General features: G+C 35.9%; 5 protein-coding genes across 7 annotated transcripts; 3 read left to right on the top strand and 2 right to left on the bottom strand.

Annotated features, from left to right (window-relative positions):
- The first annotated feature begins 15,573 nt into the window (after positions 1-15,573).
- On the top strand, positions 15,574-16,727 carry LOC106385850 (protein NDR1-like). Its single transcript, XM_013825748.3, has one exon. It carries the CDS (start codon positions 15,916-15,918, stop codon positions 16,549-16,551), a length of 636 nt encoding a protein of 211 aa, XP_013681202.1. The 5' UTR covers positions 15,574-15,915; the 3' UTR covers positions 16,552-16,727.
- A 706-nt stretch (positions 16,728-17,433) lies between these two features.
- On the bottom strand, positions 17,434-22,945 carry LOC106389274 (ubiquitin carboxyl-terminal hydrolase 14). 2 transcript variants are annotated; one of them, XM_013829477.3, is made up of 20 exons: positions 22,689-22,944; positions 22,448-22,619; positions 22,226-22,338; positions 21,797-22,133; positions 21,387-21,481; positions 20,604-20,737; positions 20,468-20,524; positions 20,258-20,335; positions 19,993-20,047; positions 19,857-19,880; positions 19,639-19,719; positions 19,278-19,476; positions 19,120-19,177; positions 18,925-19,047; positions 18,744-18,832; positions 18,553-18,642; positions 18,301-18,471; positions 18,071-18,183; positions 17,862-17,991; positions 17,434-17,759 (listed from the first exon to the last, which is right to left on the bottom strand). In XM_013829477.3, the coding sequence occupies exons 1-20, from the start codon at positions 22,782-22,784 to the stop codon at positions 17,581-17,583; spliced, it is 2,394 nt and encodes a 797-aa protein (XP_013684931.1). In that variant the 5' UTR covers positions 22,785-22,944; the 3' UTR covers positions 17,434-17,580. The 2 variants fall into 2 exon arrangements, with proteins under 2 accessions (XP_013684931.1, XP_048609169.1); XM_048753212.1 differs by lacking the exon at positions 19,857-19,880 and having other exon boundaries at positions 22,689-22,945.
- A 9,022-nt stretch (positions 22,946-31,967) lies between these two features.
- On the bottom strand, positions 31,968-34,782 carry LOC106385851 (transcription factor bHLH123). 2 transcript variants are annotated; one of them, XM_048753213.1, is made up of 7 exons: positions 34,422-34,782; positions 33,705-34,317; positions 33,502-33,615; positions 33,070-33,135; positions 32,778-32,843; positions 32,616-32,666; positions 31,968-32,367 (listed from the first exon to the last, which is right to left on the bottom strand). In XM_048753213.1, exons 1-7 carry the CDS (start codon positions 34,640-34,642, stop codon positions 32,215-32,217), a joined length of 1,284 nt encoding a protein of 427 aa, XP_048609170.1. In that variant the 5' UTR covers positions 34,643-34,782; the 3' UTR covers positions 31,968-32,214. The 2 variants fall into 2 exon arrangements, with proteins under 2 accessions (XP_048609170.1, XP_013681203.1); XM_013825749.3 differs by having other exon boundaries at positions 33,705-34,320; positions 34,422-34,776.
- A 23,319-nt stretch (positions 34,783-58,101) lies between these two features.
- Positions 58,102-58,917, top strand: LOC106389349 (probable histone H2A.2). Its single transcript, XM_013829565.3, has 2 exons — positions 58,102-58,376; positions 58,538-58,917. Exons 1-2 carry the CDS (start codon positions 58,188-58,190, stop codon positions 58,748-58,750), a joined length of 402 nt encoding a protein of 133 aa, XP_013685019.1. The 5' UTR covers positions 58,102-58,187; the 3' UTR covers positions 58,751-58,917.
- An 8,881-nt stretch (positions 58,918-67,798) lies between these two features.
- On the top strand, positions 67,799-69,812 carry LOC106386734 (GATA transcription factor 29). Its single transcript, XM_013826544.3, has 4 exons — positions 67,799-68,347; positions 68,487-68,589; positions 69,017-69,424; positions 69,538-69,812. Exons 2-4 carry the CDS (start codon positions 68,494-68,496, stop codon positions 69,601-69,603), a joined length of 570 nt encoding a protein of 189 aa, XP_013681998.1. The 5' UTR covers positions 67,799-68,347; positions 68,487-68,493; the 3' UTR covers positions 69,604-69,812.
- The last annotated feature ends 2,277 nt before the right edge of the window (positions 69,813-72,089 follow it).

Here is a 72,089-nt window from a genome sequence, read left to right on the forward strand (position 1 = left end):
AATCGAAATTTGGTCATTTTCTTGCTAGATTGTGGTGAAATAGACTAGGGAAAGCTTATCTATCAAGTTGGGTTGTCGAATAAATGGTGAAATTGAGTTTAATTTGCACTTTGGCAAAGTTAGGGTTCATGGATTTGGGGGTTTTCGAATTTGACCTTAATTGGGTGTGTTTGTGGGTGAACTAGATGCGTTAAGGTGTTACAAGAGTGAGAATTGTTGCATTGTGTTGAACTTGAGTTTAAATTGATAATTCATTTGTTAAGTTCACTTTTGCAAATTTTCACTTGCAAAGTCTTGCCCTTCTTTACTTCCATCTACTTATCCCTTTTCAAGTTTTTAATATTTCAGGTGAAAATGGTTAAGAAGACAAAGGGAAAGTTGGAAGCTGAGAGGCAAGAAGCTGAAAGACAAGAGTTTGCACTAAGAGGAAAAGCTTTGCCCTCCGAGATAGGGCGAAAACTCCATATGTGGAGGAGCTGTATGATCACTTGAAGAATGGGGTCACTTGGACTCCAACCAGGTTCGCCGACCTTGATCTGCTGAAGGAGTTGGGTCTTGAATCTGACATTGAGGAGATGCTAGGACATTTGAAGATGCCAAAACTCCTCACCATGGCATATCCTTTCTACAAGGATGTCACTTGTTAGTTCTTATCTTCTCTTGCGGTCACTTACCACGACATCGTGCATGTGAGGCAAGGATGGGGCAAAATCAGTTTCAAGGTCAATGGACGAGAATACAACATGAACTTCAAAGACATTGGGAGAGTCATGGGGTTCCAAGATCTAGAAGACCACTCCCTACCCAAGTGTGAGAACCTTCCCACGGAGCTTTGGAAGTTGATCACTGGAAACAAACACTCTACCGGGGCTGACAAGAACTCACACATCTGACACCCGTCGTACGTTACCTCCACAGGATGCTCGTCCATGCATTCTACCCACGGAAGCAAGCTGGTACGGTTACTGAGGAAGACATGCGACTGCTCTGTCCGGCTATCCGTCCCTACGCCCAACCTGGAGTTTTACCCCTTCCCAGCACCGACATCTATGCTACCTTCGGGATGGTCAGTTTCTTTGTGGGTCGTCTCCAGCACTACAGAGACTGGGCGTGGTACACCACTGATTCGCGCCCAAAGATGGGGATAGGTGGAATGATCACACCACTGCTCCAATTTCTGAATGTTCCCTTGGGAAAGGACGCAGCGGGACCTAAGTTCATTGATGGCACCTACTTGAGGATTGCCACCTATTTTAGTGGGATGTATGGGAAGGACTACGTCTACCACTACTACTTGCAGGGCAAGCCAGTCGAAGTGGTTCTTCCAAACCGGAACCTGACGAGTTTAGAGATACCTGGAGCTATCAGCTTCAACATACCCCAGGAGTACTTTCTTGGAGAACACGGGCCTCTCGATCCAGTTCATGCTGCTCCATCAAGGAGAAGGAGTGTTCCTACGCGACCTGACTCGCCTGTTGCAGACACTTCTGAGCATATCTATGGACCTCCGCGCTACTACTTCAAGCCACATGACGGAGTTCTTCCCCCTGGAGCTCTTCGTGATGCTCATGACCACATTGGTCGCCTTCAGAGGTGGAACAAGGCTCAGGACAGAACGATAGAAAAGCTGAAGGATAAGTGCAAGGCGCTAAGCAAGACAGTAAAGAAGCAGGCAAAGACCTCAGCCAAATTCATGAAGAAAGTAGCTGATGTCTTAACCAGGGGAGGAATAGCTGGATGTAGCTCAGCAGACTTCGCTTTCGCGAACACCTCAAACCCCCAGCCTCCACCTCCGCCTGATGCTCTTGGCTTCCCCCTCACTGCTGCGCAGCTTCAGCGTAAGTGGAGGAACCCACCCACTCAACCTTCCACTTCCGGTAACAAGTCCCCATCCCTCGCTTCTTCTGATAGTGAGGTCGAGATTGACGAGGTTGAGAGCCAACCATGGTATGGAGGCTCCGGTTCAGCATCCGGTGGTTACTACACCACCTTCCCACCTGACGACGACGATGCTGGGGCATCTGCCCCCACCTACTATCCATAGGAGGTACTTCTTTCTCTCCCTTGTATATACCATTTCCTTTTTGCATATTAGTTTTCTTTTCGGTATCTCTCTCTTTACTTGACAACACAGAGACTGTGTAACTCAAGTTTGGGGGAGGTACCAAGCATTTGATCATGTTTGCTTTGATGTTGTTTCATGGAGTCATGCATTGCATACCTATTTGCATAAAAAAAAAAACAAATTCATTTAGTTTGCATCATTTTGCATTTTTAGGAGAGTCTAGAGCATATAGGTTGCATTCACTTGCATTGGGAGCAATGATTTTAAATGCCTTATAAAGAACACTACGTTTCACCTGAAAAGCTATGCACCTCTCGAAAAGAATTGTATGTTTCGTGCCTTGAAAACTCTTCTTTGAAACTTGTTGATTGCTTAAACCTAGTCTTTGAAGCCAACTACAACCCTATTTGAACTAAACGAACTTAATGCTTCTTGCTTAGGGTCCCTTGTGTACTGAGTCATGGCTATACACACTTGAGTTGTCACATCTTTTATGCCAATCTTTTTTGACAAACTCTAGTGGTAGACCACTCCCAAAAACCTTTCCCTCCTTTTAAGCTTTCATTGTTTGATGAGTGAGGCCTTCTTAGGAAAGTCTTACATGTGCATAATGTTGAGAGTATCGGGAACGACAATGCTTGATCTTCATTCTTGCTAGATTAGGCACATCATTGTCTAGCCATAGATGGGGGTGAGTGTTGTAAAGTTTGATTTGGGAGTATGAGAAAGTGGAAGGAAAAGAGTGAACTCTTGTGCTTAATCGACTAGTCTTTATGGGATAAGTAGAGAAACTTCTAGCTCAGTTTATGAAAAGTCTTGGCCCCCGAAAAAAAAAAAAGAGAAACAAAAAAGAAAAGAAAAAAAATATATATATATAAAAAAAAAAAAAAAGGGGGCTAGCAAAACTGTTTAGAGCTAAGTTTTGTTTTGAAGTTGAGAAAAATCCTTATGAGATTTCAAAGAAAAGAGTTTTGTGTGCAGGGTGTTCTTGAGATCTTTTGGTGAGAGATGTGAGTTGGGCTTGACATTGGGGAAAGATTGTGTAATTGTATGTTTGGGAAAAGGGTAGAACAATGGAGATTGAGCATTGTATGCATGAGTTGGTCCCATTCTTAGATATATTATGTGCAATGTCAAGGCTACTTGTTTCGAGAGTAAACACCTTAAAGATTTTATGTTTCAAACCTCTTGAATCACTTGAATAAAAGCCTTCCCTTACCCAAATGACTTGGACCGACTGACCATTTGCAAGAATTCACTAGATGTTTTGTGCTTAATGAATGTGAGAGTTGGTTGATTTGAATGTGTGGATGCTTGATGATGAGTGTAGGGGCAAAAGGAGTTGAGATAGGCCTAGAGAAGCTAGAGTGTAATAAGAGAGTGTGCTAATTGTGTTTGCTAGTTGTGTTTCTTTTGGCTATGAGCTCCCACCTTCAAACCTCTCTCCCTATGAGTTCTAGAAAGTTCACTTGTGAACAAGTAAAGAACAAGTTTGGGGGAGTTGATATCTTGCATATTTCTATTGTTTTATCCATTCACTCATGTGCATGTTGATCATATAGATTAGGATTTAGTCATGTTTAGGTTGCATTTTGCATACATGAGTCCTTATCAGGTATTGGAGTACCACATGGAGTTCTGGGTGACATTTGGGTGCATTTGGAGTTCAAAAGAAGTGTTTAAAGTGATCATTGGGCGAGCAGCGCATGGGAGCGACCAGTCAGGAGCGACACCATCAAGTCGCTCTGATCTCCCTATCGGAGCGACCTTACCAGAGCGACAGGGAGGAGTCGCTTGCATTTTCATCACTCGGAGACAGGAGAACGAGTCCGGAGCGACCAGTCCGGAGCGACACCATCAAGTCGCTCTGATCTCCCTATCAGAGCGACCTTACCAGAGCGACAGTGAAGAGTTGCTCGCGTTTTCATCACCCGGAGACGCGAGAACGAGTCTGGAGCGACCTCTCGCAGCGACACAGCGAGGTCGCTCCCGAAGCATGGAGCGACTTGTCGGAGCGACGAGCCGAGGTCGCTGCGCGTCTTATTTCTGCTCAAACTTATGATTTCTCAAGGGCCTTTTGGTCATTTCATTATGCACGTTTTTATTTTATAAACCTATGTTTTAATACTCTGTAAGCCACCAGGAGGCAGATCATCTTTGTTCTTAAGAAAAACCACCAAAAACCTTTGGAAAGTCAGCTCTTGAATCAATTGATCAGTTTTGTTATTGAAATTATGTGTTCTTATATCTATTTTCTGTGTTTCTCTACATGATTAATCTGAAATCCAACATGGGTTTAAGAGGAATCATGGAGATTAGTGAGTAATCACCTTTTGAATTCATGGGTTAGGGAGATTAAGGGTGATTAGGTTAGAGCTAGGATGTTTTAGTGTAGATCATTCATATTTCCTTGCTAACAAAGTGAACATAATGCATCTTCTGAGTTGGCCACTCAGTTGTTGATCCTTAGGCATTTCTCACCCGAAAGGTGTTCGAGGAAATGCCCGAGACAACTCTTCTAAGCTTTTAGCATACTTTGCCAAAGACATTTGTTGTTAGAGGTGCCAAGATAGCCATTGGACTTGCTAGTTATGATTGCTTTCATATTATTCAACCAAAGACATTTGATATTTGAATTGTGTTAGTAAATGAACAATCATCTAGACATAGAGTTTGTTTAGGATTGTGTCTAAGCTTAAGGTTGATAGTTTGATTGATCGTTTGCCATCCTTAGTACGAAACTTGATCACCCGAGGTCTAATCCCTATATCCATGAGTTCTCTTTTCCCATAGTTAAGAAAGTATCATTTAGTTATTCATTTTAGTTAGTTATAGTTTAAAACCCCATCTAAATCATTGGTTGCACTTAGATTAAGTGATTACTTGCATTCTCGGTGCTTTGATATCTCTCAGAACTGGTTCGACAATCTTTTATACTACAACATTTGTCTTGGGAGCCTTGAAAACTCCTAACATCAGGTACACGACCCTGGACAAGGCAAAATAAAACTCGGCCACTGTCTCAAAGTCTTGGAATCTGAGACTCATCCATTCATGTTTGACCTTTGGTAATAATACCATAGTGTATCTGGACTTTAATTTTGTCCAAAGGTCACGAGGATTCTTGATATGTAAATACTGATTTCTCAGTTCCTCAGTGAGATGATGGCTCATAATAGTTATGGCTCTTAACTTTTCACTTTCAATTTCATCATTTCTTTCAATGATACATTTCCCAAGTCCTTTAGACTTCACGACAATTTGAAGTGTTCATTTCCAATTCTAGATAATTATCTCCAGAGAGATTTTAGAGTGGCATAATCCATGAGTTCAAATCTCAGCATCTGAAATCATCAATCAATTCATGATTTAGAATTCTTGCAACCAATTTAAATAATCAGTGCACATGATTTCATAAGTTTGTCTATGATGCTTAGGCCATACGGCTTTGCATTGTGATGCTTATACCTCACGGCCATTATAAGATACAACGATCTTAAGGATCGAATCATGATGCAATCCGGTTTATATAACCATCTGGATACTAGGCCACACGGTCACTTTGATATGCACTAAGCCACACGGCTTTTAATCAATCAAGGGCACTAGGCCGCAAGTATGAACAATGTATTAGGCCACACGGCCATATACAAAACGAGATCTAGATGCATTCAATCATATTTCTTAGTTGCATATCTATTAAGTTTTACCAATTTCAAGGTTGGTAATATCAGATTTTAGAATCAAGCACTCTAGCAACCTAACTTTTATTCAAAACAATATTAAACTTTCAATCTTTAAAGTTTAAGGTTTCAAGGCCTTTAGGATTTTAAATTCGAAATTAGGGTTTCATTTTAAACAAGATTCAGATTCAAGTTTTAAAACAATCCTAATCATAGCTCTAGGCGATCAATCAAACACTCAAGTTTCAAATCAAAATTAAAACCAATTTCCAAAATTAGGGTTTTAGGGGATTTCGAAAACTTTGATCTTTGATCAAGGGGATTTGATTTGAGATTCAAAAACCTTTAAGGTTCTGATTTTAATTGATCAATGGATCAATCTCGTTCTTAGGTTTAGATCGAACTTATAGAGCTTCGATTTACTCATAGGGGATTGATCTATTTAACCTATGGCTTTTAGTTTTAGAGATTATCTTTTAGGGTTTCAATCTTTACAAAACAACCAGGTTCGATCCATGTTCTCAGAATTAGGATTACCTTTGTTTTGCAGGTTGTAGAAACTGGACCTCCAAGATCAGAGACGAGCTGATATGAACGGACGCGGGACGGCTCCTGTCGGGTCGCGTTGCCGAGGGCTATCGCGAGCTTGTTTCTTCTCGCGGACGGTTGCGTCTGGTCGGGGATTTGGTCTGAGCTGGACGCAAGCTGAGCTGAGGCTGAGGACGTTGATCACGGACAGGGAACGTCTGAAGCTGAGCTTGATCGGAGTTGAGCTTGATCGGATTTTGCAAGCCGGAACGCAGGCAAGAACAATATAGGGTTCGGGATTAGGGTTCTAAAAGATCAAGACGGCACCGCATATTGTTTCTGCGAGTGTGGACGCGTCTGAGATCGGATCAACAAACGGTTTACGTTGATGGATTCGTCTCGTCAAGAGCTTCAAGATGATATGTGGCTCGTCGTCTGGTTCCTCAGGGTTTGAGAGATAGATTGATTTTAAGTTGCACCTGGATTAGGGTTTATGTGTGACGGATTTTAGATTAGGTTTTGTCTCAGGGTTTTGGAGTCTATCGTGCTGATAAAGTGTTGTAAATTAGAGAGTTTAGAGACTGAATATTTCTGTATTATTATCAATGAACAATGGGGGTTCCTTATATAAGGATTACATGATAAAGATAAATGGAAAGAGTACATATCCTAATCCAACAGGAAATAGGAAAACTACTAAAACATAGAAAAGGAAAATATCCTAAGTTCTAAGTCGGCTAGATCATTGGCCGACTCTCTCTCCTCCTTGCGGCCGCGGTTGAGCTTGATGTGGCCGACGGGCTTTCTTCTCTTGTCTTGGTTAATGGCAATCCACTCCATGATTTATAACAATACTTGTTTTATATAAAGCCCTACTTGAAAAATATTCGTTTTATATATTAATCAATACAAGATATATACTTTTAATATAACAATTAAAATATTACATTGATAAAGTATATTATTATATGAGATTATACCCAAAAAATAAAGGTGAATTGTTTTTATATCTTTTGTTTGTTTATATAGTTTTTAGTATGTAATTTTAATAATAAGAATATAATTTTAGACCAACGTTGAGTTGGTAAAGGGGTAGCGCATGTAATTACCGCCATCCAAGATTCAATTCACGGTAGGATAGACTATTTAAAATGTTTGGATTTCCGACAAAAAAAATGAAATCACCTTTTCATTTTACCAAAAAAAAAGAATATAATTTTAGGTTTGTCTACAATAAAATTATATGATATCTAATGTTGTTATTCAATTTCTTAATCTCTCTTATATTTTTAATTTATAAAATAAAGGTTTTGAGAATCCCATCAATCAATTTATTAATTATTAGCATCTAATTTTTTTAAGAACTTCATCCTTATATTATAAATAGAGTTGCTCTTAATTCTTACACTTTTTTTGGTGTTAACTACTAAAGTTGATTTTAATAGTTTTTTCTTCTTCTGAATACATATATAAAATATTTGAAAATATTTGGTTTTTGTTATAAATCAATTGGTGGATGTCCATAACCGGCTCGGTCCATAACCGGTTCATACACTTAGAGAGAGACGGCCCAACCCTAGAGAGAGAGGCGGCCGCGAGACTTGGAGAGGAGAGAGAGGCGGCTACAACTTGTCTATTTCCTAATTCGTTTATGTTTATGATTTGTAATCTTTCATATTATTGTATTTCTATTTATCTCTCTTGTAACCCCTATATAAAGGGAACACTTATTCATTAATAATAGACAGATACTTACAGTTCTAAATCCTTAAGTTTACAACACGTTATCAGCACGATAGCCTCTAATACCCTGAGCCTAAAACCAAATCGCTAAAACCCTAAAACCCTAAATGAAAAGGAATCTGCCTCGGAACTTCGAAGAGTCCGTTCTCCCAAACCGTGAGGACCCAGAAAACGATCAAGATATCAAATCTAAGCCCTGGCCGAGACGAATCAGTCAGTGCAAACTGCTTGTCGATCTGACCACCGACGCGCCCTCACGTACAGATACAGTGCGCACCCATTTGCTTTGGAACCCTAATCCGAACCCGACGATACCGACGAACCCTAATCCGTTCGCGACTCCGTTCCAGCTCGTGTCCACCTGATCAGATCCAGCCCCAAGGCGTTCCTGATCTTAGACGAACTCAGCTCCATCCTACATCAAGGACAGCTCGCGATCCGATAGAAGAAGCTCGTGTCTCCAACCTCAATCCATTCGCGTTCCAGGCCAGCTCGCGTCCCAGCCAGCTCACGTCCCGATCGTGTCTAAGCTCGAGGTTCATTCTTGGTGGTCCGGTTTCTACAAACAACTAAACTAAAGGTATTTTGAATTCTAAGAACATAATGAATCGAATTTGGTTGATTGTAAAGAATGAAACCCTAAAATATAATCTTTAAGATGAAAGCCATAGGATAATAGATCAATCCCTAAGCGAGTAAATCGAAGCTCTATAAGTTCGATCCCCAAACCCTAAAAATCGAGATTGATTCATTGATCAATTAAAATCAGAACCTTAAAGGTTTTGAATCTCAAACCAAATCTCTTTGATCTAAGATCAAATTTTTGAAATCCCTAAACCCTAATTCGAAAACTATTGATTAATTAAAACTGATTGATTGATTGATTGAGATTGAATTTGATCATCCTGAAATTGAAATTGCTTGTTAATAAAATCGAAACCCAAAACCCCTAATTCTGAAAATCGATTTTGATTGTTTGAAATTGAACATTGATTGGTTGATTTGATCACCTAGAACAATTGTTAGGATTGTTCAAACTCGAATCTGATTGTTTGGCTTGTTTAAACTAAAACCCTAATGACCTAGTTTATATTATTTTAAAATCAAAATCTGAAACTACATATTAGGTTAAACTGTTCTAGACTTGATCATATTCGTGGCCGTATGGCCTTGTTGCATTCATACCATAACTTAATCACATTGATTGATTGCAATTACACTTAGAACTTATTGTAGGAATGGTGTTGAATTGAATCAAATAGCCGTGTGGCTTGATCTTTGCTTGACCGATAGGTTTGCTTGTTTTGATTGCATCATGAACTGATAGAAACAAACCATGTTAGGATTGCAATTACACGACAAACTAAATGCATAAAAACAAACTAGTTTGCATCCATGGCCTTGCGGCTTGCTCATTGGCCGTGAGGCATAGATCTTGGCTGTGAAGGTTTGGTTGATTGTTTGAACATAAAACCCTAATCGTTTAAACATTAAAAACTATTCCTAAAAGATGTAAAAATATTAATCTATAACTTCAGATGTCGAAAATCAACAACCTTGATTTCGCTGCCCTAAATCTATCTGGAGACAATTACCTTCAGTGGGCGCTCGATGCTAAGATCATCCTGAAATCCAAGGGACTCGGTGAGTGTATCACCGAGAATAATAATGCCAATGAAAAGGATCGTTACAGAGCCATCTTGATCATTCGTCATCATCTAGCTGAGAGTCTCAAGGATCAATACCTAACCATTGAGAATCCACTAGATCTTTGGAATGAATTGAAATCGAGATATGATCACCAGAGAACGGTGATCTAACCAAAAGCTCGGTTTGATTGGACGAATCTGAGGATTCAAGACTATAAGTCTGTGGACGAATATAACTCTGCACTGTTTAAGATTGTTTCTAAAATGAAACTGTGTGGTGAAAGTATTACGGAACAGGATATGCTTGAGAAAACCTTTTCCACTTTTCATGCAAGCAATGTGCTGTTACAACAACGGTACCGAGAGAAAGGTTTCAAAACCTATGCTAATCTTATTTCTTGTCTCTTGCTCGCTGAGCAGAACAATAAATTACTAATGAGAAACATTCAGATGAGACCACTTGGATCAGCTCCACTACCTGATGCACACGCTACAGAGGACAATAAAGAGTCCAACCACGTCCAAGGAAACGGCCAGCATGGCCGTGGTCGAGACAAATCGAACGGACGTGGCCGCAGTCGAAGATCCTTTGGCCGCGGGCGAGGAAATGGTCGAGACCATGGACGGGACTGTGGCTCATTTGGACGAGGCCATGTTCGTGGCCGTGGATCTTCTTTCAAACCCCAACACTCGACTAAATCAGAGAAATACGTGTGCCATAGATGTGGAATGAGCAATCATTGGGCTAAGACTTGTAGAACTCCCAAGCATCTAGTTAACCTCTATCAAGAGAGGTTGAAAAGGAAGAATCCTGAAGCCCATATGACTTACCAAGATGATGAAAACGACTTCAATCATGAGAAGGACGATCTTATGGATTATGAAACTTCAGATTGTCTAAAAAACAAAACTGAAGATTGATTTCGACATTTGTAATCTAAATTCTATGTTCTTTGTTTTGATGTTTTTCATTTCTATGAACTTGTTTTATTAAAACTTAATAAAAGGAATGACTGATTTTTTTTGAAAACGCCAATATGATTTGCGGGTATGGTACACATTAAAGGCTATGGCCAGATATGTATAAGGGCAAGCATTTAGATGCTTTATATTCACCCAGAAAAACCCATTGAGATTATATAGAGATATAAGAATGAATGGTTTCCATATTGAAACAATGGGCGAAGGAAACAAAGAGTTCCTTCAGATATATGTATAAAATCGCCCAAGGCCATAATGAGTCCTAAAAAAAACTATACATGCATTCTCTATTGATCTAGACTATGCCAAGATCAGTATGATAGAGGCAATAGTCATGGTAACCAGAATGGTTTACCCACGAAATTATACACTTTATGGTATGACCAGATTGGCCATTCTGGTCCAAAATATGATGCGAAATTGATATTGGAAAGGGCACAAAGAGTTATCCCATAGAATCTCACGTGTGTAGCATGAACACAAGGGAAACTCATTAGGCCATGATGTCCCAAAGCACTTAAAGATTATAGTATGTCCATGAGGGGGTAGTGAGGACAAATCCGCACATGTCCATACTATATATAGCTTGACTAAATCCTTTTATAAATCTGTATTGGTCATTACCCATAGGTCCAAACTCTCAGTCCAAGGCTTGGGGACACACGAATTTACATGCGTCTTAACTAATAAGCATCAGACCATTAAGTGAGCATAGATATTCTCATCTCAAATTTACTACGGGTCATGAGCCAGACATATAACATCTTGAGATATTTGGATAAGCCACCACAAATATATGTGCCGTCTAAGATGGATCCTTAGAAGAGGATGAGGATGGGGATATATGTTGGATATGAATCTCCCACAAATAATGAAGTACCTTGAGCCAAATATGGGTGATCTATTTAGTGGCCAAGAACACGGATTGCAAAGTTTAATGGATCCGACTATCCAACATTAGGGGGAGAAAATAATAAGCTGGTAAGAGAAACGGAATGGCATCGACCATCATTGTCTTGGCAAGATCCTCGGACTAAATAATATGAAATAGACGTCCAAAGATTATACATTTACAAAGCTAGCTAATCAAATGCCAGACACATTTGCTGACCCGAAAAAGAATGACCAAGTCATATATAAACCAGCTTGTAAAGCACCAACTAAATTGATGTCCAAGAGAGACACAGTCAAGTTGCTACAGAGTATATATAAGATAGACCAATAAGTTCCAAAAGATAAGAATCCTCGGAAACAAAAGAGAAAGGTGCATAGAATGATAAAACAAATTCGAGGTCAAGGAAACCATCCCAGACATAGAGATAAGGCCGGCCGGCTCTAAGGTACAGGTACCAAACAATGTAGCTTGGGACGCCAAGCTGCAAAGTATTAAAGGTCCTGATAATAATGAATCTCAATCGATTATATCATGTCTGGAACATAATGGAACACAATAAGGAATGTCGACATAAGATGATACAAGGTAGCACTTGAATTTATGAATATAAGCGAGGATCATGAACCCACGTCAATATAAGAGTGCGCACTCGTAGAACATATTGAATAGAAACGTGGGGTTAAATAGTTTAAAGAAGAAAGGCGTATTTGGCCATATGATTAAGACGCCATATGATGTTAAAACCAGTGGATATAAATGGGTCTTGTGAGGAATAGAAATCGTGAGATATAAAGCTAATGTTGCACAAGGATTATCACAAAGACCAGTAATAGATTATGAGGAGATATACTCTCATGTGGTGGATGCAACTACTTTTAAGATTTCTCATAAGTCTGGCTACATAAGAGAGAAAATTAGACTTGCAGCAAACTGATGTAGTGACTGCATATTTATATGGTCTCGAGAACAAATTGATAATCATCGAAATATATGATCTGAATATCCTAGGAACCTTTGGATACAATTTCTCAAACGGTTGAATACCTTAAGAAAGAATTCGAGATGAAAGATCACAGGAAAACAAAATTATGTTTGGGATTACAACTTGAGTACATAAATGATGGGATCCTTGTGCAGCAGATGGCATACACTGAAAAGGTACTCAAGAGATTCAATATGGCCGATTGCCATTCTCTGACCAGTCCCATGGTCGTGAGGTCTCTCGGCCTGGACACTGACCCATTCCGTCCCAAGATGGACGATGAAGATGACCTAGGTCCCGAAATGCCATATCTCAGTGCCATAGGAGCTTTAATGTACTTGGCAACTCACACACGACCTGATATAAGCTTTGTCGTGAACCTACTATCTAGGTTTAGCTCATGTCCGACCTTGAGGCATTGGAATGGGATCAAACATGTTCTTCGTTACCTGCAAGGAACGAAAGACTTGTGTCTATATTATACTAACCATAACAAAGATGGTTTAGTTGGCTTTGCTGATGCTGGTTATTTATCAGATCCACATCAAGCTCGATCACAGACAGGATATGTCTTTACACATGGAGGTACGGCCATATCATGGCGTTCCATGAAACAAACCATCGCGGCCACTTCATCTAATCACTCGGAAATCTTGGCCATACATGAGGCCAGCCGCGAGTGTGTTTGGTTGAGGTCGATAACCCAACACGTCCGAGCTGATTGCGGGATGGCCGAGTGCAAAAAGCCAACTGTGATGTATGAGGACAATGTTGCGTGCATTACTCAGCTCAAGGACGGTTACATAAAAGGTGATAGGACGAAGCACATATTGCCTAAGTTCTTCTTTACTCACGAGCTTCAGAAAGCCGGTGAGGTCCAGGTCGTCCAAGTACGATCCAGTGACAATTCAACTGACCTATTCACCAAGAAACTTTCTACCTGCACGTTCAGGAAGCTCACGCATCAGATTGGGATGCGTAGGCTGAAGGACCTCCACTGAAGTTCACATCAGGGGGAGTAGTACGTGTTGTACTCTTTTTCCTTCATCATGGTTTTGTCCCACTGGGTTTTCCTGATAAGGTTTTAATGAGGCAACATTAAGCGTATTACAATCCATGTATGGTTATGGCATCCAAGTGGGAGTGTTATAAATCAATTGGTGGATGTCCATAACCGGCTCGGTCCATAACCGGCCCATACACTTAGAGAGAGAGACGGCCCAACCCTAGAGAGAGAGGCGGTCGCGAGACTTGGAGAGGAGAGAGAGGCGGTTACAACTTGCCTATTTCCTAATTCGTTTATGTTTATGATTTGTAATTTTTCCTATTATTGTATTTTCATTTATCTCTCTCGTAACCCCTATATAAAGGGAACACTTATTCACTAATAATAGACAGATATTTACAGTTCTAAATCTTTAAGTTTACAACAGTTTTATGTTATTGAATACTTTTTGGTGCTCTCTAGTTCTAACCATGCGATGGCAGTGTAGTCGCAAACGGGCTTTTGATTGCTAATCAATTTTGGTTTGAATGCACTGCACTACATTTCATCATGTGTCCAAGAATACACATCCTTTGAAAATTAGTTCGGATTCTTTTGTGGATCCTGGTTATTTCTAGGTTAATAAAAAAAGTGATACACAAATATTTGGAATATGAAAATTTGTTATATATCTGTTCTATTAAAAGAGAATCACTCTGAAAAAATCTAGTTATACAAGGTTGTTAGACCTTTTCACTAGACTATTAATATTTTGGTTATCTTAAATTTATACTAACAATATATTACCATATATTTCTTCAACAATGATTTAATCAATTTAATAGGTGATATAACTAGATTTCCTAAATTTTCTGAGATTTGCCTTAAATAAAATATTTTAAATTTTTGTGACATGAATCAAAGCCATCTGTGATACTTATATATTTGCTGATCATATCTACAATATAGCCTAAAAGATAATTAGCTATATATTAATTAATAATAAATAATACTCATTTCTTTCATGTAAACAAAACATTGTGAGATTCACGAGTGGACTATCATTATTTAAACACATGACATATAGACTATGCAATCAGAAAATATTTACTTACGGTTTTAACAATTTATGGTTCACGACTTCACATAGTTTTGACTGGTAAAGCTAAAAATACACATATCAGACCTACTGAATACACAAGTTTAACAATATTGATTTTTATATTTGTATATAGTCCATGGAGTTATATTAAAATGATTTACAGTTATATATTTGTCAACCTTAAAGCAGTGTCCCTAAATGTGTATATATGTAGAAGGATAATCCTAAACTCTAAATCCTGAAAATAATAAATACATATACTGGTGTATAAAATATATGGTCAGTGAAATTTTGTCTACCTTAATATATTTACAAAATGGTTCAACTAATTCCCCTTAATAAAATGGTTCAAACAATATAGGTTCGTTAATACTTCACATCCACGCAAGGTGCAAACCGCTATAACAATCACAAATGTTTTCATCTGTTCAATAGTATAGATATTCTTAATACTGAAAAATGTGAATCACTCAAAAATGTGAATTATTAATACTGAAAAAAACTGAATCACTCAAATATTCTTATAAGAAATATTTAAATTTATCTGAATTATCTGATATTTCATCCAAAAATAAAAATATGACTTTTACCTGAATTATTTAAGATTATGCTTAAAGCGAGAACCAAACCAGAATCGAATTGAACTCAAGATTTTAACAGGTTTTTAAAATTGGTATCTAAAACAAACTAAAAACCAAAACAACTAAACTGAAACCAAACTCAAACTTATAAATAACTAAACAGTTCATATATTTCTTGAATAAAAAAATCAAAAATCAAAAATTGAATCGAAACCGAACTAAAACCTTAAAAAGAACTGAATCGAAACCGAACGCGTAGCTTTAAACATATTAGTGAACTAACAAACAATAAGTTTATCAATAAAAAAAATCTCGCGCTTAAAAATTCTATTAAAACAGCGACATGATTTACTGATATAGGTTTGGTCTAACTATTTTAATATAATTATTAAAATCTCTTATTAATCATTTAAGAAAAATACTATACAAAGAAAAACACAAATATAACTAAAAACACAAATAATAAAATTAAAATTTTAAAAATATGTAAAACAAAAATTATATTTGCCATTCTAAGGGCGGGATAGAATCCAGTAATTCTATTATTTTGATGCTTTTACTTTTCTTGCGGCTAAGAGCTTGCGCGTGTGTGACGACTGTTAGCTAGTCGTCTCTTTGGGTCAACTTAAAATATCAGCTAAAACAATCCCAAAACCAGCAGACCAAAGAATCTAATCTACAAAACATCTTCAAATCTTTCAGACAAAATCTGAAACTCAAAATGGATCAAGATCAAGACCATGGTGGAAGAAATTGTTGTAGCTGCTGCTTTAGCTTAATCTTCACGGCAGGTCTCACCTCTCTTTTCCTATGGCTAAGCCTTCGTCCCGACAAACCCAAATGCTCCATCGAATACTTTTACCTTCCTGCCCTCAACAAATCCTTAGACTCACATTCACGTCCCAACACCACTCTCAACTTCATGGTTCGTCTCGCTAATCCAAACAAAGACCAAGGTATCTACTACGACGATGTCCACCTCTCTTTCTCCACCAACAGTTCCTCTCTCATTAACTACACAGTGCCAAGATTCTACCAAGGACACAAGAAGAAGGCCAAGAAGTGGGGTCAGACTCCGCCTTTGAACAACCAGAAGGTTTTACGAGCGGTTTTGCCTAACGGGTCTGCGGTTTTTAGGATGGATCTGAAGACGCAGGTGAGATTCAAGATTGTGTTCTGGAAGACTAAGAGGTATGGAGTTGAGGTTGGTGCTGATGTTGAAGTCAATGGAAATGGAGTCAAGGCTAATAAGAAAGGGATTAAGATGAAGAAATCTGATTCTTCTACTAGGTTGAGAAGAAGCTATTTTTGGATTTGTGTTTTGATGAATCTGCTTGTGTTCTTTCTGATTCGTTAACTGATTTAATGGTTTCGGGTTTTTTGTTTGCTTTTCATGAGTTTTTGTTGTGTGTTTTAGTTCCATTTTCTTCATAGTTTCTAAATTCGACCAAGTAATCATTGGATAATTTGTTCAATTATTGGTTTATTTCAACAATGTATGTGTTTATCGATCAATGACATTCTATTTGGTTACATACAATTACAAAAGACATAATTATATATTGTGCTTGAAATGAAGGAATAAAAAACACAGGACAAAAGTACATCATAATTGATGTAGCAAAGTGTAGATAGAAGTAGAGGTCCGTTGATTCTGAGAATACCCGGAAAACTAGGATAATCACAGAGATCTTATTTAGTTTGAGAATGAGAATACCTAATATCAATGTCTTCTTAAATTTGTTGAGAACACCAATGTTCTAGCCGAAAACAAGGAATAAAGAGAGATCTCGTGACTTTTATTAATCAAATCATAAACTAAATACAAACTTTAGCTTCGATGGTTATATATAATAAAACCCTAAAACAATAAAGATAACTATCTAAATTAATGTAATTAATAAAATAAACAATAAGATATTTGAAAATATTCCAAATAGTTATGTGCATCGATAACATAGTAGTGATTCTTTTCTTCTTTTGACAAATAATAGTGACTCTAGCTGTAAAAGAATGAGACGAGAGCTTTATCTCTATAGAGAGGAAAGCTTTGTTTATCATCCTTTTTGTTATTCCACTTTAATTTGAAGTGTGTTTCTGGCAAAGATTGGTTTTATGTTGTTTGGGTTCCAATCTTCTAATGATAAAACTTGTTAATTCCCAGACTTTGTTTAGATTTATATCTTTTCTCTTTTGTATATTTATTCGACTTTTCTCATGTATATAGGGAGTTGTCAAATTCCGAAGGACCTCTTCTTATTCATTTGTCTGCTTGATTCTTAAAACCCTAGAGACCCTAAAGTTTCTATAGAAAGAAGGGGCTAGTTTCTGTCTTTTCTTTTACTGGCTCCATCCATGGAAGTCAACACTCTCGGTCTCTCCCATATCAATTGTCCAGACGCTGAAAGAAGTAGAGGTAACCCATGTCTTTAGGAGGATTTGTCGAGATACCTACTTTGCTGTCATTGAAGATCACCCAACGGCCTTCTTTCAATATGTGTGCCACATAGTGACCACAGTGTGTTGATGTTCCCATGTGACTTACTATCCCAAACAACTTGTATCCTGCACAGTGTGGAGCTTTTTATGTTAGCATCATTCTCTCACTTTTGATTCATTTTGGAAGATCATAAAGTAATAAAAGAGTTTTCAAATAAGAAAACGTACTCCCTCCTCCGTCTGGTAATGCACTTTCAGCTGGAGTCAATGCTGAACTGCTTGAGGAAACGTCCATGTCCGAGAGAGATGCATTAGGGTTGTTGAATATCCAATCTGTTGCTTTCTCAATGTCTCCTCCCTGATCATAAACATTGTCAGTAGTGAGTAAAAAAATACAGAGCCTAACTAATTTGTTCAAAAGCGTTAAGAAGACTTACCGAGGCTTTGAGTGCCTTTCGAGCAACCTCTTCAGCAAAACCAAATGAGATCAAGGTATCAACGCTTGATTGATCAACGTCAGATTTCTGATGGGAGATTGGTGCGTCGATATCTATGATTACATTTAATACATCATCATATTAAAAACTGCACTCGGAACAGTATATTTTAGTTTTAAGAAGATCGTCAAGCATCAACTGCAGAATCGTGGATATATATTTTCACTTACCTGGATCATCCATGTGAGAAAGCAACCAGGTCATCGCCTCTTCCACCCCAGTATTAGAAGTATTTATGGCGGCTTTCTGGCAGTGAAGCTGGCTGAATCCCATTGAGACAAGTTGTGCAACTATCTCTTCATTTGCCACAGGCTGTGCTGATTCCATCGCTTCTTCTGGAACTGTATTACAGAGTTAAGTTAATCATTTATTCAGGCGAATTGGGTGAAGCACCGTTATTGCAAATCAATATAACAACACACCATCGTCTGCCAATAGTTCCTCGCCAGGCTGAAGCCCTTTGCTGCGCATGTGGCTGATATCAATTACATCCGGAACATCAATGTACACATCTGTCTCCGCCAAATCAAGAAGAAGAAGAAGAAAATATGAGCATTTTTATATAAAAAGCAAGGGAGGGAATATTAAACGGATTGGAGTTTCAGAAAGAGACCAAGTTTCTTTGGCACCCAGCCTGCCTCCATAACAAACTTCCGCATGTGCAACACCAAATAATCTGGGAAAGATGTCAAACTAGTTGTCCTGCACAGAATTTAACCCTTAAGATATTAGTTTGTATTCATTCTAGTCTTGAGTTGTGGTAGGATTCACTCAGAAAAAAAAAAACACCATACTTGATAGCTGTTGTCTTCCCTTTCAGAGCAGTGCTATAGTAATCACGAATCTGCTCAGGTGACGAAAACGTTGCTAGACAAGCTTCTAAAGGAACTCGTGGACGTACAATTTCATCAGTTGACCTGCTCAGGATAAATATATTAGATATTGCAGAGAAACTACGAAACATATTGAACTTGACTAAACAAACTCACATATTATCTTCTTCCAGTCCTTTGTCTGCTTTCTGGTTGTTAAAGGCTTCTAGTTCATCTTGATCACCAAACATTTGGCAAAACAAAACACCACAGAATTAAGAAAAAATGCCAAATGATAAAATGAAGCGGAACAGAGAAGGAAGAACAAGATGTACCTTTATTAGTTGCCTCCTGCAATGGAATGTTCAAAGAAAGAATACAGTCATCCCTCTTATTATATGAAACCTTTCCAGATGAACAAAGGATCTTTTCTTCTACTCCAAATTTGAAGCTCCTCGAAGGGTCTAAATCTGGTCTCATGTTGTTGCCACGCTCAACCTTGTCTAGCAAATGGAGGAAAAAGTCAAGAGCATCCTACAACACAGAATGGTACTGGTTAATGTAAACTCTTAACTAACTCAGTAAAAATACAAAATTTTATCACGATGAACTAACTCAGTAAATAGATGATTAGAAGGAGCGTCACTCAGAATAATCTAAAAAAATACTGAGCATTTCAAATGACATGGTTTTCACCTGTTGTCTCATAGAAGAGAATTCTGCATGTCCTGCAGCAACCACCGATTTGAACATGCGAGGAGGTATTCCTTCTTGTCTCTGTCATCGATTAAAAACAAATAAACATGTAAAGAATCAAGATAATGCAAAACAATGTGTGCCACCTTCGCGTTAGTATGTTTATTCAGATGTCAATATGGAGAAGAAATTAGAAACATGTCGAATAAGAATCTTACAACATCTCCAGTTGCAACATCCTTCTGCAATCATAAGAATGGGAAAATCAATGTACTGGCGAAAAGAGGTGGTTTGGAACTTTAGATAATGTACAGGTATATGCATTCAATATTTTTTCTCTTGAAACAGCCATACCTCTGCCACAGGAATAGAGTACTTCCCAGATAATAACCCATGTCCAAGCTTTGTTCTGCCACCAACAGCAAAGTTTAAGAAATTAATATGCAAAAACCGCCATGCAATTGTCCCTCATGGAAAGCATATGAAAACCAAGCGGAGAAATAAAAAATAATAATTTGAGGATGTATCATGCAGATACAGAGCATGTAACAAATATAAAGTTGAAACCTTTTTATCATTACAATGTCAAAAGCTCAACGGCATGGTAACAGAAACTCACAATTGCATATTGATGTCCAAAGTTGGATCAGCCGGAGCCATCTCAAATGCCAACTTTAAGCTCTGATGTGAAAAGTATCTGCAACAATTTCAGAACCAGAAAGTTATTCCAACGGACTCCAGAGCAAAAGATTTGTGTTGTTTTTCGTTATACATGTAAGAAGGAAACATGGGCAATGATATCTACTTGCAAATATTTAATTATATTTACCTTGAAATAAACGAATGAGTCGAGAAAAGAATCTGCATCGTAGCTGCCAAGTAGCAACTAGCAAAAAAAATGAAAGGGGCTTAAGGCATCGACAAGGAATTGATAACCCTGATAAGTTTTTAATTACAAAGAGTACCTGTTCCCAAGATTGACAAGTCCGGTATATCCCGGTCCAAAAACTGGTACCAATTCTTTTCCACTCTCTTGTATACGATTCCAATCAAAATTCGTATTTTGATCAAGTTCTCTTTCAGCAGTTGTCATTTCTGTCTGTAGATATTGATATTAACAACCCAAGAAAGTTAAAAATTATTCAGATGAAAGATGTTTTATCAAATGGCATATTATTGAACAAAGAAGATGATCAAGCAGTATAAACTGGCAAACAAGAACAAGAGAACTAGGAAATGAAGCGTTGTTGCAAAGAAAGAGGACAAAAGACCCAAAAATTACCCTCATATTGTAAATGCTTAGACGTTAATGACACAACAAGTACATGTTATTAGACTGAACGTGTGATGGAAAATATAGTCTCAAAGCAACCTTAAATGACATTCTCTAGAAGCATGCTACAGCTTCTCATTCGCAGTTATAAAATTGTATGCAGTAACACTGATGTGAGTGCACTTGCTCTTGGCAAATGAGAAATTTAGACTCACATTGCAACATGTACAGCATGTTGAAGAAAACATGGTTGTTTCTGTGGCAACTAATAGTGAGAAAAAACGAACATGAGATAGAAACTTTCTGGAACAACCAGCACTTGCCTAATGCGACTTAGAAAGGGTAACTATCAAAACCAAGGTCTACAAGAATACCAAAGCTTGGGCCTCTAATAAAATGCACTATACGAAACTCATTACTTAGACAAACAACAATATAAAGTGTCAGACAAAACGCACACTTCCCCCTTACTAACCTTCTGCATCGTGGAGAAGTCGATTCCAAAATGGGCCAGATGCTGAGCCAGGTGCGGGTCCAAAACACTGTCATCTTCCGGATAGGAATAAACATCTGCCAAAATATTTATAATAGTAAATGCTGACGATATTAAAACCCTCCAAAGAAAATCAAAATCTACATTTATCACCAAAAAAAAGAGTGATGCAGAACGTCCCCCTTATCCAGCAGAAAGAGAGAACTATCAACTCTTAAGGGCAGAGATCAGCCTTTTTTAACATACATTTAATACGGCTGGCGAGTATATAAACTATTTTTCAAACAAGCCTATTACTAATTACTAATCGCCATATGTCACAAGTCTATACAATTCACATAAATTAAAATAAAGAAATTCCCAAAAAAACGACTAGAACAAGAAAACTTTACCTGCTGCTTCCAAGTCAGCTGTGATAGTTCCAAGCTTGACAGCAAGAGGGTAGTTTGTCTCCTTGTAATGCTCAACTGCATGGTTGTTTCCACCAGTCCCATCCCAGTTTTTCCTTCCACATAGAATCATCCCGTCGGTGAGATTAAGCCACAGATTCTCCGTCTTATCACACTTGGAACATTTCCAACCAGAGGGAGGAATAACAACGCCGCTCTTGATCTGCTGCAGCGTCAATGCATGCTCACTAACTTTCTTTTCCTCAGCTGTCCAAGCCGCAACTTGCTCTCTCTTCTCAGCACCAACTGCACTCATTACAGTATCAACCGCAATCCTCACCTACAATTACAAAAACACACAAAAAATAAAAAGAATTTAAACACGTGCATGTTGGTTGCTGTAAACCCTTCTCTGATAACAAAGCTCAGTACCTTCTCTGGTAGCTCAACAGAAGGGAATGGAAGTGAAACAAAATCTGGAAGTATGACTATGCTATAAGACTCTTTATACTCAGGCTCATTGTTGTCAAATCCCCCATCCACTCCTGCATAATTCAACATATCTCAAATTGGTAAAAGCAATTCTTAATAAATTGACTAAAATCCCTAAGATCTTAGAGCCTCCCCCACCCCTGGGAACAATCATTGCGATACCTATAGCGAGGAGAGTCGGCTTCTTCAGAGGCCGATCCTCAGGAACAGACTTGGGAGTCTCCTTGATGTGCAGATACACAGGGTTTCGCGTCTTCTCGTAGTTCCAAGAAACGTAGTCTTTCCCAAAAGCGAGAAAGCTGTTCATATCCACGAACAAACCTCCTTCGGATCTCTGAAAATCATAAACTGAATCAAACAGTCGCCGCCGGTTGAAAATAAAATAAACGAGGAGAGGTTTTACCGGAGTGTCGAAGGAGAGGCAGCACTCGTGCTTGTAGATGCGGTGGGTGGGCTCGGGGATCTGAACCCTAGACAAGTTTGATCGGAGGAGCTCCATAGGGTTTTTCCGAAATCGACGCAAGACGCTCGGCGGAGAGAGCGAAATGAGTTTGTTTTGTGTTGTGTGATATCGCACGTCTCGTTAACAAGGTTTCAGATGAAAACGTCGTCGTTGCAGCGATAGATTCCTTTCCTCTTGGTTCTTGCCTCAGCTTTTGGGTTTCACATTAAATTTGTATCATAAATGACTTATTTTTTTGTGATTATCAGTTTTCGATAAAGTTAAAACAAAATAATTTTAATAAACTCTTTGAAATCTACAATTTACTAATCCTCCCTCCGTTTTAAAATGATATATGTTTTACCTTTTTCACACAGATTAATAAAACATATTAAATTTTAATATTAAATACATAATTTTATGTAATTATATATTTATTATAATTTTAAACCAATAAACATTCAGAAAATACAATTAGTTTTCTTGAAGTTTACAATTAGTCATTATTAGTTGATAAAATGTGCATCTGAAATACAAAAAATGTATAATTTTGAAAAAAAAAAAAATTCTAGAATATGTATCTTTTTGAAACGGAAAGAGTATTAAATAAAAGAAAAAATATAAAAATACACAAAAATCTATTTTTTAACACTGATTTATTATGATATCACAATTATGAAATAAATTACATATATGATTCTACAACCGACAATACAACATGTCTTATGAGGATCAACGTCTAGCTGTATCACCTGAATGTCCTATGAAGATCCACGCCTGACCGAATTTACTTGCACCGTATTAAAAATTATTTGCAAATTTTTCTTCCATAATTTACATAATTGTTTAATAAATCACTTTTTACAGGAATTGACACTTGGACTTCAAATAATGTGTAATTTGCAAGAAATTTCATAGTCTGAGATTCAAACCACATGGGTATAAAAGCATTTAAACCTTCTATTTTAGTGAAACAATTTTTTTTTCGAAACATTTATCTTTCTTCACAAAGGTAGTATATTATTAAGATGAGTTAAACAAGCACTACAAAAAAACAAAATTGCTTTCTACATTTTTTTCTTTTTCCCTAAATATTTAGCCACCTTCGGAAAAACCGTAAAAAAATTGGCGACGGTTAATAAAAAGTTAGCTAAATTGTGACTAATATAACTATTTTATTTTATGATAACTAGATTATGGCCAAATTAGCCACAATTTATTCATGGTTTTTAATAATCGTGACTATTTTGAATAATGGATGAATCATGTTTTAATCGTGATTTTTTTTTGTTTTAGTCATATGTGGACCGTGGCAACGTCATAGCTATGTCAAAAAAATTACTAGTTTTCTCAAACTTTTTATGTTGGACATTTTACATTTATATTTTGTATGGCCTAAAACTCATTTCATATTCACTTTTAAACTTTAGCAAATACAAAAATTTGTCCAACAACGTATGCACGAACAAGGTATGTGTAACTTATCACGATAACTTAACATCTGAATGATAATAAACTGCATTGCACTGCAATTAATAGTAACAAAAATTTCTATATATACATATGTTTTTATATGTTTTTATTATTATTAAAACCGTAACACTGTATCACGTTTGCTCCGCCTAGAGTCCTAGACCTTAAAAAAGAAATCATGTACCTTATCAAATAATCTCATTTTTCAGCTTTCTTTTAATTTTACTTTTATGGACAAAACATTTACTAAGATCGAAATGAACGAAATTGATAGGTCAGTGCTCTAATCTCATCTCATGTCACTATATCTCACCGTGTTGGTTCAAATTTAAGTACAAAGTGGTCTAAACCCACCGGAGCAAGACCATCTCCAACGGGGTTCTCTCCATTGGGACTCTTTAATATATATATTATGTATATATATGTATATATTATATATATAAATAATTGTGGGATTCACAATTATTGTGGAATCCCATAAATAATAGTATAACTACTAAATTTCTCTCCCAGGCACTTCTTTCGATATGGTCTTTAACCGCTGGGTTGTCTGAAGCATCTTAGGTTTCACTTTCCGTTTTGGGAATCAGATCTCTGACACGACCACCCCAACGTTCAAATTTTTACTCCTCTAGAAAGTATCCACTGGACTTTTCACTACCTCTTTGATTATTCATTGGGTAAACTCCATGAGGAGCTGTTCTCACCGGAACCTACCGGACCAGGCTCGGACCACCGCTACTCCCCCGCAACCAGATGTCTCGGTGCTCCGTCAACAGAACCTACCCATAAGATAATAGAAGTGTAGCACAGAGTCGACCGGTAACTCCTCTGAGCCTCAGTCATAATCTTAGACCCATCCCATCCTCCCTCAAAGGACCACTTGCACATCAGAAACAACTGTCTCAACGTCTTTGAAGATACGCTACTACTACCGCTCTGGACACAGTTCTCTCAAGATAATTTCAATACCCTGCTAGTGAGCTTTACCCACACTACCTTTTCTCGTTTCTCCACAATGGCTCCACGTCACTTCACTGCCGCTGAGAAAGGAAAAGGATTAGCGTCTCAAGCTGATATCACCCTCTGCAAGCGAGTGAGAGCTCCAACGTTTGATACCTCAGCTCTCATCAGAGATAATGCCCTAACCCTCATTGGGAGAGTCACAAACCCTAGGGAACAACCCATAAGCTCTCTCATCTCGTCGCTACCAAGGAAGTGGAATCTTAAAGGCCAGGTAGTCGGATCTGACTTGGGTCAACTCTGCTTCCAATTTCGCTTTGACTTAGAAGAGGATCTGGTACAGGTGCTCCATGACAGGCCTTTTCACTACAATCACTGGATGCTGATTCTTCAACGGTGGGAGCCCGTGATCTCTCCCCTCTTCCCGTCGCAAATCCCGTTTTGGATAAAACTCCATGGATTCCCACTGCATTTTTGGCATGAGAAGATGATCTACAATATTGGACAAAATCTGGGAACCCTTGATGATTATAAAATCACCAAGACATCAGCTAGAATCCGTGTCTATATAGATGGACTCAAACCCCTTGTCAAATCTTCCCTTGTAGAGTTTGATACAGGAGAGGAACTCCCCATCACACTAGACTACGAAGACCTTGGCTATCATTGCTCTGCTTGTAATAGCCTTTCGCATCTAGCTCGTACATGCCCCACTGCGAGGAGACAACTCAGCCTCTCCCCACCCCCTCAGGCTCACCCATCAAGGAGCCAAAATAAAGATCTACCCTGGACGGCGAAGGCTTCACAACTCCCTAAGGACCAGCCTTTCAACCGAAGAATTGATAGGCATGGAAGGCCATTTGGGGACATGATCCCACTCCCAGAAGCTAGAGGTTGCCCACTTCAGAACAAAATTACTCCCTCCTTCTATAGACATGTGCCGCCAATGCAAGACACTAGGAAACATAGGTTCCAGCGTAGCAGATCTCCTGTGAGACAGTGGAGAGAGAAGACGCGAAGCCACGATGAACCGCTAGAAGCCAGAGCAGGGATTTCAAAGACACCCCCATGCGCAGACCCCTTAGAGGATTCTGTTACTTCTAGACCCCCTCTGGAACGAAATCTTGAGCTGACAGACTACCCACATCTACCAAGGATCCCTCTGAGAGAGGAGGTGATGGAGGATCTCCGTGAGGTTACCTTCCAGTACACAAATGTAACAGATCCTATAGAAGCCGCTGCAAGATTCCAAAGGGTTATAAGCAGTGAAGAGGAAGGTCTAATGGAAGAAACAGCTTCTAGAATCATTGCTGCAGCAGCAAATAACCTGAGGCAATGTGAGGACAGAGACAGAGCTCTCCCTGAGGAAGAAACCAGAGTGCAGTCAACGCCTATGGCTAGAGCTGGGACTGGAAGGACTTTAAATCACACCCCTAGATCAACAAGGAACGCGAGAGAGAGATCTGGGGCGTCGCGTAGAACGCAAGCAAGTCCACGCATTTTCGCTGGCACCAATCTGCGGAGGCGCAACATAGCTCAATCAGCATCCAAACACGGGTTTCCTCATGCAGCTCCAATACACTCCTCTCAAGGGAGAGCTCACATCCCAACCTCTACAGAGCCTGCACTGGTAACTGCTTCCCCTTCTGTCAACCCGGTGATGAGACATCGGATTTTCACACCCTTCATCCCCCTCTTCCTTAGTCATTTTGAGCTGGAACTGTTGTGGGTTGGGAAACCCCAGAACAGTCCAGAGGCTAAAAGAACTTAATAAGAAGTCTTCCCCTGATGTTATCTTTCTATCTGAAACAAAAACCCTGATGAGTTCGTTTCAAAAGAACTTGAAGAACTAAATTTAGAGGAACAATACCTCTTTGCGCCAGTCACACCAGCCTCGGGAGGATTGGCCCTGTTATGGAAGAAAGACGTCAGTTTATCCATCCTCTCAGCCAACCAAAACTTCATTGATACACTCATCTCTTTTAAAGGGAAAGAGTTTCATGGTACCTTTGTTTATGGTGAACCAGATATTTCAAAGCGGCTGGCAGTCTGGACAGCTATAAGTGACCTGGCTACAAACAGAGACTCTCCTTGGTTCCTCACTGGTGATTTCAACGAAATCACCGACAATTCAGAGAAGTCCGGGGGGGGGGGGGGGGGGGGTGGAGAGATCTGAAAGCTCCTTTAGTAACTTTTGCTCTTTCCTATCTGCATGCGACCTGTTTGATCTCAAACACACTGGAAACTTTCTTTCTTGGAGAGGGAGAAGGAACTCCCACCTCGTCCATTGCCGCATGGATCGGGCGATGGCAAACAGTATGTGGTCAGACATGTTCCCAAATGGACGATCCCATTATCTCCAGTTCGAAGCCTCGAATCATAGACCGTTAATATCCACCTTTGACTCCAGGAAGAAGAGATCATCTAGAATCTTCAGATATGATCGACGCCTGCGAGATAACGAAGAGATCACTCAACTTGTCAAGAAAGTCTGGAACGAAACACAAAACTCACCGGTGACAATAAGGATTAGTAGGTGTCGTCATGCCATCTCAGCTTGGAGTAAAAAGTTCCATACCAACAGCAGGAAGCTCATAGGCGAAACAAAAGAAGCCTTGGATGCTGCCATGTCTGCCAGTCTTGCAAATGATGATTTGATTGCTCAACTAAACCTGAAACTACTTAAGGCTTATAAAGCAGAGGAGGAATTCTGGAGGCAGCGAAGCAGGCTACTCTGGCTCACCCTAGGAGATAAAAATACGACGTTCTTTCACGCATCTACAAAAGGCAGAAGAGCTAGAAATATGATCTCTGTGATTGAGAACGCAGAAGGCTTTCCAGAGTTTGAGGATGATCAGATTGCAGAGACTATTGGAGCTTACTTCTCCAACATCTTCACATCGTCCGGAACTTCTACAGTGGAATTAGTAAATAAGGCTATCACACCTTGCATTACTCAAGCCACAAATGAGGAATTAACAAAAATTCCCTCACCTGCTGAGATCAGAGATGCACTCTTTGCTATTCATCCCGACAAAGCTCCAGGCCCCGATGGATTCTCTTCTAGTTTCTTCCAATCGAATTGGGAGGTGGTTGGCTCTGCAATAACAAGGGAGATTCAGTCTTTTTTCGTGGAAGGAACTCTGCCACACTCAATCAATTCAACTCACATCAGGCTAATTCTGAAAATTAAAAGTCCTAAGGCGGTGTCTGATTATAGACCTATTGCCCTATGCAATGTCTATTACAAAGTCATTTCAAAGTTACTCTCCATCAGACTTAAACCTGTCCTACAAGAAGTGATCTCTGAGAATCAGTCTGCATTCGTACCTGGACGCATCATATCCGACAACGTCTTGATCACGCATGAGGTCCTGTAGTACCTGAAAACATCTGGAGCTATTAAACATTGTTCAATGGCCGTTAAGGCTGATATCAGTAAAGCGTACGACAGACTGGAATTGTCCTTTATCAATGCAGTCCTTACAAGAATGGGATTCAGCAATACCTTCATAGCGTGGATCATGGAGTGTGTAACAACGGTCTATTACTCGTTCCTCCTCAACGACGAAGCTGTGGGGTGTGTGATCCCCCAACGCGGGATCAGGCAGGGAGACCCTATGTCACCATACATCTTCATCATCTGTGGTGAGGTGCTCTCAAGACTCTGTATCAAAGCTCAAGAAGATGGGACTTTACCGGGAATAAGAGTTTCAAGAAATAGCCCAAAGATAAATCACCTGCTATTTGCTGATGACACTATGTTTTTCACTAAGACGGACAGCCACGCCTGCTCTAGTCTTGTCAACATACTACGCAGCTATGAAACAGCGTCAGGTCAGCAAATTAACACACTGAAATCCTCCATCTTATTCTCGAGTAAAACCCATGTTGAAATGCGAAACAGAGTGAAAGAACTTCTAGGCATAGAGAAGGAGGGTGGAGTGGGTAAATATCTAGGCTTACCTGAACATTTCGGTAGGAAGAAAAAAGACCTCTTCTCGTCCATAGTTGATAGAATGAAACAATGCGCCCTAAACTGGTCTACACAGTTCCTGTCTACTGCAGGCATGGCAGTTATGATCCAATCAGTACTCTCTGCAATCCCGTCCTTCTCTATGACTTGCTTTGAGCTCCCTGTCAGTCTCTGTAAACGAATCCAGTCAGTACTGACAAAATTCTGGTGGGACTCTAAAGACGGTGTGAGGAAAATCTGTTGGGTCTCGTGAGAGAAATTGACACAACCAAAAGACCTAGGAGGATTGGGGTTTCGAGATATACAGGCCTTTAACCACGCGCTCCTAGCAAAAATAGGGTGGAGATTACTTACCAATCTAGACTATCTCTTAGCAAAGGTTCTTCTGGGCAAATACTGCCATAAGACATCCTTTCTAAAGACGCAACCGACCTCCTTGATCTCTCATGGTTGGAGAGAAATCCTGCGGGGCAGAGACCTTCTTCTAAATCACCTAGGCAAGGCAGTAGGAAACGGTGAATCAACATCTGTTTGGACAGATTCTTGGATTCAACCAGAGACGAAGCTCAAACCTATTGGCCCCGTCTTCCTCCTAGACAGAGACCTCATGGTCTCAGACCTATTGACACGAGAAACAAGAGAGTGGAATACCGACCTTGTGGAGAAGCTCATGCCTGAACTAAAGGAACACGTACTGAAGCTGCGACCTAGTGTCCTTGGTAAGCATGATGCATACATCTGGCCCCTGCAACAATCAGGATCTTACAGTGTTAAGTCGGGTTACTACTCCACCTTCCTATCACCCAATCAATCGACTGAAAGGACTCGGGGAGATAATAATGAAGGCAAATGGAAAAAACTTATCTGGTCTCGACATCTCCCCCCGAAGCTAAAATTTTTCCTCTGGAAGATAGGCTCCAACGCGCTACCGTCTGGGGAAAATTTGCGTAAAAGAGGGATGCTCCAAAACATCACCTGTAACCATTGTGGGGAACCAGAGAGTGTGGATCACATCCTCTTTCACTGCCAATACGCAAACGAGGTCTGGAGGTATGGAGGTATGGACCGTAGAATCAATCCATCGATACAACTGATGCTACAACGTTCTTCGAAAAGCTTGAGAGATCTTGGAACCTAACTCCCATCCCACCTTATGGATTCACGGGCAATGCTTTGCCGTGGATATGCTGGGCAATCTGGACCTCCAGGAACCAACGGATCTTCGAAAATAGATCCCAATCGCCAGAAGAAACAGCTCTAAAAGCGATCCAGGCCCTCAAGGAATGGGAGATTGCGCAACCCCCGAGCCTGAAAATCCCCAAATCATTGACTACTGACCAGCAACACGATCCGATGGTCCTTGATCCCTCTGAAATCTTCTGTAACACTGACGCGTCCTGGAGTCACACCTCTAAAGAAACAGGACTAGCTTGGATCTTCACAAATGGATCAGCAACAGAGATATTTCGCGGGTCGATCAAGCAAAGCGCAGTCTCATCGCCATGCATGGGCGAAGCTCTGGCGATCAGAGAGGCCTTACTCCAAGCAGCCACCAATCACTACTCCATTATCTGTATTCGAACAGACTCTCAAGTGCTTGCACAAGCTATCACCTCTCGACAGAAGACGACGGAACTCTACGGAATTCTATCAGATATCGACGAGCTCGCTTTCTCCTCTTCCTCCCCCTTTATCAATTGTCGTTTTACTTATATTTCTAGGGCCAATAACGGGCCGGCTGATGGGCTTGCCAAGGCTTGTCTGGTAGCACAGCCCGTTGTAAACCCAAACCAAAACTCTGTTTAATTTCTTAATGAAATTTCATGTTGCTCAAAAAAAAAAGTTCTTAAAACTCTCTTTTAAGAACCCTTAGAGCACCATTAACCCTAGCACCCCAAGTGGGGTGCTTAATTTTTTTTTTGAATTTTTCTCTGATTTAAAAAAAAAAATTTAAAACAAACCAATCGCGGGCCGCCACGTGTCAGTGGGGCCCGCGAAACAGCTCAAGCATCGACACCAGATATGGCGTCTTTGGCGTCGTTTTTTCTCCTTTTGTGGTGGAACCCACCCCTAAGCACTCCTCTTAGCTCCTGCATTAATTTTGCTCTTAGAACTTGATTATTGGAGAGTTCTGAAGTTCTTAGCGGAATATATATTTAAGAACCGGTTCTTAGCTTTTTTAGTTAAAAGTTAAGAGACGGGTTCTTATATTACGCTAATAATTTCACTATAAGAACCTCCAATAATCATGCTCTTATCTATGGGTTCCACAAAAATTGTGGATCCCATAATTATTTATACATATATAATATATACATATATAGATACATAACACATATATCATAACCTAGTTTTTCCATCCAATTTTTATCCATGTATAAAACAATTATCTTTAAACCGTGAAAATGCGACTGGATGGAGAGAGATATTTTGGGCATGAAAATGCTTTTATTTTTCTTAGCAAATGTTAATATTTCAATGTGTAAAAACGCTTTGAGAAAAAAAAACATGTGGGCCATCATCTTACTTCCACTAACATTATTCCAAAGTTATAAAATAATATCTGTCCGAAGAATTTTTTCTCTTGTCCAATCAAATTATGCAGATCAACACACTACTCTCTCTTATTAGTGGAATCTAATTATTCATTTTCGAAAAATAGAACAGCTAAAAAAGGAAGAAACAAAAGCTCATTTTCGACATAATTAATTAAGTCGTCTTTCTCCCTCTCTGAATCAACGAAGACTACTTGACTTATAGATCCATTCTTCTTTAACGACTATCTTATATAGTATATCATCTTCTATCAACAAACAACAAAAGAAGACTCATCCAAATCTCTTTAGATCTTACATATCCTCTATATATAAGCATATTTCTTCAATTACACATTATTTTAAAGTTTTGTTATAAATCTAAAAATATGAATGGACAAACACTTTTCAGTTGTCCATTAATCGATCTTCTCACGTCGACTAAAATCGGTGGTTTTCTCTTATCAGCAAATCAACGTATATGTAGGTTAAATTATACGTCAACCGACATCTAACATAACTTTTTCATCTGTATATCAATCTATCTAAAAGTCCCACCAAACGTAGGAGTCCAGAAATCTACTGTAGTATCCTGCGTCACTGGAAATATGCTCGAAACTGGCACTAAGCATAAACCTCGACTTCTAAGATCTGGTTCTTCTGAAACTTCTAGCTCTTTGTGATGATCACTCATCTGCATCATTATTTAAAAACAAAAGACAAAAGATAAGTTTCATATAAACTTTTTTATTTAATTGCAAAGCGTCTGGCTACATTGTTTCGGAATGATGTTTGTCAAATCTTGAAGATTAAGCAACCATTAAATATAGAGATGTAATACAGAACACGAACGAGAGCCGTGCGTTAATTCAATTGTATAATAATAACAGTATAATTATTTAATAATGTACATAAAATTATATGATAAGCAAAAAAAGCTACCTGTTGATGCTGTAAAGATGCTCCACTTTTCATATATGGGTTACTCAGAGCCTGAATTGTAATCATTTGCAGGTTTGTACATCAGTAGAAATACAATAACTAACTAATAATGTAGCAAAAAAAAAGTTATATACTATAGAAACAAGGGATGGGCTAACTTACTGAAACTTGTTGGTGTAAGAACTTAATGTATTCAATGGCTTCAGAGAGCACTGAGGCTGCGTCAGTCTGACAGAAAACCACATGAGATTCAGTAAAACAAAATCTAACCGTTGTATTTGATTTATCCCCAAAAGATAAGTACATAGAATAGACTTTTACATATTTTATATATATATATATATATATATATAAAGACATAATATGATAAGTAATAATGACTGTATAGACAAATATACTAATACACACTCATCATCTTTCCGAAAGCTAAAGCAAAAAATTGCAGACAGAGTACCTTTCCGAAAGGTGAAACCAATTGTTGGAGCGCAGCGATTCTGTCGCCCATTTTCTCTTTCCTGACCTAATTCAGCAAAAACAAATATTTATACGAAAATTAAGGAGAAAAACTTAAGAATTATGCCAAAAATTGGGAAATAATGTTTGTGGAATTTTTTAATTAGAAAAAATACAACTTAGCAAGCCTGCTTGTTTCTATCAAAAAGTGTGGATTTGGGTTGTCTAAACTCAAAATTTTAGATAGAAATGATATTAAAACCTAATTTACTCGTTTCAAATAGGGTTTTGTTTTGATTAACAAGAGATTCGTTTTTTTATTAGTAAACCATGGAAAGCTTTTATTTAAATTCATTGTAAAATATTGACGTGCAGAAAGATGTTACATCCCTAAAAAGAAGCTTTTATTATTTTATGTAAAAGCGAAATATACCTTGGAAGCTGGTGACGGAGACGGTGCTTCGCTCTTGGCCCTCTTAGCCGCCGGCTGATCTGCTCCACCTCTCTTTACTTCATTGCTCCTCGAATCAGGAACCTTCGTTATACTCTACAACAAGAACAAAAAAAACACATATAAAACATCCGTTTACATATAAACAAACTCGTGATATATATATATAGAAAACATATAGATACCTTTTGTTCATCAAAACTCGGCGCGTGAATCTGCGGCGGCTGTAACGCCGGAAAAAAGTTCGACGACGCGTCATGATGAGTAGGACCCACGTTTCCAGCCGTTGCCGCTGGGTTCCAAAACGTTGCGTTGTTAGAGAATCGCAAAGGACTGTTTGGTTTAGGCGGCGAAGATCTTGAAAACCAAGTCGATGCCATCTGATCATAGTTTCCGTACCCAAGATTTGGTTGCTGATGATTCCTCGACGGTTGTTGGTCGGAAGAGCCAGGCAAATTAAAACCAGCTCCTTGATGAAACATAGCTGAAGAGGAACTAGGAGTTGTTGCTGTTCCGTACAACGAGTTGTCAACGGCGAAGCCTTGACATGTTACTGTGCTACTGTCCGTACTTGAGCTCCCGTGAGGGCTGAACTGATTTTCCAAGAAAAAACCGCGGTTGCTGCTCGTCATATTTAGCTGCGGTTTGAAATCGCTATTATTGATCTGCGTATCTCGCCACAAAGCTTGGTGGTTAGAGGAATCAGATTCTTGAATAGCGTTTGCGTTTGAGGTGGCATCTAAATTGAGATTCTCTTGAAGCATCACTCCAAAGCTTGTCTCCGCTTTACTATCTCCTCTTCTTTTGTTCCCCGCAAAGAAAAAAAAAGACACAATCTCTAAGCTTCATAAATATTATGATATATTGAAACAGACATAAAAGAAGCAAGTTGAAAGACTCACAAGAGAGGTTGGTTCCATTGATCAACAGGTGGTTGTGAAGAAAGCCCTAAACCAATCATTTGTAGATGATGATCAGTAGCTAATGAATGATGAACCTTTTCATGGAAAACATCAGAACCGCCAGATACAATTGAGCTTGCTCTCATGGAAGAAGATGTTGAGGAAGAAGAAGATACTTTCCACCAGCTTCCTGAGTTGATGAAATCATGATGATCTCCCATGGCTTTTTTTTTGGAATCACTAAGCGTTTAATATATATGTTGGTGGGATCGATGATGGATCTTTAATTTGTTGCGTCTTCTCAGATTGTGCCTCACATGAAATGATGATGATCCACACGAGAGAGATACTTATAGTTATAAAAATATGTCAATTTATAATGGATATTTTATTTTTTTCCTGGTAGGGTTTTCGTTAACTATTTGTGAAAACACCGGTTGACATTTTTCAGGTGGCTCTCGCTGACTCTTTTACATACGTCATACCCAACTTGTAATTTTTCTCGAAAATTATTTAATTTTTTTTCCATTGGTATTATTACACTTTAAAGAATACTATGCTAGTATTTAATTTATCTTTGGGTAAAGTTTCCTTTAAGTATTGTAGAAAGTACGTTCTGGAAGAACAATGAAAAATCAATCCCTCTTATGAAAACATGCACCGTTTTATTATTCAGAGTAAACGAATTAGCTACTTTGAAACACATGGAAAACATATTGTTAGCACTTTCACAAACGACTCTATAACGAAAATTGTATCGGCATCATGAGGATTCGTAACAAACGTTTCTACACGCATCATGTTCATGGTGAACATTTGTTAATTAACATTATAATAGATCTTGCTACGCCACACATGAGACTTCAGAAAATTTATATCCACTAATCTGCAATAGAATCACACTATCTAGTATAAAAAGCTTTCCACCATATGTTTATCACTATGCCAAAAGCTTTTTACAACGACTTTCAATTCATTTACTGATAATTAGGAAACTAAAACTAAAATATCATTTCCTTTAGTATAAATTTATTGACGTTTTAACATTATGTTTCAAAATAAATACTATATTATAAGAATTTCAATATAATTGTGGTATAAATATTTTATTTACATTCAGTTAAAACATATTATCAATAGAGTATGAGGAATGAATTATGTTTTATAAGTATATAACAAGTAGTCAAGTATACTCATTCTAGGAGGATTTATAGGATGTAGGCCTGTAACCTCTTTTTTGGTGCAACAGGCCTGTAACCTTATATTTGTATACGAAAAGGATATAAAAGTAACAAAGTTTAACATGTTTTATAGTGAAATGTATTACACAGTTAGAAGTAACACACGAACAAATAAGAAAATACAAATTGACTTATCAACAGTGCATTGAGCTAGTGGTTTAACAAAAACAAAAAAAAATCATTGTGTTTCTAATTTGATTCTCGCTGGAAACGTATACTTTATACCATGTCTTGAGATAGTTTGACGATAGAGTTTAACCAACGTGGGTTGGGCTAATGGTACATGAGGGATCAAATAACCCAATATGGTCCGGTTTCAAAACTCTCGTTGGCCACCTTGCCGCCTAAATTGTGCGTGCCCCCGGATGCAAGACTATCTAGGAGTTAGGTCTAGTTCATGAATTAATCTGAGTTTAATCTTTATTTTTCAGAAAAAAAAAAAATATAGAGGATGAACCAAACTTTTCCCGGTTAACAAAAACAAAAGATTAAAATTGACTTTCTTAGTATATATAAAAGCCACGAAAATGGAAGAAAGAGGTTGAAATGGTATTTGACTTATTTTAAGCAGGGCGTCACGGTCACAATCAGAGTCACAGACCACTTTGAGATATTTTTATTGTCTTGATTTGAGTATTTGACCCCTTTTGGCTATGACCTTCACCGTTATAATTTTACGGTCACATAAGGTCAACGAGTGGGCCCCACGTGGCGTGCGCGCGTGCTTTAGCATCTAGACCCCACTTGTTACGTCTCAGAGTCAGAGCCTGAATGTGACACTTCTCTTTTTTTTTTTCTTTTTTTTTTTCTGTTTTTAATATTTTTAATGATATTTTCTCGATATTAATTCATAGAAATATTTACCCTCGGAGACACAAGTTGAGTTTACAATATCACTAAAATACACATTGTTTATTGAGCACACTTTATCATGCTAGTTTTACTAAGATAACCCTTAACCAAGTGACATCTTCAACTAACTAGACATCTCATCCTACTAACCAAATCTATTACCCAACCCAACTAACCAAAGAGATTCCTAACTAAAACCCAAAACTGATTTTTATCTTTTTACAAAATCGATAACTTTTAACTTTTTACAAAACCGATGAACTTATATCTTCCTCTTTCTTCACAAATCCATCGCCGGTGAGAAGAACCCTAATTTCTTTCTCCCCCGATTTCATCTAGATCAAGAAATCAAAACTTGAAATTGGACCCAAATATCGACTTTCGGAACCCACGTCTCTTCCATTGCTCTTATGTTCTACGAAATTGTATTGGGGTGTCGTGTTTCCATCGTGAGCGATCTATCTATCTCAGCCTCAAGAATATGGACTTTTGCGCCTCTACCGATTCACAGATAAAATCCAAATGGAAGGTTAGATCACGCTTCTTAAACCACTTGATTCTGTCTTCTCACAGCAAAACTACCTGATTCCGTATGTATGTAACAAACCCAAACTTTTGTCATCTTGTTTAATACTTTCCAGAGAACGCAGTAGATCTCCGTCTCCTCGAGTGGCTTTTCGCAATTGATAGATTCTCGAGGCTCAGTCCCGTGGAAACGATGGCGGTGGCGGTGGAGGGCGTGGTGGAAGAAGCGGTGGATACCACAGTGGAGGCGGTGGTGGTTGTGGAGGCGATGGTGGAAGACGTGAGTATGGATACAATGGTGGTGGTTGGTGGAGGTGGCTGTCGAATCTTCATCCACAAAACCTTGAACATAAGACCTCATCCACGATATCTTCATCCACAAAACCTTGATTCATGTGTTCACATTTTCCAGTGTCCATAATTTTACCATCCACAATGTGTATGTTCATATCTAACTCGTCCACAACTTTTCGTGTCCACAAACACTTGACATGCAAGGTGCAATTTTTGCTTCAAAATCGAACCATTTTAGCTTGTTTTGTTTCTAAGGATATATCTCAACTTTCGTCTCTTTGTTCTAAAATTAACAGAGAATGGAGAAGAATAATTTATTCCCTGTCAACTGTTCACCGTAACCACAACCATTGCGTCCATACATATCCATCCATAAGTATTTGTTAAGTGTCCACGTTTCTTGCGTCCACATTCTTTCTATCCATAAATCTTCTATTGATTGTGCTCAATGACTTTTCAGATTTACTTAACTTTTGTACTATATTTATGTACATATAACAAGTAAAAAGATAATTAAACAGATTTTAGTTTGTTTGTCCATAATTCTTGTTTCTACAACTCATTTGTAATTTATGTGTTCACAACTCATGAATCCACTTTTTTTTTCTATCCACAATATAGATGTCCATATTTCATTTGTCCACAAATGCTTAATCCAAAAATCTGACGTCAAATGATTAAAATATATGTTAATGGATGTTAAAATGTAGAAGATAAAAAACTAGAATTTGTTATGTCAGTTTTTTTAATTTATATACTTTAATATTTGAAAAATAATCAAACAAAAGAACGAGAGGTGATAAAAATGTATTAAGAAAAATACAAAAAATTGCAACTCATCGGTCAAACCATAAACTAAGTTACATTCATTTAGTCACTCAAACCAAAATCTAATATAAGTTAGTTAGTGTGTGACTAAATCCAATTGACCATGTAGTTTCTTCCTTTCCATCTAAAGCAGGGGTAATTCCGTCCTCAGAAGGACACCTGTATGGACAATGTGTCTCAACCACAGAATGTGTCTCTCAAGGTAAGAGAAAGACGTAATGTGTCTCTGTATGTAACTGTCTCTAATTCATAACACAAAATTATACTATTAAAATTTTAAAGAGGAAATTTTATGTTTACCACTTTCGTGATACCAATTTTCATCTTTACCACCACTAAAATGATATTTTCAAAAATACATTATTCATTAAGTGACAAAAAACTCTTATACTCTTGTTATCTATATATATAATAAATCATTATTCAAATAAATAAAAAAATAAAAAAAAAATTTTTTTATGTTTTAAATTATACTTTTTCAAATTCGAACTTTTTTATATATATATTTTTTGTTGGACTTTTTCTCGAAATTTTTGTTTTTTATTTTTCTCAAAATTGTTTTTTGAAAATCGAAAATTATGTTTGAAACTATTTTTTTTTAAATTATATTTTTTAATATTTATTTATATATTTATTAGAATCCTAAATTTAACATTCCAAAAAACAACCCCACATTTTAAATATAAACCCTAAGTCTAGATCAGTTAACTCCAGGGGTATAACTGTCTTTTACCCTTCGTTAAAAGCGAAGATAAATGTGATTAGCGTAAACATGAAAAGTGGTATTATGTGGTATTTGTGGTAATTTACATATTTTAAATCCGATTTTTAGAGTTATTCCACAGTTCATCTCTCTAATCATTTCCTTTTGCCTAACGTTGGTCGCTATACGCTTAACGAGACCGACAAGATATAAAGTCACGTAAATATTGAATTCTGCTTAATTAAACTATGCATCAGTTATTTGGATTTTAGTGAAACAGTGTCGAGATTGTCTTGATTTGGATTATAGTGAAAAATAAACTTTCTTTTACAGCCGCTAAAAATTACCAGTAAGTTTGCAATTTGCATGATCCGGTTCTTTTTTTTTTTGTTCAAGATCCTGTTATTTTCTAATAACATGCAATCTTTAAAAAAAAATCAATTTAGTTATTTCTCTTTTTCATTTGCACTAGATCAGTTCTTGTCACTGGTCCAGTTACCTGGTTTGAATCACAAGAACAAACAGCTATGCACAGCACCAATTACCTTATATACTCTCCTTTTTTCCTTTTACTGAAGTGTTAAATCTCATTCTTCTATGATAGAACTACACTGAAATTAATTTACATGTTAATATTGAAATACTTAAATATTACTTATATATGATTGCCGTTAACCAGGACGAGTTAGTCTGGTGGTGTACGGCTTGCGGCTGCAAGTACGGCCCCCGGGTTCGATTCGCACTGGCCACCAGGGAATTTACATGCGGACTTGCTCTGGCGGCGTCCGAGACCGAAGACCGTTGCCTGGCCATGACTCACTTCGAGTGTGCGTCTGCGCTGCTAAAGGATTCGGTCTCTAGTCTGGACCACCACGGTGGAGCCAGGACACTCAGTTATCAAAAAAAAAAAAAAAAAACCACAATTTTCCCCCCGAATCACACTTCATTCATCCGATTTTTCATCATTAATCGGTTTGATTTTCAGCTTAATTTTGACATCTAAGATTAGGGGCCAAAATATTTTTCATAAATAATTTCACTAGTTAACAACCTCTGTTTAAACTATTCCATCTTACGCAAAACCAATCTTTGTAGTTAATATTTGGTTAGGGGTACGTATATGCTACACTACAAGAAAACAGCGGCATACTGAGGGAAAAAATCATCGGTAAGTCGTCGGAATAACGCTATTCCGACGACATACCGACGAAAAAAGTCCTCAGAAATAACTCCTCGGAAATTCATCTTTCCTCGGAAATCCCTCGGAAATTTCCGACGGAATTCCGAGGAAACCCTATTTCCTCGGAATTTCCGAGGACCACAAGTTCGTCGGAAATTCCTCGGAATATTCCGAGGAAGATGTCGTCGGAATATTCCGAGGGATAAACTTCCTCGGAATATTTCCAAAATTAAAAAAAAAAATTATAAATTTATTTTTTTAAATTGAAATTCGAAAATATAAAATCAAAATTGAAATAGAAAACATATTTAAAATACAAAAAATAATAAAATAGTTTTTGTAAATAAAAAAAATGTTTTATAAATACAAAATTAGTTTTAATAAATATGAAATCATCTTTTTATAAATACAAAATAGTTTTTTATAAATACAAAAAATAATAAAATAGTGTTTATAAATCAAAAAATGTTTTATAAATACAAAATTAGTTTATAAATATAAATATTTTTATAGATATGAAATCATCTTTTTATAAATACAAAATAGTTTTTATAAATACAAAAAATAATAAAATAGTGTTTATAAATCAAAAAAAATATTTTATAAATACAAAATTAATTTCAAATATGAAATCATCTTTTATAAATCCAAAAAACGAATTTATATACAAAGAACGGTTTGTATATTTAAAAATAGTTTTTATAAATACAAAAATAAAAAAATAGTGTTTATAAATCAAAAAAATGTTTTATAAATACAAAATTAGTTTTAATAAATATAAATATTTTTATAAATATGAAATCATCTTTTATAAATCCAAAAATCGAATTTATATACAAAAAACGTTTTGTAAAATCGAATTTATATAGAAAAAACGTTTTGTAAATACAAAAATAATGAACAATTTATAAAAAAAAGTTCTAAATCAATTCAACACAATCAAATTACAATTCTAAACCTATTACACAACAAATCACAATCCTACCCAATCACCCTAACAAAAATCTATCAAAAACCTTCTAAAATCATCAAATCTACTTAAAAACCTAACAAATAGGACCTAAGAGAGTGGGATAGGGTCCTTACATGATTTGTAAGAGAATGGAAAGGATTCGCCGGAGAGATCGTCGCGAGAGAAGGTGGAGAACGCCGGAAGGAGAGAGAGATCGCCGGAGAGGAAGAAGAGAGAAATGGGGAAGAAGATGCGTTTCGAGTTTATAAAACCTTGGGTCCGACGGATATTTTCCGTCGGAATTCCCTCAGTATTTTCAATTTCAATTTTCGCGAAATATTTGGCGGCTTGTTTGCCCGGTTAAATGAAAATATTCCGAGGAAATTCCGACGGCCACTTAAATATCCGTCGGAATTTCCTCGGAATATTTTCATTAATTCGAGGAAAAAGAATATCATGTGCATGTATTTCTATTAATTTATATTGTTCCTCGGAATTTTCTCGGAATATTCCGAGGAAATACCGAGGAACTAGTGTTTGGGGTTTCAAAACATCAATTTTTTTTGCCGTATTTCATTTCTTATACAATTGTAATGCATACCATTGAGGATTCTTTGTATAGATGAGCATAAACCATGAAATAACAAATTTCAAAACGAATTGTAAGTATTCCCTTTACCGTTCATTAAAGTGTATAAGTGTTTTTCTTATGTTGTGGGGATTTCGTTCATACAATCGGAAAAGTGTTTATTATAGGGTAAGGAACAAATTTTTGACTTCATAATGAACGTAAGACACTTAATAAGGGTTATATAGGTGTTATTCAAACCGTAAAACGTTGTTTTCGGTTTAAAAACCCTATTTCCTCGGAATTTCTTCGGAATATTCCGAGGGAATTCCGAGGAAACCCTTTTCTTCCTCGGAATTCCGTCGAAATATTCCGAGGAAATTCCGAGGAACTAGTGTTTGGGGTTTCAAAACGTCAATTTTTTTTTAAACGGATCGATCGATGGATATATGTCCAAAAATGCATCGATCGATCACTAAGATGGACCAAAGCGTAACAATGTGATCGATCGATGAGATTATCCCATCGATCGATCGAGGATATCAAGTGTTCCTCGGAATTTCCTCGGAATATTCTGAGGAAATTCCGAGGAACTAGTGTTTGGGGTTTCAAAATCTCGAATGTTTTTTTATAAACGGATCGATCGATGGATTTATGTCCAAAAACGCATCGATCGATCACTAAGATGGACCAAAGCGTAACAATGTGATCGATCGATGAGATTATCCCATCGATCGATCGAGGATATCAAGTGTTCCTCGGAATTTCCTCGGAATATTCAGAGGAAATTCCGAGGAACTAGTGTTTGGGGTTTCAAAATCTCGAATGTTTTTTTATAAACGGATCGATCGATGGATTTATGTCCAAAAACGCATCGATCGATCACTAAGATGGACCAAAGCGTAACAATGTGATCGATCGATGGGTATATGTCCAATAACGCATCGATCGATCACTAGTTCGTCGGAATTTCCTCGGAATTTTGTAAAATCCCTATAATATTTCCTCGGAATTCATCGGTTTTTTCCGAGGAACACATTTTTCCTCGGAATTTCCTCGGAATATTCCGACGGATTGATATTTCCTCGGAATTCCGTCGGTATATTCCTCGGGAAATTCCGAGGATTTCATTTTCCGTCGGAATGTTCGTCAGAATACCGCTGTTTTCTTGTAGTGCTATAAAAACAAGTGTATATGATATAATATGCTTAGAACATCATGGGAGGTTTAGCAGAATATAAGAACCCGTCTCTTAACTTTTAACTAAAAATGCTAAGAACTTCACCATAAAAACCTCCAATAATCATGCATGCTCTTATAAGGGTAAGTGAAATACAATAGATGACATTTATAGCATCCATGAAACTTGAACTCACCATGACTATTTGAATATACTGTTTTACCCAAAACTTTTATTATAAATTAATCTTGATGTTGTATATATAAACTATATATCTTGCGTAGTAAAATAGACTAAAACCCAATTGCATTGTCAATAACATTGTTCTATATATGTGCACGTATGGGACCGTTACTATATACTTATGTTTTTTGGGGGCGGGAGGGGAATGCAAACCAGTTAAATTTGCTTTGAATTTTACATTATACGGAATGAGATGGATTGAGGTAGAGCGAAAACGTCAAGGTGACGTAAGCATGTGGTGTAATGAAATAAAAGACAAAAGAAACATGGAGAAGAAGATGAACATGCAAATTGATTTCAGAAAGCAAAGAAAAAAACTAGAAAGAGACTGTTGCGGAGACAAACCCACACGGCCTTCCAGCATCCCACCATCGACTACTTCCGTTTAATTTTATTTTCTTATTATTTTTAAGCCGTTGAATTTTATGGCCTTTCACTCTTTTCAGACGGATATCAACTCAGGCTTTTTAAAAAAAAATATATAAATTCAACTACTAAGAGTAATATACTGTTTTCTTTATATCTTTTTTTTTATCAAAATTTTCTTTCTATTTTTAAAACAAAGATATACTGTAAAAAACGTTATTTTTAAAAATACCGTAAGAAAATATTGTTTCTAAACTTTCTATCTTTAGAACAAAATATACTCAAGGTGGATGTATATTTCTATCTTTAAAACTAAAATATAACAAAAGCGATATTGTTTCTATCTTTAAAACAAAAACATTCTTTAAAACAAAAATATACTGTAAAAAGATATTGTTTATATCCTCAAAACAAAAATATACTGTGAAAAAATTCTTATTCACTCAATAATGATAGGACAAAACTTAGGTTCACCCTTAAATTCATCACTTCTTTTATAACCAATCAAAGTATCACTTAGATTATTAATAAAGATATTTAATTTTTTAAAAAAATCAAAAATAATTGAAAAAAGAAAATGATGCCACTAACAAAACCTTAAATCATAAACTCAAACTCTAAACCCTAAATCCAAACTATAAACCCTAAATCATAAACCCAAACTCTAAACCCTAAATCCAAACTACAAACTCTAGATCATAAACCCAAACTCTAGATCATAAACCCAAACTCTAAACCGGAATACTAAACCATAAACTCTAAACCCAAACCCTATATCCTAAACCTGAATCCTAGACCCTAAACCCAAACTGTAAACCCTAAATCCAAAAAGTTTTAATTTGGATTTAAGGTTTACAATTTGGTTTATGGTCTAGGATTTGGGTTTGGATTTAGAGTTTACGGTTTGGGTTTAGGGTCTAGGATTTGGGTTTACAGTTTGGGTTTAGAGTTTCAGATTTGGATTTATAGTATAGGATTTAGGTTTAGGGTTTACTATTTGGGTTTAGGGTATAGCATTTGGGTTTAGTATTTAGGGGTTAGATTTAGGATTTAGAATTTAGGATTCAGGGTTTTGTTAGGCATCATTTTTTTTCCAAATATTTTAAATAAAATTTAATATTTTTCATTAATTATCTAGGTGACACTTTGATTGGTGGTAAGAGAAGAGGTGAATTTAAAGGTTCACCATAGAGGATGAATCTAAATTTTTTCCATAATGATAAGACTAACGTGTAAGATATACAAAAAGAGTTATTCTTGGGTTCACCCCCTAGAGTGAACCTCTAGGTTCACCAACCAATAGGATTTCATTATTTCAAATTCAATATCTTTTTAAAAAGGAAACAAAATATTGTAAAGATATTATGTTTTTAAAATAAAAGAGTAAAAAAAAATAGTAGTTACAGAAAAAAGAATTAAAAAAAATATTTTTAACGTTGTCAGCAAAACACTAAACCCTAAATCCTAAACCCTAAACCCTAAACCCTTGGGTAAACCCTAAATCCTTGGGTAACCCGTAAACCCTTGGATAAATCCTAAACTCTAAATAAAAAACACTAAAACCCTAAACCCTAAACCCTAAGCCCTAAATTCTAAACCCTAAACCCTTGAGTGTTTTAGTGTTTAGTGATTTTGATTTATAGTTTATGATTTATCATAGAGTTTAGGGTTTACCCAAGGGTTTAAGGTTTAGGATTAATGGTTTAGGAATTAGGATTTAGGGTTTAATGTTATGCTGACGACGTTAAAAATATTTTTTTTGTAATTACTACTATTTTTTCTTTTTTTCTTTTTATCTTTTAATTTTAAAAACATAATATAATTTAACAATATTTTGTTTCTTTTTTTAAAAGATATCAAATATAAAATAAAACAATTCTATTGGTTGGTTGGTATTGTCAAATTATACTATGCATTCTTTTTTGCAGTGATATTGTTTCTATCTTCAAAAAAAAAATATGCTACCATACATTTTTGTATATCGTAGACGATATATTGCACCGTTTAAAAACTCGATCTTATCACACATTTTGTCAATTTAAAGTTATCTGACGATAAATATATACCATTATATGAATTTTGTTTTCCATCCATTATTCCCTTATTTATAAATACAAATTAACATTCTAAAGTAAATAACTATATACTTTGTCTTTGTTTAACGTCGTCATGCATATTTTCATATTACTAGAAGACTTTTTCTTGGGTTCACCCCCTAGGGTGAACCTTTAGGTTCACCAACCAATAGAAAGTTGTCATTTTAGATCTAGTATCTTTTAATTAAGGAAACAAAATAACTTGCCAAATTATATTATGCTTTTAAAATAAAAAATAAAAAATTAAGTAAATAAAAATAACAATAGTTCTAAAAAAATATTGTTTAAAAAAAATATTTATTTTTATGATTTAGAGTTTAGTGTTTAAGATTTGATTTAGAATTTATCCAAATGTTTAGTGTTTTTCCAAGGGTTTAGGGTTTACCTACGGGTTTAGAGTTTACCCAAGGGTTTAGAGTTTACCCAAGGGTTTAAGGTTTTCCCAAGGGTTTAGGGTTTAGGATTAGAGTTTAGGGTTTAGTGTTTTGTTGACAACATGTTTAGTGTTTTTCCAAGGGTTTAGGGGTTTTACCCAAGGATTTAGGGTTTAGTTAAGGATTTAGGGTTTAGGATTTGAGTTTAGGGTTTAGTATTAGAGTTTAGGGTTTAGTGTTTTGTTGACAACATTTTTTTTTTTGAATTCGTTTTTTATATATTATTTTTATTTATTTTTAAATTTTATTTTGAAAAAATAATATAATTTGCAAGTTATTTGGTTTCCTTAATTAAAAGATACTAAATTTAAAATGACAAATTTCTATTGGTTGGTGAACCTAAAGGTGAACCCAAGAATAACTCTTACTAGAATATATATAGTCCAAAACAATCATCATCATTGCTCCATCGATCAAAGGATAATTGATTAGATCACGACCGTCATAAACTCTTTTTGGGTTTGTAAAATATTTGTGTACACACACACACACACACACTCGCTCTCTTGCTGTCAGCTATTCTTGTCGCCTCGGTTTGACGTTTATCGTCGTATATCTTGTTTTCAAGTCAACCTCTGAGTGACTTAATCGCTTACACGTTCTGTGTTTTGCTTTTGTATTTTATTCTTTGACTTCGGTTTATACTTTAGTTGTAAAAGATATAATCTGTGAATTTCTTCTTTTTAAACTTATAATCTGTGAATTTCTAGTTAGTGCTACAAAAATTATATGCATTCATGAATAAATATAGAAAGTTATAAACAATTGTCAAACAAAACCATAGCGGGCTCTTGTATTGGAAAAGAAAAAAAATTCAGTGAGATGCATGGTGCAAATCAGTTACACGACACTGTGATGTATTAGCCAAGTAAACATTGGATACGCATCACTTGTGAATTGACTGGTCTTCATATATATATCACTATTAGCCACTATTTTGACACACGCATGTACACATATATACATTACATATAAAGTTAACTGCAATACATGGGCCAATCTAGAAATATTTCTTTTGGGATGGGAGCACAATGTTAAAAACAACAAAAATGAAATTAGACTGGGGGCACCATTTTTTTTTTTTCCATAATCTGAGAATAGTTAAGTGGATAAAATTAAGTTATTTAAGCAAAAATAAAAAGAGCAGGAGCACATGACCTCATACCCAGACATCTGCGTCTGACACTGCTGCAATATATATGCATATACACAAAAGGTCTTAGAGCAACTCCAACAAAAAATTGTACAGTTTCTAACGATTATAAATAAAGAAAAATATTAAAAGAGGAAAGAAAAACCGAGAAACAGTCTTCAATTATTTTCTTAAAAAATACTCATCTCATACTCAAATGTCACGTGTTTCCTTATGATTGTTTTGATTTTTAAAAGTAAAATGTAATTTAATTATTAAATAAAAACTTATTAAAAACTTATTATTTTGTTCGATTCCCATGGGGAGGGGTGCTTTACGCCATGTTATCGGTATCAGCGCAGGCCGGCCCCGGGCCTAGGGGGGATTAAGGCCGAAGGTCCGAACCCATCCTGGTTAACAAAAAAAAAAAAAAAAAAAATTATTATTTTATTTTGTTTAGAAATCCAAGTTCAGATTGATCTTATAGTTTTTTTTTGAAGCTAGATTGCTCTTATAGTTAACCAATGGTTTTTTTTATCAAATTTAAATGAATATAGAAAAACCTTATAATTTGGAGGTAAATATTTAACGCGAAGAAGGAAAGTCGTACCATTCATATTGACGTCAATTGTTATATGCTTACGTTAATGATTAAATCAAAGAACAACATTTTGCTCTCACCGATTTCTGTTTCTCCTCTCTCCATGATTTCGCATGTACATAATTTTTTTTTTTTGAACTTATGTACATAAATATTATTATATAGCTATATATGCACGTACGTAACACATATACATACATGATACATCGACTTCTTTTCGTAGTAGCCAAAAAATCATCATTAGATAGGTGTAACATATATACAATTTAAATCAGTTTATTCAGCCACTACTACCTTTTTCCACAAATGTGAAAAAATGTTTTTGAATCAATAAATAACTGTTAAAGATCATTTGCTTAATCAAAACCTTGTCTAATACAATTTTGGCTATAAAAATGTTGTAGGAGCATCAAACTTTTACAATATTTATTTCATTGAACGGCTTGAAAAGCTTATTGGCATTCAAATGTTGGTTGGTAAAATCATTCTAATTCGCCAATCCTCAACTTGCACCATGTTACAACATAAGATGCGATTTGAAGATGACAATGTTCATACATCATTAGCTCATTACTACATGAACTTGCATAGAAACAAAAAATTGACTGTCGTGTATATATGTTACCGATAATGCAGTTTAACGAAGTCGAATATATGACCGATTAATAAGTTGACCAAATTTTTTTTTATAAAGGTATTATTAAATCACATGTTGACGAGAAATGTAACATATAATTTCATTATCATTTATATGTTAGTATTTTTATTATTTTGTCATTAAATTCGTCACTATTTAGCAAAATTCTTAGCAAGTGCATGTACGAGGGAATATTTCGTTCATGCTGATGCACATATATGTACATATATGTACATATATGATATATGCATATATATTTAATATATAAATATATACTATACAGCAACTTAGTAATACAAGCCGCCCATAAGCACTAAGAAGAAAGGAGAAGGAAAAAAAGCTGAAGGAAATAGAAGCCAAGACTTCCACTTTGGCAGATCAGATGGAGTTGTGGTCTGTCTTGATATGTCTTATAAAAGTCATAACGTGACAAAACACCTTTTCTAATATCATATTAATTTCTTAATTATTCCAACCACTTTAAGATAACTATATTAATTAATTAATCATAATCCTGCGCACTTAATTCGTCGATTGTTTCATTATTATTACTATTTTTTTTTGTTTTTTTTTAATCATATATCTCCGCCGTACTTGCGTATTCTCACTACAAGAAAACATATTTTTTACTAGGGCAGTATTCGTTGTAAATTCGTCGTAAACGGGGTGTTACGACGAATTAACGTCGAAAGACGTTTCGTTGTTAAACGTCCGTCGTAACGGAGGTTTCGTCGTAAACGACTCGTTACGTTTACGACGAAATATATTCCTCGTAAAGCGCAGGAAAAGGATTCGTCGTAAACGACACGTAAGCTTTCGTCGTAAAGCCCACGTAATTATTTCGATGTAAAGCACACGTAAATACTTTCGTTGTAAATCACTCGTAAACATTTCGATGTAAACCCTCGTAAATATTTCGATGTTAATCACTCGTAAACATTCGATGTAAACTCCATGTAATGTTTACGAGGAGTTTACATCGTTTCTTATTATATTATTATTAATTAGTATATAATAAATTTTAATTTATATTTAATATTCAGAATTTAAAATAATTTAAATTTTAAAACGAAATATGAAATTGAAAAACATATTTTAAAAAGTCATACAATAATATTTAAATTCATAATACAAACAGAAAAATAAAAAAAACTACATATTCTCGAAGTAGTTGGTGGGGTTGCTCGGCTGTTGACGGGTTGGATCGGACTCTTGGGGATCTCGTGGTGGCATTCCAAGAGCGGCTCGTCTCTCACTCAACATTCTCTGCATAACCGGGTTTCCCACGGCCATCACGTCTAGCAAATCCTCAAGAGAGTCTAAAAGAACCTGCTGGCTATCCATTCGAGCTTTCATCTGAGCAGTCTCTTCATCCCGTCTCGAAGTGTATGACGAAGTTGCCCTTGCAACTTCGTTAACAGAGCCTATACCGACTATCCGTCCCTTCTTTTTAGGAGCCACCTATAAAATCAAAACATATAGTAATATAGTTAATTATGTTAAAATATTTAAAATAATGTAAACATAAATTTTAAGTTGTACCTCTTCGAAGATTCTGTCGACCTCTTCGGTGGACAATGTGACTGGTAATCCATTGGGAGACTCCTGGGTTAGTTGCGTCTCCCGTTCTTCAATCCGACCAGCCACTGTTTGGAAGAGTTTCTCAGATGCAGAATCCACAAAAACTCTGTCGGATGTGGCGTGAGTCATCTTGAATAGGTCAGACAGAGAAGGTAAGACTCTCGTCTTCTCGAACTACAAAAAAAATTAAATTAAATATTATAAATTATATTAATTGAATATTTTAAAATATATATTTAAAACAAAACTTACAGCTTCTAGACGGACTCCTGCATGAGGTTTTTGTCCGATCTGTGAAGCATGGGCAAATGACCATTTTTATCCTTCGTCCTTCGAGAAGCCGAGCACGAATTGGCCTTTTTGATCGAAGAGGGGTGCTCCCAATAGGCGATGAGGCCATCCTACACATCCGTCGTGAGCTCAGTGGGCTTTCCCTCATACCCGTAGATCTCCCACTTGTCCTTCCAATCAGAGACTGTGTTGCAGAGGCGTATCTTTGCCTTTGCAACGAATTCCGCCTTCACCCTCTCGGTGATTCCCAAAGACCAATGCCACTTTTGCTGAAACATAAAAATTTTGAAAAAATTACAATTAATAATAAATATTAAATATATATATTTAAAAGTGAAAATTTAATTAAATTTAAAAATCTTACCGCAAAACATTTAAACCACGTGATCTTAACGTGATTTGGTGTCTTGCTCCAGTTCGGGTATTCCCCGTCGTAGTAACCCTTAATCGTCGCCGAAATGCTCCGGCTTGTTAGCCCCAAACCTGAAAAAAAACAATTTAACCGTTAGAAAATAAAAATTAATTAAATTTTAATGTAATAAAAATTAATAACTTACCAATATGTTCCTCGGGGTCTATCGGGGTCTAGAACATCCAAACCCTCCCGTCCAGGCTGGGCAAGCAAATCATCCACCGTATATCTCGCGAAGGGAGCATATGAAGGCACACGCAAATCCGGATGAACTGCACCTTCTGGAACAGGCTGAGGTGCAGCCACTGGAGGAGGAGGTGGAGGCATCTGCGGTGGAAGAGGAGGACTCGAAAAAACTCTCTGAGAAGTCTGAGAGTCTGGAACTGCATCGGAAGACGATGGACCGGAAGAAGATGTACCGGAACCATCGCCAAATAACTGGGCATAAGTAGGTGATGCTGGTTTCCTTCTAGGAGCCATCTAAAAAAAATTTAAATAAATTTAATCAATTATGACGACATATTAAAAAAATTGTTCCGTTACCTAACTAATCACCTAAACTATAGTATTCCATCATCTAACTAATCACCTAAACTAATTATCTAACTAATCACCTAAACTAATTACCTAACTTATTAATAACCTAAACTAACTTAAAAAAAATAAAAAAGGAGGAAAGAGAGTGTACCTTAGAGGGAGAGGAGAGGAGTTTGGGACGAATAAACGAGGAAGCCTCGTCTCGGCGTCTCAATATATAGAAAAGGATTCGTCGTAAACGCGACGTAATATTACGACGAAGTTACCAGACCCGCATTTTTTCACTTACGACGAAGTTACCAGGCCCGCGTTTTTTGATTTACGACGAAATTGCGTCGAAACGTCGGTTTACGACAAATTTACCAGGCCCGCGTTTACGACGAAGTTACCAGGCCCGCGTTTTTCCATTTACGACGAAATTACGTGGAATAGATAACCATTTACGACGAATTTACAATGCTTAACCCTAAACACCGAGAATGAAATCCCTAAACCCCAAAGTCACATATCATCTAACATCATATCTCTTCTCTACTACTTTGTGCTCTTTCTCCAACTTAAACTCTAAAACCCTAAAACTCCAAATAATTTTTTAAAAACTAAAGAAATACATATTATATAAAACAACATTTGTTACACATACATTAGGATGGTAAAAAAACAATATTTCTTTAAACATACGTTACAATAGAGAAATACAACATTTGTTACATATATTACATCACTCTAAATCGTTTTCGTTCTCATCAATATTACATCACTCTAAATCGTTTTCGTTCTCATCACTATCATTACAATCATCATCGTCGCTTCTCTCGAACTCGTCTTCACGTGCTTCATCTGTCGCATCTTCGGGAATATCTTCATATTGAAAGTTTTGCGTGTCGATCAAAAGGATTTCATCAGTTGGTTGTTCTGGTACCTCAACTTCATTGATAGCGTCTTCTTCTTGCAATGGCGGTTCTTCTCCAGCGACAATGCGTCCACGAGGTGTAATTTTGATAGCAGCTAACCAGTTTATCCCGGAAGTTCGAAGCCGAGGATAAGGAAGGAAGCTAACTTGCTCGGCTTGTGAAGCTAAAATGAAATGCTCAAATTTGTTGTATCTTCTCCCAAAATTGACATCCACAACACCAAATTTGTTATACCGAATCTCTCGGTTCACAACAGGATCGAACCATTCACATTTGAAGAGGACGCATTTTAGCTTCAATAACCCCAGAAATTCCACTTCAATAATCTCCTGCAAGATCCCGTAAAAGTCTGTTTCACCTTTCACACATATTCCGTAGTTACTCGTTGCCCGATGTCTCCCATACTAGTATGTGTGAAAGGTAAATCCTCGTGTGAAATACATAGGTGATGTGGTGACCTTTGCAACTGGACCTTGAACCAATTCGTGAAACCATACGGGATAATAAGGATCGTCATAATCAACATGCAAAAAGCAGTTATTCTTAATTAATATTGAAGTACCAAAACACTTACTTAATTAATCAATGTATGAGATATATTACGTACCTGTGATTTTAACCACTTGACAAAGTGCTTATCTTTACGTGTGTCCACATCAGTTGTAGATATTCCTGGTATTGCTTCTTCAACTTGAGATACAAACATGCTGCAAATTAAACAAATAATCAAGTCATACATGATTAACTTCAATTCATATAATTTACATTCACAAAAATATTTACCTTTCAAAGTAACGGGTCACTGCATCCTCGCAGTTGAGCAGAATATAAGTGTGGGCACTATGTTTATCCTCTTCACATGACCACCATACTTCTTTCGTTTTACCACCAAACCGTGCAATTTCGCAGAAAATGTCAGGAACACCATCAATTGGATATGATGTCGGTACTCCACCATCATCATATCTTCTAGGAACTCTTTTTCTCGTACGAACAGTTGGAGCAAAGTAGTATGATGTGAAGTTAGATGTTTCGGCTGTCAAACTCCCCGCAACTATTGAACCTTCCACCTTTGCAAGATTTCTTGCTTTCCCCTTCAAATGTTTCATCTGTCGCTCATACGGATACATCCATCCGTTGTGAACAGGTCCACGAAGTAATGCTTCATACGGTAGGCGGACAACTAGATGCTCCATGACGTCAAAAAATGAAGGAGGAAATATCTTCTCCAGGTTGCACAATATGATCGGAATGTTATGATGAAGTTGTTCGATGACTTCTTCCTTGAACGTACGTGTGCTAAGATCTCTGAAAAAAGCGCCGATGGCTGTATATTGCAAAAGTAATCAAATTAATAACATTTCATAACATATGTGTATATATTATTAAATTATAATTACCTGCAAGTGCTTCATGGACATTTGCTGGAAGGAGCTCGGCAAAAGCAAATGGAAGTAGTCGTTGCATAAACACATGACAATCATGACTCTTCATTCCGGAGAACTTTTGACCTCGTTCAACACATCTTGACAGATTTGAAACATAACCATCAGGAAACTTAACTTCTGATGCAACCCAGTCAAACAAGGTTGTTTTGGCTTCAGATGACAACCGGAAGATGGGAACATGAACGTTTCCATTGCTCTTGATATGTAACTCACTTCTTGAGCAAATATCAGGTAAGTCCATCCTTGACTTTTTGTTATCTTTTGTCTTCCCAGGGACGTTAAGTAATGTATTCATGATGTTCTCAAAAAAGTTCTTCTCAATATGCATGACATCCATATTGTGGCGTAAGAGAAGATCTTTCCAATAGGGTAGCTCCCAAAATATACTCTTCTATGCCAATTGTGAGACACACCATACCCATCAGGCATATTTCCAGGAACATGCCAATTTCCTCCAACTTTAACTGTTTTCTGAGCTCCATAATAATCAATGTCTGCTTCGATCTGCTGGCCGGTGAGATATGGAGGAGGACCGTCTCTGACAATTTTTTTGTGCCGAAACAATGTCTTATTTCTTCTGTACGGATGGGCAAGTGGAAGAAAGCGACGATGACAATCAAACCAACAACTCTTCCTACCATTCTTCAGTTGAAAAACATCTGTCGATCCAAGACAATATGGACAAGATAATCTTCCATGTGTTGTCCAGCCAGACAACATCCCATAAGCAGGGAAATCACTTTTCGTCCACAGCAGAACTGCTCGCATCGTAAAATTGTTTTTCAAGGAACAATCGTACGTCCTCACCCCTTCTGACCACAATTGCTTTAGCTCTTCTATCAACGGTTGAAGAAAAACATCAAGAGACCGTTTTGGATGCTTCGGCCCAGGGATTAATATGGTCAAAAATAGAAATTCTTGTTCCATGCACATATCCGGCGGTAAATTGTACGGCGTAAGAATGACTGGCCACAAAGAATATTGTCTACCAGACATTCCAAATGGACTAAATCCATCGGTGCATAACCCAAGATAGACATTCCGAATATTTGTAGCAAAATATGCGTGTACCTTGTTGAAATGTTTCCACGCTCTTGCGTCTGATGGATGTGCAACCTCACCATATCTATGGACATGTTTCGCATGCCACCTCATCGGCGCAGCAGTCCTCTCAGATTGATATAATCTTTTCAATTTGTCTATAATTGGTAGGTACCACATCCTTTGGTACGGTACCCTATTCCTCCCACGGCCTTGCGGTTTGAATCGTGGTTTTTTGCAGAATCGACACTCTTATAACTTGTCATCTTCTTTCCAGTAGATCATGCAGTTGTCGATGCAAACATCAATCATCTCCGAAGGCAACCCAAGACTATAAACCAATTTCTGAATCTCATAATAAGATTCAGCAGACACGTTGTCTTCTGGCAAATACTCTTTAAACAACTCCGCCCATGCATCCATGCAATTCTCAGTTAAATTATGATCTATTTTAATATTCATCATCCTAGCTGCTAGAGAAAATTTAGAGAGACCTTCTCTACAACCAGTGTAGATTGGTTGATTTGCAGCATCTAGCATTTCATAAAACCTTTTTGCATCCAAATTAGGTTCTTCTACATTTCCAGTTCCATCAGCTATTGTTGTAGTTGTTTCTAAAAATGCATCACTAATCATATCTTGAACCCTATCATGATCTACCATCTGCTCATGATTTTGATGATAATTATATTCATTATGCAAATGATTCGGTTCTTCACTATGATGACAATCCTCTAAATTATTATTACTGCTACTAGCTTCATTTCCCCCATAACCCTCTCCATGTTGATACCAAATGTAGTACTGTGGTGTAAATCCTTTGTTTACTAAATGCTTCCATACAGTTACACTACGTGCAAATTTTGAATTCTTGCATTTCCGACAGGGGCAGAACTTCTTACCGCTTTCTTGTGTGATCGGTGTACATCCCGCCTGGTGCATGAATGTCTCTAGTCCGCTCAGAAATGCGTTCGTCACCCTCCCGTCGGAATCTTTGTGCAAATACATCCAACTCCGTAACTCGTAAATACTACCGCCACCGGCCATATTTTTCTTAGATTTTTTTTTGAAATCTTTTTTTTTCTGATTTTTTCGGATTTTTTTTTCCGTTCGTGTGTTGTGAGGAAGATAGTTGTGGGAAATGACATATATATAGAGAAATTTTCGAGTTGGGTAGTTGAAATATAACAACGATTTTACAAGGAATATTTTACATGGATTTTACATGGTTTTAACATAATATTTACAACGACTTTACGACGAAATTAGGTAAGTTAAAGTACATTGAATACACGTTTTCACCTAAATATAATGGTAACATGTTTCGTTGTAATGTCGATGTAATGATTACGACGTATTTCTCATTCCATGTACATTCGTCGTAAACTTACATGGATTTTACGACGAACACTATTCGTCGTAAATGTTCGTTGTTATAGGCACGTTTTCTTGTAGTGTCTAGTAGCATATCTTAACCTGCGCAAATGTTATGATTAATTGATTATTATGTTAATAATACATTATTACATAATATTTTATATCTATAAAAAATAATTAATATGTAAAAGTTATATATAGGTCAGCTAGTGGTAGAGTTCATATCAAGATTGATGACGTATACCTTCGGATATTCAATATTAGTTCTGATTTGTTGGTAGATATTAAAAAGGTCTTCTCTCTTCAAATTTCATGCTTATTGTTCTTTGGTTTAAAACGTGAAAATATCTAACATTGACATAATCTACAATTCTTTTATAGACCAAGAAGAAATCAGGCTCTACCGGACCGCTAGGTAAGGACCGGTATCGAGGTTAGTGCCTGAGAGAGAAACCGCTGTGAATTAGAATTGCTTTTCACCGAGCCTTTTTTATCAATGTAAACACAACATTATTTATATCATAGAAGTGATAGGGACAACAATAGTGACACCTCTCCCCGGACATTCTTCCTAACTTTATCATTTGGGCTCACTTCTCATTCAAATCACTATTTAACAAAAAGTAATTAGATACCAATCTCTGTGACAAAAAAAATAAATTAGATACCAATCTTGAATTAATCGTCAGCTATATTTACTAAATTAGATTAATTTTATGCTCTTTTTGAAAATGCGGCCGCGTAACCGATTAATAGGCCGCATCGGCATTAATCGGAGCATAGTCGTGGCGAGTTGGAGCAAATCGGAGCTTCAAAGTGGAGAACCAAGTTATTATATATACATATGTATCATATTTATTAGTCAAAAAGCCGCTGCTAAAAACATTTCCAAAGACCAGAATATTCTAATAATTTTTAATAATACAATATTGTTATTTTAATATAATTTATTTATGTTTTAAATTTAATTAGAAAATAAAATTGAAATCAGTTATAAGAAAACGCATAGCAAAAAAGCATTTCAAAAATTCTAAAAAATAAGTTTCTTATCTCTCTTTTCTTTTCTTAAAAATTATAAATCTAACTCACTTAAATATTATTACTAGAGATGATCTAAGCTTCAGAGTAAGTTAGACTAATTTCGGTTAAAATCTTGTATAGATCAATATTTCCATATGTATCTGAATATGCATCTATTGAAATTGATAAGCAATTTAAATATTTTAACTAACTTCACAAAATATTTGGAAAAAAAATGTTACACGTTCATGAGACGACAAACAAACTTCTAACATCTAGAGTAAAATATATAGAACTGGATTAATTGTTAATGATATTTTCAAGTTGCAAGAAAACATAACACTAGTGTTTTGATAGTTACATATTAAACTTTCTATATAATCAAATGTACGAGGTTGATCATCAATATGTGGACACAATTGGTAAGAGCATAAGACAGATCAACTTAAGTTGTTGTAAACGCATGATAGCAATACCTCATTTTTGCATCATATATGATATATATAATTCATACATGAATTAAGGAAAACATTTTACTGCCAAACAAAAGGGAAAAAGGATTGATGATAACAATACGAAGAGAGCATATAATGGAGAGACTTTTTGTTCTGCTTTTCTCGATCTGCCATGATTGATTATGATTCTTGAGACTAAGCTTACTTATTATACTTAATCGAATAGTCTTAAAGAGAAAGGGACGTTGTTTCTTTAACATTAATTATTTGACTTTATGCGTTTGATTATCACATAATGATTAACCTATAAAATTATTAAAAAGCATATATAGTTCGCCTACGTTTAGAGAGATATGTATAGCTTTTTACCAAAAAGAATGAAATACATCTCTTCGTCTCTTCGATCGGTTGGTTCATAAGAAAAAGAAAAGTTTTACTTGCCGCTTCCGTTTGTTTCACGGCGCGCTCATCCTTCTGATGCAAGGAAATGCTTTGGGCCAGAAAAAACATTTCATAATTTGATTCCACCAGAATCTCTGGTTTCATTAGACCAGCGCCTTATCTATTGGGCCTTAGAACCATATGACAATGAACCAAATGGGCCTTAAAAGTAACACACGGAAAAAGGAAGTAATAAAACTACGATCATATCCTCGTAGTCCTGATTACTAACCGTCGATCCCAAATCTAATCCAACGGTAAAAACTATCAATCCGCGTGATTGCTTTCTATTGGATAATAATCACTCATACGTCTCTCTACCCCGCATTATATATATCCCAGAGAGCATCGCATCGACTGCACATATCTTCGTACGCTTCCTCCTCAAATTCGCTTTTAATTGTTTTCACTGAGTCAATGGCGGGTCGTGGTAAAACTCTCGGATCTGGTGTTGCCAAGAAGGCGACGTCGAGAAGCAGCAAGGCCGGTCTCCAGTTCCCCGTCGGTCGTATCGCCCGGTTCCTGAAAAACGGCAAGTACGCCGAACGCGTCGGCGCCGGAGCTCCGGTTTACCTCGCCGCCGTTCTCGAGTACCTCGCCGCGGAGGTAATTGCTCGATTCTTTAGATCTGGTAGCTCAATTTCGTAAAACCCTAAATCGACAGTTTCGCTAATCCCGGTTTAGTTATCTGAAATTGTGATTCAATTTAGTTAAACCGTGATTTAGTAAACCGGTTTGGTTTTGTTGAATTTTTTGGATCTGTGTAGGTTCTCGAATTGGCTGGAAACGCGGCGAGGGACAACAAGAAGACGAGAATCGTGCCACGTCATATCCAGTTGGCGGTGAGGAACGACGAGGAGCTGAGCAAGTTGCTTGGGGATGTGACGATTGCTAACGGAGGTGTGATGCCCAACATTCACAACCTTCTTCTCCCTAAGAAGGCTGGTGGTGCTTCCAAGCCTTCCGGTGACGACGAGTAGATTCGGTTTTTGTGTTTGTGGCTTATGAATGTGTAGCGTAGGTTTAGATTAGGTCTTTTATGTTCCCTTTAGACTACGGTGCGGTGTCCTTTTGTGTTAAAATGAAATCATGTGAACTTAATATATGAAATGGTGTGAGGAATTAAAGAAGCTAAATTTCTCGATTCTATAGGAATGTTTTAAGGGACTCGATCACACTGTTTGAAAGACTTCAATTACACGTCCTTTCTGTATTAATCTATGATTTTGGATATTTAAAAATTGATTGTTAAGAAACTCTAGAGTGGATCATACATCTCTAGAAGAGAGATGTGATATACAACCTAGCTCTAAGTATTCTTGTTTGAAAGAACATGTAAATGGACTAATCATTAATCTGAACATAAATAGCCCACCAGTTTATAAAGTCGCGAGTATGGAGATTCTATGAGATCAACTTTTCTCAAGTGACCACTCTCCCTATTAATTTATGCATTCTAACATCCGTCACGTTTATCAAATAACCACACTTCTCTTCGTCAATCAAGAAATTTCCAAACATCAAACCAGGAGCGATTTACAAGTTGGCAAAAGAAACTGAAAGCTTGAGTCAGAGTTAGGCATATGTTCCGATCACCATTTTACCAAATTTATGGTTGGGACCTGGCTGTTCCAGTTATGCCCAACCCCGCATTAGATATATCACTTCCACCTTTTGAACTATCTTTCTACTTTCACCTAAACATAAAGCCGGGCATGAGAATTATAACGCCCTGACCGTCCACGGCTAATGGGTGCTCATTCACTTGGGCTCCATTAATTTTTTCGAAAGCTCTGAATCATTGTTTACTGATCCTCCAATCACCACCCGACATTTTCCTGTGCTTTGGCCTCACTTGCACGGTATCGTGAAACACTTCCCGATAGGTTACCCATCCTTTCACTACTGCAGTCCAAACACGCTTAACTTTGAAATTCTAAACGGATGTGTGCCGGAAAAGGTAAGTCAACTTTGATGACATAGGTAGTCAAATCAACTCTCTCAAGCCTTTCCATATATCACATCTCGGCATGCAAGTCGTTTCTATTGTAACTCGAGTATCGTAAAATCTACAAAGAACAAAGAGTAGACTCCATTTTGTTCTTTCAAAACTATTTTTCTTTCTTTCAAAAGCTCTTGTAATGGTATAAAGAAATGGCAAACGAAATAAAATCCTCACCCATACAAGAACCCCCCAATGTTAAAGTCATACGGGCACACCAATATCACAGTCAACTCACCCCAAAACTTGATTGTCAAATTTCCCTTTGATTTTCTAGTTCTCCATCTAGTCGTTTTTTCCCCGTTCTAATTTGAGTATTAGAAAATCTACTAAGAACAAATATCATTTTAATAGGTTAACTTTTCATGAGCGTTTTCCAATAGTAAAAAACTAAAAAATTATCAATCGAAAAAAATTCCTCGCCTTTGACCAGAATGTCCAATGTTAGGGTCACCCATACTCACCAAAATGCCACTCTCCCCTTTTCCTTCCAACCCGAAAATGAACTGACCGAATATTGATCGTTAATCCATCCAAAGAACAAATTCAATAGCTTATAAGTTGTTGCTTTATTAGAATTTGAAAAAGACTTTTGTATCAATTCTATGAATCTCACTCTTAAGTAATTTTAATAAGTTTTTTTTTGTAATTAACAAAGATGAATCGTAAATAAACTCCTCACTAATTGTTTTAAAATATAATCTATTAATTTAAAATCTATTAATGTCGATCATCCTTCATTTAAAATATTGTCTGATGTGGATGAAAACTTTTGAATGAAAAATGTTGTTTTGACTAGAATAAAAAAATTAATCTTTTAATAATAAACCCCCTAACTAAATATATATAATAAGAAAACCCTCAGTTATATTTTTTAACAATTAAACTCCTAAACTTAAAATATCCGATCTAAACTAGGGTTCTTCGTTTGTTGATAAAGCAACTCAAATTCTTGTAAGTCGGATATATAAGCAAATATGGTAAATTGAAATTTTATTATTTTTATTTGTGGCGAATATAATACCCTATAATTTTGGAAACCAGTTTATGCTAATTTGGATGGCTTCATTAACCCAACCCCAATCTATGGCCAGAACAACATCAATTGTTAACATCACCGATCCACAATCTCAGCTAGACACAATTAAAATATCTTTAATATAATATCTAGGAAGTTTAGTGTTGAACTTTAACGACTGTATTAAAAATAACAACAAAACATAATTCTGAAGAAATTTTTGAAGATCTGAAACAATTTCAGGGCCAAATCATTTAACTGACTTGATGAAGCACATCTTCTTGGTTGTAGGAAGCGCTTAGATTTGGAATAAAATTGCTGTTGTTTGTTGCTGAATTGTGTTTCATTGCTGGACTTTGTTTGACAAGCTTTGAACTATTGTGATGCTCAGGGTTTTTTTAATTTTTTTTGCGGCTCTAAGTATCGGTTTGGCTCTCGAGCAAACTGGATTGCAGGCTTCATCTTGTAATCAAACCATCATTATTTGTTTAATGCCATTTACATTCTTAGCAAAAAAAATCTTTAGTCAAAACACATCTTTTCATTTAATTGTTTTTATTCACATTTGACGGCACTGCAAACATAAAGAATTAAAATTAACAAATTATAAGTTGAAAGGTTTATTAACTAAAAATAATTGAGGGGTTCTCTATCATTCATATTTAGTTGAAATATTTTATTTCTAAAACATGTAATTATACCTTTATTCAAAACACAACATTTTCACTTAACAGTTTCCATCCATATTTGACAATATTTTAGAGGAGGGGAATTGGCACTAACAGATTTTAAATTAAGAACTTTATTCGTTAAAAAGATTACTGAAGGTTTTTTACGATGTATATTAGTTGAGAGGATTTATTATTAGAAACCTTTTTTAGTAAAAATGTAAGGATATTAATGATAGACAAAAAAAATAATAATTTAGTGTATTTAAAAATAAATTTGATAGAAAGCTCCAAAATATTTTAAAAGTAAATAATGTTATTTTGTGATAAGGAATGAATGATTAATTCAATTCCGTTTGAGAATAATCTTATCATATCTATAAATCAATCCATTTTCCCCATCAAAGTAGCTATAAAGTTTGTTTTTATTATATAATCTTATGACTTTTCAGACTCTTTGATTTGGAAAGCTAATTTGATAGGTCTAATTGGATTGATTCATTCAATTACAATGGGCTGGTTAGATTCTACTGAAGGACGAGAAGATGATATAGTGACAAAAATCAGTAATTGTCGCTACGAAATTGCTAAATGGTGGAAAAATAATCTATCTTATGGAAAGAAATAAAATAAATGATTTACAGAAAGCTCTCGAAGAGGTACAAACAGATAACACTTGGTCTCACGATGATATATTGGGGGTATCTAGGAAGTTACAAGATGTATGTAAGGATGAAGAGGATTATTGGCATCAGAAAAGTATGAATATGTGGTATTTTTCTCGGGATCTTAACACAAAATTCTATCATGCTTTAACTAATAAACGACGGGTTCGTAATAGGATCGTCGGGCTACATGATGCTGCGGGAAATTGGATTACAGAGGATAATGGTGTGGAAAAAGTGGCAATAGACTATTTCGAAGATTTATTTAGTACCACTTCACCATCAGAGTTTGATAGTTTCCTCACAGAGGTAACACCGAGTATCACTCCTCAGATGAATCAACAATTGTTAAGGATATCGACCGAGGACGAGGTTGGAGAGGCTTTATTGATGATGCATCCAGAGAAAGCACAAGGACCGGATGGCATGACAGCTCTTTTTTTCAATATTATTGGCATATTGTTGAGAAGGACTTGGTAGAAACGGTGAATAATGTTTTGGTTTCCGGAGAAATGGATTCAAGGTTAAATATTACTAATATCTGTGTGATTCCAAAGACGGAGATGCCTACAAGGATGACAAAGCTGAGGCCAATTAGTCTATGTAATGTAGGGTATAAAATTATATCGAAGGTTTTGTGTCAGCGATTGAAATTATGCCTCCCTTCCCTCATATCAGAAACTCAATCGGTGTTTGTACCAGGAATGTTGATTTCTGATAATATTCTTATAGCCAAAGGAAATGATTCATGGATTACGATCTGATAAAACATGTCAAGGAAAGTATATGACAATTAAAACGAATATGAATACAGTGTATGATAGGGTGGAGTGAGATTTTATCAAGGCTTTACTACAAAAGATAAGTTTTGATCTCTATCGAAAACGCGGGCGTCTAGCTGAAACCTCGGCCGCCTAGGCGCATGAGTACCGTGGCGAGTAGGACCAAATCGGGTCACCTAATCGGACCACAATAAACCGGCTGCGTAAGTTAATTAATCGGGGTTTTAACGATTTTTTTAACCGATTTTTTTCGACTAATTTTAACACTTTTGACAGGTATTGGGCTTTTGTGGAAGCTATAGATAATTTGACACGTTCCTTCTTGTTTTGCTTTCCGATGAGTTAAAGCTCTTGTTTTTTAACTTCACACAACTTTTTCTTATTTTAATCTTTATTTATTGTTGGATTTTTCTATACAAAATAAATTGATAATATCTGCTACAAACTGTACTCTCTTTTCTTGTACGTGATATAAACATTTTGATAAATCTTAGATATGTGATTCTAATGACTACGTATTTCTACAATAGGTTCGACGGTGAAATCATTTTGATTTATGGATTTGAATATTTAAAATTGTATCATATAAATATATATGTATATGTATACTAGCATGGGATTTAGTTAATTTAAATGTTAATTTGAATTTCAATATACATAAATTATCACAATATAATATATATATATATTTACATATTATATTTAATTTTAAATATTAAATTAAATAAAATCATTAAAAATTAGGCCCCGCGTACTCCCCGATTAATCTCCGATTTTTTGTCAAGGCGCAAGGTCCGGATCGAACGCCCGACTAGCGGCTAGCGCAATTCCGAACAGGGGTTAAATTGATGATGAAGTGCATATCATCGGTTCAATATCGGATTTTATTAAATGGTCAACCATGTAGTCTCATTGTTCCACATAGGAGTTTACGTCAAGGGGATCCTTTATCCCTTTATTTATTTATTTATCTGTGTATTGAGGTTTTAATTGCAAATATTAAGAAGGCGGAGGAAGGGAAACAACTAACGGGAATGAAGGTAGCAAGAGCATGTTCATCGATATCTTATTTGCCTTTTGTGGACAATAGTCTCTTCTTTTGTAAAGCTCAAAAAGAAGAATATCAAACCATTCTCATGACTTTAAAGGAATATGAGGTAGTATCATGTCAACTCATTAATTTTGATAATTCTTCGATTCAATTTGAGCGCGAGATTGAGGAATTAGCCAGACAGGAGTTACAAGACATTTTGGAAATCCAGAATTTTGGAGGAATGAGATCTTACCTAGGTTTACCAGAAAATCTTAGGGGCTCCAAGATACAAGTTTTTAGCTTTGTGCAGGATAGACTAAATAATAGGGTCAACAGTTTGACTTTTAGGTTTTTCACATAAAGAAGAAAGGAAGTGATCATTAAATCAGTGGTTACGGCATTACCAAATCATGTGATGTCTTGCTATACCTAAGGCAATCGCAAAAAAAAAAACTGACGAGCGCGGTAGCACAATTCTGGTGGAGTCTAGGGGGAAGTACAAAAGGCATGCACTAGAAATCATAAGATAAAATATGTATAAATAAGGATGAAGAAAGGCTGGGGTTCAAAGACATAACTGATTTTAATACAACAATGCTTGGTAAACAGTTATGACACCTGATAGAAAAGCCAAACACTTTATTTTCTCAAGTTGTCAAAGGTCGGTATTGCAGAAATGCCTCACCCCTGGAACCGATTTGTTCGTATTCTCCGTCATATGGCTGGCGGAATATCGTATCTGCTAGATCTCTGGTAATCAAAGGACTATTCAAAAATGTGGGATCATGATCATCTATATTATTAAAAGAGAAGTACCAATTTGAAAATGTTTTTACTTCATTAATTAAACTCCCTATTTTTTTTGCTTATCTTTTTCAGTTGCATTTATGAAATATCCTAAAACGAATAAAACTGCCTAATTTATTACTTGTCTTTTCAGTTACATTAATGAAATATGCTTAAATGAATTTAAACTTTCTATTTTATTGTTTGTCTTTTTCAGTTCCTTAATGGAATATCCTTAAATAAATTTGGACATAATGTCATTTAATCAACCAAAAAAACTCATGTGTTATCCTTACGTGCATAATTTTAATAATGGAGATTTTTAAAAACGTGCATCATTAAAATGTTACCTAAAACATGCAACATTAATATATAACATGCATCAATAAAACTAGAATTTGACTCACATAATTGTACGGATATTATTTTCAGTTGATTAAATTTAAAAATAATTATTTATTCAAAAAATATTTAAGAATGTCTATGTTTTTAAAACTTATATGGTATTATTTTCTCATAACTCATTTGTCATTTGATAAATTGTTAGAAATTTTTTTTTAGCATAATATAACTCAATTGTCATTTGCTAAATTTATAGTTTTTATTTATATTTTTATTAATTAATTATAATATTTTCATTTTATATTTGAAAGATAAATGAATTTTCTTTCAAACAGTATTTTTGTAAATGTATTTTTTTAAAAAAATAATCAATTAAAATTGTTATTATCATTGAATATCATTATTTTTGACATAATTTGAGTTTTCGTTTACATCAAAACTTATCATATTTTAGGATAATTTTAATTTAAAATGTAATTTTTATATTTTTCAAACAAATTCTAAAAATATTTTGTTATAATTGTTAAAAAAATATTGAGTTGCATTTCAAATAAAAAGGTAAAGATATTAAAAATATTCTAATTAAAATATGTAAAATTTAATATAGTTTTAAGGAAATGGTCAAAATAATAAAAAATTACACATAAAATAATCATGATTTTTGTTAACTGGGCGGATCATTATTTAAATGATATCGCACACGAAAGAAAATTTTATGTTTTTAAAATTATCTAATTAACTCTATACTCCTTTTTTTTAATATGATATCACACATTCGTAAAAAAATAGATAGTTTAAGATGCAAAAAAAAATATTTACTTAATGAATATAATATGAACGAATATTACAAATACATCATTTAATAAAATAAATACTTAAAAACTGAAAATTCATATCTGCGCTGGCGCGCGGGTCAGGGTCTAGTTTATATCTTATGGAACGATTCATGGCTCTCAACCACTGGCCTGAGAACAACTAATAAAAAACCAACATAATTATTATCCAAACCTCACAGTGGATTCTCTCATTGATTCTACTTCGCGAACTTGGAACTCGCAGGCACTCCAGACTTTGGTAGACCCACGGGGTGTGAAAATCATAGAAATCATACCACTGGACAGAACCCATATGTTAGATAGAGATGAATGACATTTCACAAACAATGCAAAATATATATTTAAATCAGGATAGCAGGTAGAACGGGTTTACCCAGACAGGGAAAAACCACCATTAATGTTTGGATCTACAATTGATGCATTTAAGGCGTTCTGTTGGAAAATACGGTGCTCACCGAAGATAAAATATTTTCTATGGCAATTGGTGACATGGTGTATAGCAGTAGAAGAATCTGCAAGCGCGTGAGATACATGGGGATATATGTTGTGCAAGATGCGGAGCCGATGAGGAATCGATAAACCATATGTTTTTTGAATGTCTTCCAGTACTTCAGGTTTGGGCTCTCTCAAAGATACCATCAAATCCAACTACTTTCCCAACAAGCTCTCTCTTCACAAGTATGGATCATTTATTCTGGAGAGTTTTCTCGCAAATGGATAATCATCAATTTGCATGGATATTATGATACATTTGGAAATAAAGGAATAATAAAGTTTCTAGTAATCCGGATATTGACCCTAGGGATACACTTAAATTAACAGAAACAAAATCAATACTTTAGACTGAGGCACAAATATTTAATGAACATAAGAGAGTACCACATAGAGATTATGACTCTACCGTCAATTTCAAGAAGATGGTGTTTCACAGATGGTTTCTGGAAAGAAAACAATATTTTTTCCAGACAGGATTGGCTCAGTACTTTAGAAGGATTTGATGGGACGATGAGGGGGGGAAGAATGTTCGGGCTAGTCTCTCTCTCCTCTGCATGCGGAGATGGAAGCGCTACTCTGGGCAATAGAATGTATGAGAAACTTACGTCAAATTCAGGTTAGTTTTCAACGGATTGTTCTCAATTGGTGAAGATGGTTTCGGAACCAGAAGAATGACCAGCTTTTGCAAGTTATTTGGAAGATATTAAAGTCCTGAAAGAAAGTTTCTTTCGATCAGAGATTATCTATGTACCAATGACGCAAAATACGAAGACAGATAGCATAGTACACAGTGTCAGAAAGCAACCATCTTTTGTCGTTCAGATGGATCAAGATTTGTATAAGTTGATGACAAAAAAAAATTTTGGATTGCTTCATAGATTTGAAAAGTTACTTTTACAATGGATCATAAATCATTTTATACATTATATATTTTTCTTTTGAATTCTTTATCAATTTATATCTTTTCTATACATTTTAATTTGTTTTTGGTCGTCGCTCTTTCATCTCTTTTACATTTTTACTAAAACTATTTAGAGCAAGACAGGTAGAACTGATACAAAATCATATTTCTAATAAAGCAACGATTTAAATCTATTAAATTTGTTGTTCAGAATAAATATAGAGATCAATATTCAAAAGTTCATTTTGGATTAGAAATAAAAGCAGAAAGTATGTGATATTTTGTGAACGTGAATGACTCTTAACATAAATTCTTGTCAAATGTGAGGATTCTATTGTTTGACAAGAACTTTCCATATTAGAATCATTCAAGCTCACTAAAATGCCACAAATATTTCCTTTCCTTCGAGCCTAAAAGTAGTTTTAGTAAAAATATAAAATACATTAATGAGCGAAGACCACGTTATACTCGGTTGAACTCGGTCGCCAGATACTGTGGTTAATTCAAACAAAAAATTAATAAATTAAAATGTATATAAATATAGAGTTGAGAGAACTTTTTGAAAAAAATATATTTAAAGTTATAAAAAATATTTTGTTACAAGGAACGAAGGGATTAAGGTAAATTCTATTTGCGATAAAATCCTATCAGATTTATAAATCAATCCATTCCATCTCATCAAATTAACTAGAAAGTTTTTGTTAATATATATATAAGGGTGTAAAGTTCTGATGTTTTCTTCAGTCTTCTCATGTTAATTCCATGGCTGGTCTTAAAGAAGTTTACCGTTTTTTCTATATTTAACGTCTTTATTTCGAATTATTTTGTCATGTAGTAATAATGAACTGTCGATAATCACATTTCTCATGCCTTATTGTTGCTCTCTAAATACGTGCGTATATATGCATGTAACGCACATATATTTCTCTATGTGTATATATAATTACACCAAAGCAACACACGATCTCAACAAGATTAGTGGATCGATTACTTTCAGATCTGAGAAACTTAAGACTTAAACTTGTGGATCAATTTGCATAATCATCTCTGTAAGTGTTTGAACACACATCGTCCATGCCCATTTTCATGTGTTTATGCTTGTGCTTTTCTAAATTGTAAATTCATATGAATATTTTACTAACAATTAATGTATTTTATCGATTTTTTTTTTCTTCAAACTTTCTATAGAAAAAGAATGGAGAAGGAATTGGATTTAACACTGAGGTTGGGTCTGCCAAGTCCTGCTATTGAGACACATCTGAGCTTAGACACTCCTCCCACCACTAATCAGGTTTTATTTCATAAATAACTTCTTTTTTCTCACCATTATTGATTGATATGGGCATGCATAAATATGAATTAATTCTAGAGATCCATTGACACCAGACAATCACCATCTCTTCTATTGATTAACTTCATAACAATTGTGGAAAAATGCATGACTGATTTTTTTTTTCATGTTTATCTTTCTCAAAGGTTTTTTAGTTCAAATTAACTGAACCAATATTAAATTAATTAATCTCTGCCTAAGAAACGGTAACCCCACAACCACAAAGGAACAAAAATCCTTATCATCATCTTTTTTTACAGCTAATTAATTACTACTCCATTGAACAAATATTAAATTAATTACTTACCTTTATAACGGCGCTTCATATTGACAGTTATTGCATACAATTAAATGCTAATTAGTTAAAGTTTAAATTAAACCAAAACAGGGGATCAACATCGACGATGGCCGCCGAGACAACGACGCCGGTGGTGAGAATCACGAACGTCACATCGATGTCAATATGAGATATTACAATTTAGTCTTCAACCACTTCGCCGGCATCCGTGAGACCTTGAACTTCACTCCTTTTCCGATACAACCGTCTCCCTATTCTTCTCCGGCGCCGACGCCGGCGACTCCTACGAGGAGTGATTATGTTCTGATCGATGTCCCTGCTAGGAGAGCAGTTCGTAGCTCTTTGGCGACTGGAAACGCTCTGAACGCAAACGCGAAACAGCGTCGCGGCTGCGGCGGCTGTTGTGGTGGAAGGATTGGCTGGATGAGGAAATGTACGAACTTGAATTGCAACGCGATTGACACTCCTATGTGGCGGAGGGGTCCTCTTGGTCCCAAGGTAAGTTCATTAATTAGTTTCAGTAATTAATCAGCTTTTAATTAGTGATAAATGATTAATTACGCTGCTCAAACTTAAACTAAATGGATGTTGATTGGTAAACGTGTGTTCAGACTTTATGCAATGCTTGTGGGATAAAGTTCAGGAAGGAGGAAGAGAGGAGGTCCAAGAGGAGTTAATTGGTGATTTGGTGTTGTATTTGTATTTGATTAAAAATTAAAGAGAGAGAGAGAGAAGATGATTGTTATTTAGGAATGTCTATGTCTCTGATTAAGCTTTGTGAGAGGAAAGCTAAACTTTGGAGCTTAAAGAAAATTCTATTGAAATATCGTTATTTTAAAATATATAATTGTAATATCATAATAAATAAGTGTTAAAAAAATATATATATCTCCGTTCCACGAAGATAGATTTTTTAATATTTCACACATACTAAGAAAACACATTAAACTACCATAATAAATGTATCGTTTTCTGTAATTTTTAATTTTCAATAATTTTTAACCAATAATAATTCAATAAAGTCAATTAATTTTCTTGAAGTTTACAATTTTTTCATAAAAAACACAAAAAATACATCTTTGTGAAATAAACTTTTTTTCTAACAAGTTCATCATTAAGGAACGAAGGGAGTATAATGTTAAATGAATTTGCAGCTTTTTATCATACCACAAAAATATCATTTGAAAAATAACAGAATTTTCATAAAATATGAATGCTATATAACATATCGAAAGTATTAGCACACAAATTTACACAAAATATCATTGGGTTCATCTTCTTTATCAGGTTTCATTTTTATAATATATTACTTGTACATAAAGATAAATTCATTATTGGTCATAAGTCATTTTTTTCCAACGGTCATAAATCATTTTTAAATTTGGTATGTATGTTTTGTCCAAAAGAATTTGGTATACATATTAACTTAAATTTGGTATACTAACTAAGAAAATCATATTACTTTTTTGATATAAAGAAATTCAAAATTACTTTCTACAGATACATGATATTGCAGTGATTTTCCTTTTCTTCTCACTTCTAAAATGAAAGTTCAATTGGGTTTGTACGGTTAATATTACAATGATAAGATTTACATCATAAATTTTGGTAGATAAAAGTACAAAGTCCAAGTTTAAAGAAATGCCCCTTTTTAGTAAAAGTACAAAGTCATACTCATATTTATTTTACAGTTATAACACTATTTCTATTCGACTACATTTATTTCTATATATGTAACCCGGTTTTTTTAATAATATTTTTATTTGACTACATTTTTTTTCTATATACATTAACCGAAATTATTTCTTTGGGCAAAAAATAAATAAATTCGGGTTATGTATATAGAAATAAATGTATTCAAATAAAAATATAGTATTATAAGTTATAACTTATAACTGTGAAATGAATATGAGTATGACTTTTGACCAAAAAAAAAAGAGTATGACTTTGTACTTTTTACTAAAAAGAGGCATTTTTCTTTAAACCAATGCAGTGTAATTGTTTTTTTTTGTTTGCGTTCGAGTTGTTGCAGTTGCATATAGTATTTGCAAAACCACATTGGTATTGAGAGAAAATTGTTTTTTTTTATTTGGCGAATTCTTCAGTTAGAATATGATAATGAATTAAGAAACTTAATAGAAAAATAGTCTTAAAAAAAAGTAAATTCCAAAGTGAAAAATCTTCTAATCTTTTCGAACAATATTAATGCTAGTCAATTTAGTGTGTTTGTTACGGACCAAGCGAGAAGATGGAGGAATCCAAATCGATTTTTCTGGATATTAACGAGCGTGGACTCAGATGGTTTATATTCAATAAGAAAATTGAGTGTAACTATGATGTTGATGTCATATAAATATATATAGCAGAGCATTGGTTAAATCAGTTTTGATAACCTTGTTTTGTTTGGATTCAGATGGCCTATGCCCACGCTTGATCGCTGGTCAACAAGAGCACTGGCCGATGCTACTACCAAGGGAGGCACTTGCAACAATCTACAGTGGCGGAGCCACATTGTATGAGAGGGGGGCATTTGCCCCCAACAACTTTTTAAAATTCCATGTAAATTACTGAATAAATTAATACACCTCCATTGTTTTGATCAAATATACGTTTGATCCATTGACTAATTTTACTCGTGCCCCCAACAAAAAAATTATCTGCCTCCGCCCCTGACAATCTACCATACCAAAACTTCAAAGCGGTTCGCGTGTAACACATCAAACTGTTCAGTCATCAAATGGTTGCCGTTGGAATAACACAAAACATTGAATTAACCATGAAATAAAGTTATATAAGAATACATCTGGAGTCTAGAGAAACTGTTTTTCTTATGGGTGTGTGTGTGTGATCCTTCGCCGGTTGGATTGTGCACTGAAACCCGTTAAAGCCACTTACAACAAACACGATCAATACCAATCACAGTTTCTAATATGATTCTCTTTTAAGAAATAAATTAATCCACTGGGCCAAACTTCAAAATGATTTGCGTGCAACACATCCAAGTTTTTAATCATTAAGTGCTTAACAAAGGTTAATCAAAACATAACCAAGAATTGGAATAGATAGACCAAGACAGAAATATTGTCAAACTAGGAAAAAAACAAGGTATTTAAGAATACCTTTTATCGACAATGATTCTTGTTTTCTTTGGTTTGGTTTGGTG

Source organism: Brassica napus, chromosome C3, assembly GCF_020379485.1.
Source record: "Brassica napus cultivar Da-Ae chromosome C3, Da-Ae, whole genome shotgun sequence".
NCBI classification, from domain to species: Eukaryota; Viridiplantae; Streptophyta; class Magnoliopsida; order Brassicales; family Brassicaceae; genus Brassica; species Brassica napus.

Excerpts from the sequence above, each read along its gene's own strand:
- LOC106385851 (XM_013825749.3), bottom strand. The coding sequence starts at position 34,642 with ATGGGAGATCATCATGATTTCATCAACTCAGGAAGCTGGTGGAAAGTA. Across the intron at positions 32,844-33,069 it reads TGGTTTCACCTTTCGGAAAG|ACTGACGCAGCCTCAGTGCT; the intron begins GTACTCTGTCTG and ends GTTTTCTGTCAG. Across the intron at positions 32,667-32,777 it reads TCTTACACCAACAAGTTTCA|GCTCTGAGTAACCCATATAT; the intron begins GTAAGTTAGCCC and ends ATTACAATTCAG.
- LOC106385850 (XM_013825748.3), top strand. The coding sequence starts at position 15,916 with ATGGATCAAGATCAAGACCATGGTGGAAGAAATTGTTGTAGCTGCTGC.
- LOC106389274 (XM_013829477.3), bottom strand. The coding sequence starts at position 22,784 with ATGGAGCTCCTCCGATCAAACTTGTCTAGGGTTCAGATCCCCGAGCCC. Across the intron at positions 22,620-22,688 it reads GCCTCTCCTTCGACACTCCG|AGATCCGAAGGAGGTTTGTT; the intron begins GTAAAACCTCTC and ends TATGATTTTCAG. Across the intron at positions 19,720-19,856 it reads ATGTTGCAACTGGAGATGTT|AGACAAGAAGGAATACCTCC; the intron begins GTAAGATTCTTA and ends AATCGATGACAG.
- LOC106389349 (XM_013829565.3), top strand. The coding sequence starts at position 58,188 with ATGGCGGGTCGTGGTAAAACTCTCGGATCTGGTGTTGCCAAGAAGGCG. Across the intron at positions 58,377-58,537 it reads TCGAGTACCTCGCCGCGGAG|GTTCTCGAATTGGCTGGAAA; the intron begins GTAATTGCTCGA and ends GGATCTGTGTAG.
- LOC106386734 (XM_013826544.3), top strand. The coding sequence starts at position 68,494 with ATGGAGAAGGAATTGGATTTAACACTGAGGTTGGGTCTGCCAAGTCCT. Across the intron at positions 68,590-69,016 it reads CTCCTCCCACCACTAATCAG|GGGATCAACATCGACGATGG; the intron begins GTTTTATTTCAT and ends AAACCAAAACAG. Across the intron at positions 69,425-69,537 it reads GGGGTCCTCTTGGTCCCAAG|ACTTTATGCAATGCTTGTGG; the intron begins GTAAGTTCATTA and ends ACGTGTGTTCAG.